Source organism: Lolium perenne, chromosome 4 (assembly GCF_019359855.2).
Source record: "Lolium perenne isolate Kyuss_39 chromosome 4, Kyuss_2.0, whole genome shotgun sequence".
Lineage (NCBI taxonomy): Eukaryota > Viridiplantae > Streptophyta > Magnoliopsida > Poales > Poaceae > Lolium > Lolium perenne.
This window is the reverse complement of record NC_067247.2, coordinates 292,723,471-292,795,559: the sequence shown is the minus strand read 5'-3', so window position 1 is coordinate 292,795,559 and position 72,089 is coordinate 292,723,471. Positions and strand designations below refer to the sequence as shown.

Sequence of the window (72,089 nt, the reverse complement as noted above, 5' to 3'; positions counted from 1 at the left end):
AATTTGCTTCTAACCTAAACCCAAGGTTAGAACATGTGATCATGGTACTTTCTTTCAAATCATAGAACCATACTAGCAACTAAATAATTTTCATGATCACATAAAATGTAGAAACCCTATCACTACTAAATTAGCATCCCATGTGTCCATCTTCATCAAACCTAGATAATCAAATAGGGTCAATTGAGTATAAACCCTAGTTCCTATCATTCAAAATTATCAACCTTAATTATCCACGCTTAGCATCACACCATTGTGATGAGCCCTAATGGCAAACATGCCAATTTTGTGCATCCTATTCCATACACACTAAACCCTATTAATGCTAGATAATTATCAAACAGCCCATTTAGGAATCAACCATTCTTTACTTAGGAGATTACATAACAAACCATGAACAACCCCAACTCTAATTGATATACTTCTTATCATTTAAGAAGTATGTTCTTCAAAAGTTATTCTTTTGAAGTAAATAGAAAGTGTTCATCAACCCTATCTAATGGAACCTATCAACCCTAATTGTAATACTTCTTATTACTTAAGAAGTATGTTCTTCAAAAGTTATTCTTTTGAAGAAAATAGGGAGTAGCCATCAAACCTGCTTAAGAGGATTGATAAACCCTAGCCAGCTATCAACAGCAAGGTATACCAACCTTGATAACATCTTTGGATAATGATTTGCTTAAGATACTTAGGCTTAATTAAAACCATATAAGCCCTAGTAGCTGATGAATCCAACATTGTTGGGATCCATCTCATACTTACTCCAGAAACTACTTGGAACCATAATAAACTATAGAAACCCACAAACCCTAATTGTCATACTTGTTCTCTATTAAAGAACATGTTCTTCAAAAGTTATTCTTTTGAAGAATATAACAAGCAATCATTAACCATGCCATATAGTACTAAAACTGACAACTGTTCTTTACATATTAACATTATGCCAATTATCATTCCTTGTGTGCTACATTGATTATTATGCTTTATTATATCAATTGTTTATGATACCAAGTAATCAACCTCAATAAGAACCCTGTTTGTGAATCACTCTAAAAGTACAACACACCCTAAACAAATCATTATAACTCACTAATCCTAAATCATCAGGGTTAGGTCACGCTTAGAGCGATTGCATCTCATATTTATGCATTATTGCATCCTTGGCAATCTTTTGAAACATCGTCCTTACCGGACGATGATGATATTTCAGAATTTGGAGTTATTGCGTATCGAAGACCTTTTCTGCATAATCTTGCAGTCAAGAAAGGCAAGTTCATCACTTGCTCATGTCATTTGAGTATTTCTATCAAATTACTTGCAAAGTACTATGGTTATCACTATTGCATAAAAACCAAAACCACTACTTTCATAACTATGAATATGACTATGTGGTGGGCAATGGAACCATGGATTGTGTTGATATGGTGGAGGTTCCATTGCAAGGGTTTATATCCATCTAGGATTAAACAACAAATGTCGCCAGTGATTCTTGTGCCGTAATAACCGTGTTAACCATAAGATCTGAAATGGGACGGACTAGTCAATCATATTTCCACCTCTTGTACATCAACGGATGCGCTTACCGTAGCAGTTGTATCTTGCGGAGCAACTTGTGGGTGGGGAACCCATTCTAAGTCCCCATGGTTATGATGTGCATACCGTAGCGGTTGCGGCTTGCGGAACAACTTGAGGGTGGGGATCCCACTCTAATTCCCCACGGTAATGTGGTCTATGATGGGTTGCAGCTACCGGCGAAGGAGTTTGGTTCGATCCCAGACTGTTGTCGTGGTCGGGGTCCGTCCTTAAATGGTGTAAGTGGACCGACGAGGACCCAGGGTCGGGGTTTGCAACAAAGGGTGGGTGTGCGAGGTAGCGGAGGAATATGATTGGCTATGACCTTATACCGGGCCTCACACCATAGGAAGTGTGGACGGGTTGCGCGCCCGGTTGGCACCAAGGTTAAGATCTCTTATGGGTAAAGCAACACACCTCTGCAGAGTGTAATGAACCATGACCAGTCACTCCCTGTTCCGGGATATGGAACTGCGAACGCTGCCGGAAAGGAACTCCATGAAGTTCTAGTAAACCGGTGAAGGCTGACGGACATAGTTCTTCTGAATAAAAGCAACCTTTTTAAGAAATGGTTATGAAAACCTGCATTGGTATTGGACTTTCTGGTCTAATGCCGTAGCTAGTGCATTAAACACCTCTTTCCTATAATGAACTTGTTGAGTACGCTCGTACTCATCCCACTCTTAAATCCCCTGCTTAGATATGGAGGCATTGAAGGAGGATCTACTGTGCAACTCGAAGGCCGAGGAGTCAACAACTACTGCAAGAGACAGGAACCTGTCAGAGGAGTCAGATACCACATCCAACGAGGAGAAAACCTAGTTTATCCATAGAAGGGAACTAGTTTCCTAAACCTAGCTCCTATTTAGCTAGAATCTATTCATAGCCTCTATAGCTAGTTAAATACTCTACCAGTAGAGTTCGTGATAAGACTAGACTACGAGTCGTTCTTCTGGAGTTTATTTGCAGTTTTACCTCATTGTAAAGTAGAAGGCTGTGATGATCTTATGTAACAGAGTCAATGTTGTAATTCTATAGACATGCCTTGGACCCGCATATGTTTCTGTTGTACCACTCTGAGCGATATAATACTAGTGGAACGGTGTTTCATTGGTGTTATATCAGACTTGCATACTACACCATGCAGTGGTATGCCGGGTCTCCACAGTTGGTATCAGAGCAAATGCTTTGACCCTAGGATTAAAACCTTTAAAGGAGACCTATAGGATTGGTAGTGTCTATAGGAAGTTGTCTTAGTTAAACCAAATACTTCTTATGACTTGAGATGGATATTCACTTGAGAATAATCCTGACACACTTAAGTCAACATTTCCTACCTATCTTTACTAAGAGAAGTTAGTTAGTTAATCCCAAACATGTAGTACACAATTAAGTCTGAAAAACAATAGATGAGTAGATCATAGTTGGTATACAATACATGGTAGTCCAAAGAGAGGATACAACCATAAGGAAGATATCCTATTGGAAGTTGTGTACCAACACTTGTTATGGTTAAGTAAGAGTTATCCAGACCTGTAATATGAGTAATATCAAGTGATGAAGATAATTAAGATATCCAAATAAGAAGATGTAGACCAAGTTAAGTAATGAGTAAGTAAAATTGTCTAGACATGGGAAATAATTGATAGTTAGTGATACAAACAAGTGATATAAGTAGTATAGACCATGATGAGTCAATCATGGGAGGTAAGGAAGAGAGATAGGAATTAAATTTGTCTACTTACATGGTAGAGTTGCTAATCATATATGATTCACTTGAGAATCATTATGTTATGGACTAGAACCTCATAAATACTTAGAAGAAGTACAATAATAATCATGCTAAACATAAAATCGAAACAAATTATTCGAAGTAAATATAATACAAAGGATCTGAACATTTTTTCCTGTAGGGATGTGCAAGTTTCTCCTTTTTTGGAAAGAGGTTTTATGGGCTATGAATGCTGCTATGTTTGGGTATAGTGGATGGTTGGAAATAGTAAAAAATAAAGTTTTGGGAGGATGAGTGGTTCGAATGCACTAGTCTTGCAATTCATTTCTAGGATATGTATATAATTTGTAACAACCAAAATGTTACAAAAGTATGGGTTGATGGGGTGATTAAACTCTCTCTTAGGAGATGATTTAAACAAAAGCTACAAAGGCTATGGGGGAACTGGTTGCTATTATTCAGGATCTAGTACTTTCTTATGAAGATGCATGACCAAATGGTCTAGAAGCTTAATACTTATGGAGTTTATAGCTCTCAATCTTTATATGTTGTTGTGTACACATGTATTTGTCCCAGCTGTATGGAAGTTAAATATACTTCCTAGGGTGCAAGTATTATTATGGTTAATTTTTCATAATAAAGTTCTAACTAGAGATAACATGGCTAAGCGCCAGCATGTCCAAGATGCTACCTGTTTGTTTTGTGCAGAACATGAATAAGTGGATCACTTGTGCTTTAGATGTGATATCTGTAAAATAATTTGGAATGGGATTTCGAGCTTAATTAAGTTTCATATTGGTACTTGTTATGAAAGTGTGGCTAGACTATGGATAAGTAATAAGAAGAATTGTGATAAGGGGTGGCCCGATCTTCTCAGTAAGAAACGGTGGTGATGATGATCACGGGATGAACACAGCGGAGAATCACGGATAATGAAGTGGATGATAACTTGTTGTTGGAGATATACCCAAGAGGCAATAATAAAATGGTTATTATAATATATCTTTGTGTTTATGATAATGTTTGCATACCATGCTATAATTGTATTAACCGAAACATTGATACATGTGTGTTATGTAAACAACAAGGAGTCCCTAGTAAGCCTCTTGAATAACTAGCTTGTTGATTAATAGATGATCATGGTTTCGTGATCATGAACATTGGATGTTATTAATAACAAGGTTATGTCATTGTGTGAATGATGTAATGGACACACCCAATTAAGTGTAGCATTAGATCACGTCATTAAGTTCATTTGCTATAAGTTTTTGATACATAGTTACCTAGTCCTTTCGACCATGAGATCATGTAAATCACTTATGTCGGAAGGGTACTTTGATTACATCAAACGCCACTGCGTAAATGGGTGGTTATAAACGTGGGATTAGGTATCTAGAAAGTATGAGTTGAGGCATATGGATCAACAGTGGGATTTGTCTATCCCGATGACGGATAGATATACTCTGGGCCCTCTCGGTGGAATGTCGTCTAATTAGCTTGCAAGCATATGAATGGTTCATAAGAGACCACATACCACGGTACGAGAAAAGAGTACTTGTCATGATACAAGGTTGAACAAGGTATAGAGATACCGATGATCAAACCTCGGACAAGTAAAATATCGCGTGACAAAGGGAATCGGTATCATATGTGAATGGTTCAATCGATCACTAAGTCATCGTTGAATATGTGGGAGCCATTATGGATCTCCAGATCCCGCTATTGGTTATTGGTCAGAGAGAAGTCTCAACCATGTCTGCATAGTTCGCGAACCGTAGGGTGACACACTTAAGGTTTGATGTCGTTTAAGTAGATATGGAATATGGAATGGAGTTCGAAGTTTTGTTCGGAGTCTCGGATGGGATCCAGGACATCACGAGGAGTTCCGGAATGGTCCGGAGAATAAGATTCATATATAGGAAGTCACTTTCCAAGTTTGGAAATGATCCGGTGAATTTATGGAAGGTGGTTTCTAGAATTATCCGGAATAAATCACTATGGAAAGAGGAGTCCGGAGGGACTCCACAAACCCTAACCAGCCAACCAAGTGGGAGGGTGGAGTCCATGGTGGACTCCACCTTCTTGGCCGGCCAAGCAAGGGGGGAAAGGGGAGAGTCCCAACCCAACTAGGTTTCGTCCATATGGCAGTTTTGAATTGGGGTCTTATTCGAAGACTTGGGCAAACCCTAGATGTGTTCCACCTATATAATGAGGGACAAGGGGAGGGGGCCGGCCACCCTAAGACCACAAGTTGGCCGCACCCCTCAAGGCTGCCCTAGCCGGCGCCCCCTCTCCCAAACCCTAGCCACCCTCCTCCTCCTCCTCTCTCGCATATGCTTTGGCGAAGCCCTGCCGGAGATCTCCACCACCACCGCCACAACGCCGTCGTGCTGCCGGGATTCCGAGGAGGATATACTACTTCCACTGCCCGCTGGAAAAGGGAGAAGGACATCTTCATCAACACCGAATGTGTGACCGAGTACGGAGGTGCTGCCCGATTGTGGCACCGTCAAGATCTTCTGCGCGCTTTTGAAAGCGGCAAGTGATCATCTTCTGCAACAACGAGATCTAATCTCGTAGGCTTTGGAAATCTTCAAGGGTTAGTCTCGTTATCCCCTTGTTGCTACCGTCTACTAGATTGCATCTTGGCTTGGTTTTCGTTCTTGCAGTAGGAATTTTTTTGTTTTCTATGCTACGAATCCCTTCAGTGGTATCAGAGCCGTGTCTATGCATAGATTGGTTGCACGAGTAGAACACAATTGTTTTGTGGGCGTTGATGCTTTGTTATCTTTAGTTCGAGTACTTTGCATCTTTGTGGCATGGTGGGATGAAGCGGCTCGGGCTAACTTTACATGACCGCGTTCATGAGACTTGCTCCACGTTCGACATGCAACTTGTATTGCATAAGTGGCTTTGCGGGTGTCTGTCTCTCCCACCATAGTGAAGATTCAATTTACTCTTTCTATTGACAACACTAGTATCACCGTTGTGGTTCATGTTCGTAGGTAGATTGGATCTTACTCGAAAACCCTAAACCACGTAAAATATGCAGGGTTTGGTGATGTGATATGGCCATGATGTGATGATGAATATGTATGAGATGATCATTATTGTATTGTGGCAACCGGCAGGAGCCTTATGGTTGTCTTTAAATTTCATGTTAAGTAGTATTTCAAAGTAGTTGTAATAGTTGCTACATGAGGTGAACAACCATGAAGACGGTGCCATGGACCTTGACGCTATGCCGACGATGATGGAGATCATGCCCGTTGATGATGGAGATCATGTCCGTGCTTTGGAGATGAAGATCAAAGGCGCAAAGACTAAAGGGCCATATCATATCACATATGAATTGCATGTGATGTTAATCCTTTATGCATCTTATTTTGCTTAGAACGCGACGGTAGCATTATAAGATGATCCCTCACATTAATATTAGGATAATAAAGTGTTTTCCCCCTCGTATGCACCGTTTCTATAGTTTGTCGTTTCGAAGCATCTCGTGATGATCGGATGTGATAGACTCAACGTTCACATGCAACGGGTGTAAGCCATGTTGCACACGCGGAATACTTGGGTTTGCTTGACGAGCCTAGCATGTACAGACATGGCCTCGGGACAACGGAAACCGAAAGGTTGAACACGAGTCATATGGATGATATGATCAACATGTTGACGTTCACCATTGAAGCTACATCATCTCACGTGATGATCGGTTTTGGTGTAGTGGATGTGGATCGTGTACCACTTAACAACTATGAGAGATGTTGTATTAAGTGGGAGTTCATTAGTAATTAGATTAAAACATGAACTAATTATCATAAACATAGTCTGAGTAGTATTTTGAATTAATTTTGTAGTATTGGCATCAGTATTCTACCATGCGCTAGTAATTGAGATAGAAATATTGTTAAAATCTGACAAAGAAACTTTACGGACTGGTACCGTATTGTTAAAGAATCAAGAAATGATTAAGTCCTATTGCAAACTTTTAGTAAACCTCACATTGTTGATTCAAAGAACTTTGGTTTCAATTAGTACCTAAAGTTATCTTGTCTCCGTGAAACTTGAAGTTCAAATCTGTTTGAAAAGTAAGGAGCTGAAAATTTAGTTTTCAGAAATAATCAAGGTATATGATATATGTGATATCTAAGACCTTATTGCAAGGTGATAAAATATAATTTGGTGAGACTACATAAACTCATAAGTTTTATGGGAATGTACGAAGGTTGAAGATGCAAGGCGTCCCAATCCTCCAACTATTGGGGCACTAACGATATGATATGGGCACGGAGGCCTATGTGGAGCCCAATTTCAGGACTCCACCAACCTAGGTGGTACGCCATCGAGGATTCAGGAGTGACAAGCTAGGACGACCTACGCCATGTAATAATTAAGTCTAAGGTTGTGTCATTCATTCTATGTTAGGAAATAATGTAGCCAGGTCATGTTGTGGGCCATCTAGGGTTTTAATAGAGTCTGTTTGACTTGGGCATGTCCAAGTCGAACTAGGTTAGGCCCAATAAGGGGGCCGGCCGGCCAGCTCTCCCTCTCATATAAGGAGATGGCACGGCTAGGGTTTAGGATAGTTCAAGTTTAGTCTAAAAGATTAGGGTTTCCCTATTGCGTGTGATCACGTGTATCATCCCTCCGGGGGTACGGCGCTGCCGTTATCTATTATATCCGCTGCGAAGGTTCTTGTGTTCATCAAGGATTGTCTAGCTCTTGGTTTGAGGCGTATCGTTCATCGATCCGTTGCTTGCTGGATTCGTTCCCTCTTCTCCAGGCTGCGTTCATCGCGTTGTTGGGAGGATTCTCTACCCCAGGTTCTCGCTGTGAAAGATCGGGCATCAACTAGGAGGATCGAGTGGGTCGCTCCCCATATCATGTGGTATCAGCTTTCTGGGTTGCTCACGGCGAGGTTTTGTTGATCGATCTCTTTGATCGGTTTGCATCGGAGAAGATTGGCTCTAAGATCGGAGGAGTTTCGCTCTCGGTCGAAGGAGCTTGGTTGGAGGAAGTTTGGCGTTGTTTGGTGTAGTTTGGAGGTCATCCATGGCTGTTTCGGAGGTCAAAATCGCGAAAAATCGCGATCGGAATCGGGAAGAAGACGAAATTTCGCGACCAGGAAAAATCCGGTCTGGAATCCGGTCAACCGGGCCAGTGACCGGGCCGGCCGGCGTGGCATCCGGTCAACCGGGCGCCAAACCGGGAAGTTCGCAAAATTTCGTCCGGTTTGGCCCCGGTACGACGCATCCGGTTGGCGCCCGGTCAACCGGGCCAGGGACCGGGCTGGCCGGTCTGGAGGCCGGTCTAACCGGGCCCTGGGCCGGACTGGCTCCGACTGCTGCGGTTTTTCCTCCGGCGGTTTCTCCTGTTGCTCCTGTTTCATCTCCGGCGATGCTACTTGATGCTACTACTGTTGTTGCTTCGTTTTCGATGATGTACATGGCATACGGTGTTCGCGTGGCACGAAATCCGGTGATATATTCAATGATTTCCTTGACATCCGGAAGGGAGTGACACGTCCCGTGTCAGAACTTAAGTGGTATTTATGCCATGACGCGACAATTGAGCAGTACGAAGAATGGGAGAAGTACATGGAATTGGGTTTCCAACGATGTCGTCGTTACAAAGGGAAGTTCACTGGTTATGATGCCTGTGTTCTCGCTCACCGGCGAGTGGATGCGGAGTTGGACATATATTGGTGTCATGAAGGTGATAGAGGCGAGTATGCTTATACTTGGGCGGACTTCAATAATTTTCTTCGTGGTGGTTTCGGGTTACCATTGAAGGATCATAAGCAGTCCTCCGGTTTTGGGCATGCATTGAAGGAAGTCAACAAATGTCTAGTGGATGTAATGAAGTCAGTGGACAAGTACATAGTTACTGCTAAGAGGATTGCTCCACTACCAACAGTCACTGAGGATGAGGTGATATCTTCAGAGGAGAGGAAACCTGGCTCTGATACCAAGAGCGCTACTGTGACTGTTGAGGCGGATGTACCATTGAGCGGGCTGAATATGCAACTCAAGAAGGTACAAGATGATGCTTGCAAGACAGTTGACAAGGTTCAGCGGTGGAGTTTGTTTCAGACTCAGTGCTTGATCAAGGGCAAGGCTTGCAAGTTGATGATTGATGGTGGTAGTTGTACTAATGGCATTAGCAAGGCGATGGTGGCAGCATTGGGGTTGTCTACATGGCGTCTTCCTGAACCTAAACGTCTTGAGTGGTTGAATAGCTGTGGTATGCTGAAGATTACTCATAAGGTGCGAGTGCCATTTAAAATTGATGATTATGTTGATGAGATCGATTGCGATGTGTTGCCATTGGAGGTGTGTGGATTGCTACTTGGGCGTCCTTGGCAGTATGATCGTAATGTGACACATGCTGGGCGAGCAAATACATATTCTTTTATGCATGGTGGCAAACAGCGGACTTTGAAGCCTATGGGTGATGATCATATCAAGTCCGATGTGGAGTTAGTGGTGCGTAAGGAGAAGTTGCACAAGCCTAATGTGCAGCAAAAGGTGCATGATGATTCGAGCATTAATGTTGGTGATGTTTCATCCATGCCTGTAGATGACAAGCCAGTTCTTGTTGGTGACAAGCTGGATGAAGCTACACTTGTTGTTGATGTCGATGTTGCAGCATGTGCTACAGTTCCAGTTTGTGTTGATGCTAGTATACAGACTGATGATGTTTGTGCTGATGGTGTGTTAGTACATATAGCGCAGATGCGCGAGGGAGGAGTGGGAGGCGAGCGCGTCAGTGGAGATGGTGGGCAGCGGCACTACCGTGCTAGGAGTACTGTCCAGTTTTCCGCGACACCGCGGATGCATCGAGGCAAGGATGGACGTGTGAGACATCTATGTGGCCGAGGAATTACACATCTTGTGCAGGGTCATATGCAGCGACACAAGGGTCCATCAATACCTCGTAAGAAGAAGGAATTGGGGCCAAAGGCCAAGCTCATGTGGAGAAGAAAGGAGGCGCCAAGTGCTGTATCAAGTCGAGAAGGCCGCGAGGGACGATGTGGTGTGGAAGGCAAGCAAGACTTGAGGACGGCGAGGACGTGTCATGTACATATCACGTCACCTTTTCCAGAAGACCCTCACGCGTTGGGGACAACGCTTCTTGAAGGGGGGGAGGATGATATGGGCACGGAGGCCTATGTGGAGCCCAATTTCAGGACTCCACCAACCTAGGTGGTACGCCATCGAGGATTCAGGAGTGACACACTAGGACGACCTACGCCATGTAATAATTAAGTCTAAGGTTGTGTCATTCATTCTATGTTAGGAAATAATATAGCCAGGTCATGATGTGGGCCATCTAGGGTTTAAATAGAGTCTGTTTGACTTGGGCCTGTCCAAGTCGAACTAGGTTAGGCCCAATAAGGGGGCCGGCCGGCCAGCTCTCCCTCTCATATAAGGAGATGGCACGGCTAGGGTTTAGGATAGTTCAAGTTTAGTCTAAAAGATTAGGGTTTCCCTATTGCGTGTGATCACGTGTATCATCCCTCCGGGGGTACGGCGCTGCCATTATCTATTATATCCGCTGCGAAGGTTCTTGTGTTCATCAAGGATTGTCTAGCTCTTGGTTTGAGGCGTATCGTTCATCGATCCGTTGCTTGCTGGATTCGTTCCCTCTTCTCCAGGCTGCGTTCATCGCGTTGTTGGGAGGATTCTCTACCCCAGGTTCTCGCTGTGAAAGATCGGGCATCAACTAGGAGGATCGAGTGGGTCGCTCCCCATATCACGATATTCGCATATCCATGAAGTGATCGTCCTTAGTATGCACCGTTGCTAAGACTCATCATTTCGAATACTGAGGTATAGATTCTACGTGTGCATACAACGGGTGCAAGCCAGATTTGCACATGCGAATACTGAGGTTAAACTTTACGAGCCTAGCATGTACAGACATGGTCTCGGAAAGTCGTCATGAAATAATGGATAAAATTATGAGTAAAATTGTTCATCATATTACAAAGTTACTAATAGTAAAATCTGAAACACTTGTCATATGATGATCAACTTCAAAGTAAGAACCTCAAGGTTATTGGTATTTGACCAAGAAACCTAGAAGTTATTGAAAGTGAAGTGTTTTCTAAGAATGCGGAAAGCTAAAAGAGAAACTACAAAAGATATTTTGGCAGAAAGAAAGAAAAGACTAGAAAGTCTAGCTCAGGTGTATATAAATGATATACATGTTATGGATGTATTCCTTGTTTGGTCACATAAAGAAATTCTTGGGTATTTGTACCAGATTGGTTGGTATGAGATGTCATACAGTACAACACAATACAAGAATACGATGGCCTAAGTGACTGATAAGGAATATGGTAATAATGCACGTCTGGAACATAATAAAGTGTTATTATGTTTGTCGTTGGCATTCTACCTAGCCCTTAGAATTTATAATAAAGAACTTAATATTTTTTATTTTGTTCTGGTCAGATGAAAACCATGAGTTGTTCAAATTATGACATTACTCCATGTACGATGGATAAGTTATTATAAATCTTAATGGTGAAACACACATACATAACACTAACGCTAAAATGCCATAAGGCAAATGATTTGAATTCCACTTATCTGTGGAACCGCCATTTAGGTCATGTTAGAAATGAACGCATGAAGGAAATCCATGCAAATGGATTTTTGGAGTCATTTGATTTTTTGAATCGTTTGGCGCTTGCAAAATCTTTTCTAAAAGGAATGACTGAAATACCGTTCATAGGCCAAGAGTTGAACGGGCAACTAACTTAGTGGAAACATACATAATGATGTATGTGGTTCACTGGGCATAGTTGTGTGCGGGAGATTCTTCTACTTCATGAAAACTTCCAACAATAAATTGAGTATATATATGTGGATATATTCGATAAGGAAGAAGTTTGAAACATTTGAATGGATTCAAATAAATTTCAGCATGAAGTGGAAATCATCGTAATAGAAAAGTCAAATATCTATGATTGGATCGTGGTAGAAATATTTGAATTACGAGTTTTAGCGAACATCTAAGAGAGTTATGAAATTGTTCTACAACTCACATTTCTTGGAGTATCATAGTGATGATGAAGTATCCAAGAGACGTATCCAAACCTTGTTGGGTCAATGATGAGATAAAATATTGATGCCATTATATTTTTGTGGATTATGCTTTAGAGACTATCGCTTTTACACTGTATAGAGCATCATCATGATCCGTTGAAATGACACCATACGAGTTATGGCATGGGTATGAACCCTAATAGTCATTTCTTAAATTTTCGTATGCATAGCATATGTAAATAAGTTTACAACCAAAATCGGATGAATATCTTTGTTGTTATCCTAGAATTGGAATTCTTCCCACAATGAAGTAAAAGACAAAAGTGTTTGTTAATGTTACTTGCTTATTTCCAAGAAATTGTTTTCTAGCGAAGTATTTGAGTGGGAGGACAATAGTACTTGATAAGGTTTATGAACCTGATCATAATGATCAGAGTAGCGCAGCATCGGAAATGGTTCCGGAAGCGGCTATGAAGATCATAGCTCCCGTGTCTACAAAATGTTATAGTCATGGAGATCAAAGTATCTATTGAACCTTGTAGATATGGTTTACTTTGTGATCAAAAAAATGATTTGTGGACAAAGGTTTGGTTATGAACAATGATAAACCAACTACATACAAAGAATTTATGATGGGCCCTGACTCCGTTAAAATGGCTGTACGCCATGAAATCCAAGATAGATGAATACTTATTGAAAGTAAATGGATCTATAAAATTGATGGACTTGGATGCAATATCCTTGATGAAGCTTGACTTGTCAAAAAGTTGTTTACGACAAAGTTCAAAGAGTTGACTACGATAAGATTAGATCTTCCGTAGCAATGCTTATAGTCTATATGGATTATTCTAGTAATCACTACATATTTCTTTTATGAGATATGTTAGTAGGATGGCAAAATACATTACTTAACAGAAGTGTGTATTAAAGGTGTATACAAGATACAAACCAAGAGTTTTGCTAGTCCATGGAATACTAGACAGGTATACGAACTTGAATTGGATGAAGTAAGTGTCACGGAGTTGCAATCTTCACCGGATGAAATAGTCAAAGAGTTTTTGATTTCATCAGAAACGATGAAGATGCTTACATTTGCAAGAAATTAAGTGGGAGCGCTGAGACATATTTATAATACTTTATGTAGATGACATATAGTTGGTTATAAATGATGTAATTATATACTTGATTAAAAGGTTTCATTAAGAATTAACTTCAATGAAAAGATATGGACTGAAACATATTTAGTGTCAAGATCTATGAAGATAGATTGAAACACATAATAAGTTTAAGTCAAAGTACATAGAATGGATATTGAAGTAGTTCAATATAAAAATATTAAGAAGATGTTCTTGTCATGTGAAGGTTTAACAGACTTGAGTGTATCTGACACTCAATGAGTAAAAACACATGAGTGATTATAGATCATGAATAATATGTACAAAATCAGATGACCTATGCTCTAAAGTGTTATGAGCATGTACCAGAATGATTCATGTGATGATCACATGACGGCATTAAGAATATCCTTGAGTACTTTAGAAGAACCAAGGATATATATATAGTTTTGTATGGGGTAATGACAAACAAATCGCTCTAAACTGTTGCACCGATATTAGTTTGGTCACATATAAAAATGAATTTCAAATCTCAATTAGGCTAAGTGTTGTTTTAAAAGGTAGCACAATGCTAGATTTAGAAGAGGTCTAAATATTGTGATGGATTCTACAAACGAAGGCAGAGTATGTCATTGTTTTGACAATGACTGAGGATGTTTAAGTCGAAGAGTTCTTTGAGAACTTGGTGTAGTTCCGATAGTGCCAGAACTTTGAAGCTATATTGTGTATGACAATATTAGTGACATATTTCAGACCGCGGAATTAAGGTTCCACCAGAAGACAGAACATATAAGAATAATGCCAACTCATTTGGAAAAGGAGTGATGCGTTGAGACGCAAATGAATTGCAAAATACATATGTTTCTGAGCATGTCAGATCCGTTGACTAAATCCTCTCCCGTGAGCAATACATGATAAAGCACCGGAAGGCCAAGGTGTTATATCTTTACAAATGTAAACTAGATTATTGACTCTAGTGCAAGTGGGATACTGTTGGAGATATGCCCAAGAGGCAATAATAAAATGGTTATTATAATATATCTTTGTGTTTATGATAATGTTTGCATACCATGCTATAATTGTATTAACCGAAACATTGATACATGTGTGTTATGTAAACAACAAGGAGTCCCTAGTAAGCCTCTTGAATAACTAGCTTGTTGATTAATAGATGATCATGGTTTCGTGATCATGAACATTGGATGTTATTAATAACAAGGTTATGTCATTGTGTGAATGATGTAATGGACACACCCAATTAAGCGTAGCATTAGATCACGTCATTAAGTTCATTTGCTATAAGCTTTCGATACATAGTTACCTAGTCCTTTCGACCATGAGATCATGTAAATCACTTATGCCGGAAGGGTACTTTGATTACATCAAACGGCACTGTGTAAATGGGTGGTTATAAAGGTGGGATTAGGTATCCAGAAAGTATGAGTTGAGGCATATGGATCAACAGTGGGATTTGTCCATCCCGATGACGGATAGATATACTCTGGGCCCTCTCGGTGGAATATCGTCTAATTAGCTTGCAAGCATATGAATGGTTCATAAGAGACCACATACCACGGTACGAGAAAAGAGTACTTTTCATGAGACAAGGTTGAACAAGGTATAGAGATACCGATGATCAAACCTCGGACAAGTAAAATATCGCGTGACAAAGGGAATCGGTATCGTATGTGAATGGTTCAATCGATCACTAAGTCATCGTTGAATATGTGGGAGCCATTATGGATCTCCAGATCCCGCTATTGGTTATTGGTCAGAGAGAAGTCTCAACCATGTCTGCATAGTTCGCGAACCGTAGGGTGACACACTTAAGGTTTGATGTCGTTTAAGTAGATATGGAATATGGAATGGAGTTCGAAGTTTTGTTCGGAGTCTCGGATGGGATCCAGGACATCACGAGGAGTTCCGGAATGGTCCGGAGAATAAGATTCATATATAGGAAGTCACTTTCCAAGTTTGGAAATGATCCGGTGAATTTATGGAAGGTGGTTCCTAGAATTATCCGGAATAAATCACTATGGAAAGAGGAGTCCCGGAGGGACTCCACAGACCCTAACCAGCCAACCAAGTGGGAGGGTGGAGTCCATGGTGGACTCCACCTTCTTGGCCGGCCAAGCAAGGAGGGAAAGGGGAGAGTCCCAACCCAACTAGGTTTCGTCCATATGGCAGTTTTGAATTGGGGTCTTATTCGAAGACTTGGGCAAACCCTAGATGTGTTCCACCTATATAATGAGGGACAAGGGGAGGGGGCCGGCCACCCTAAGACCACAAGTTGGCCGCACCCCTCAAGGCTGCCCTAGCCGGCGCCCCCTCTCCCAAACCCTAGCCACCCTCCTCCTCCTCCTCTCCCACATATGCTTTGGCGAAGCCCTGCCGGAGATCTCCACCACCACCGCCACCACGCCGTCGTGCTGCCGGGATTCCAAGGAGGATCTACTACTTCCGCTGCCCGCTGGAACGGGGAGAATGACGTCTTCATCAACACCGAACGTGTGACCGAGTACGGAGGTGCTGCCCAATTGTGGCACCGTCAAGATCTTCTACGCGCTTTTGAAAGCGGCAAGTGATCATCTTCTGCAATAACGAGATCTAATCTCGTAGGCTTTGGAAATCTTCAAGGGTTAGTCTCGTTATCCCCTCGTTACTACCGTCTACTATATTGCATCTTGGCTTGGTTTTCGTTCTTGCGGTTGGAAATTTTTTGTTTTCTATGCTACGAATCCCTTCACTTGTATGACGCAACGAGATCTCTCGATTGGTCCCTGTCGCCAATGCAACAGCTCTCAACCCTGCAAGATATTCGCAACTCCACACACTTGCGCACGTAGCCGCCGACCACGAAGCAGTAAGTTGCAACCTTCTAATTCCCAATGGAACAGCAGATTACACAAGACTTTCAGATCTACCCCAATATCAAGCAATATGTTGTAGGGAATTCAATAGTTTTGCAGAGCAAACAACTAAGAACTAGGGTTTATCTTAAACGTGGTCTCAAGCAACTTTGAGGGCGTCCTGGGCACTTATATAGGCGTCCGGGACGACCTCAGGTCGAAAAAGTACGAAACTAACCGACCCAGAATAGATCTGGTCGAGACAGACTCGGACACGGCCGATCTGGGGGTCGGTCGACCGGGCCTATGACCGGGCTGGCCGATTCAAACCGGGCCAGGGACCGGGTGCTGACCAGGCGTGGGACGTGTCGCACAGTAACCCGCCCGGTTGGCATCAGCTGGTCGTCCGGTTGGCGCTGGGCCGGATCCGGCGTGCCGCCCGGTCGGACCGGGCGAGAGACCGGGCGCACCGGCGTGGCGGCCGGTCTGACCGGGTGCTGGACCGGCCTGGACTTTGGCTTCTCCTCTCGCGCATGCCTCCCGCTCCTCCCTCGTGCGTCCATGGGATATCTTCATGTCCAGCTCCATGTCCAGCTTCACGTCCATCTTCACGTCCAGCTGCTCCTCTCCTCCTCATGCGATGCTTGTCTCCTCTTCATACCTGATGATACATAAGTAGCAGGACTTAGGCAGTATAAAGTTCTCATCAATCAAAGTATCGTTTAGGAATAAGTTCACCTGTTGTTTAAGTAGCTTCGCACGAGCTCTTGTAATAGGTCCAATCCGAACTTCATTGGATTTGAGCTTCACAGCAGCTTCATCTTCATTTGGTAATGACGGAGGTAGTAGTGTGGTAGGGATGTCCTCATCAAATTGTGTGATTAATATGATTACATTTGTTGTTATGTGGAATATATGGAAAATGCTAAATGATTTTTTTTGAAAGCCAACTTGAAGTAATATTCAAACGGTGCGGAGGAGGATGGGGCAACAACTGAGGATATGAACACTTTTGTGTTTTACCCAGGCGAAAACAAAACCGGAAGAGTGTATCTTGGGAGTTGGATAAAAAGGGGCAAGGAATTCCCCAGCTAAGATGGCGATGAAGAGAAGGAAGGTGGTGGAGATGGCTGGACGTGGAACTCTAGAAGCCCGGTTTGAGAATCGCATCAAGACTAAGATCCCCCGATATATCAGGAAGCAGAATCTGAAAAACGATCAACCGGTGCTTGGAGTAGCAAAAAATTGATGGAGAACTATTAAATCCTAAGTTGTACTAGATGTACTTTCGATCAGATTTCAGTAGAGTTTGTGGTCTCTTTAGAGTCTGTTGACTGTAATAATCCGCGCTACAATTTGTGACATTGTTTCGTTTCTATGAAATGGAACATGGTAAATGCCTTATTTCAAAAAAAAGAACTAGGGCAATGGCAATGAAGTACGGTGAGTGTGATAAAAATAACCCCTTGTACAAAGTAAACCCTCTCTGAAATAATTTTTAAATCTAACAGTTTTTTGATATCGCCTATCACCCCATCTACATCAAGCTAGGGCATGGTCTTTGGCCCAGGTGAAAACTGAGGCATGGTATTTGGCCCAGGTGAAAACCTCTGGCTTCGGACGATGACCACGAAGACACCCAGCCGCCAGTGTCGCTTCGCCTTTGGAGGCGTGGTCATTGGCTTGACTATGTTAGAGATAGAATTGATCATGGCAACATAAACTGTGTTAAGCTATGTAATCCTTTACTTATAGTACAAATCGTCTCAAACTCTGTATCCTCCTTCTGTACGAGTCGGCTTGCGATGGTGCACCGATCTTCCTGATATAAATATACACGAGAACCTCGATCATTGTAGCGAGCATAAACTGTGTTAAGCTATGTAATCACGGCAGCATAAACTGTGTTAAGCTATGTAATCCTTTACTTATGGTACAAATCGTCTCAAACTCTATATCCTCCTGTTATCACCAGAATTTGACCGAGTTAGAGGTGGGCCGCGATCAAGATGGGCTTGAAGAATATACATGAAAGAATATACGTGAATCGGCCTTATATGCAAAGTTTGGGCTAGTTTGCCCATACATCTGTAATATAGTAGGATACGTGTCGGTTAGTTAGAGTTTGGCTCGTACACGGTGGGGATTATTCCCACGTTAGAAAGACTACGGACTATAAATATGTATCTAGGGTTTATGAAATAAACAACAATCACGTTCACCACAAACCAATCTAGGCGCATCGCCAACTCCCTTGTCTCGAGGGTTTCTTCCGGGTAAGCATCATGCTGCCTAGATCGCATCTTGCGATCTAGGCAGTACAAGTTTATTCGCCGTTCATGCGTTGCTCGTACTGAAGCCTTTTTGATGGCGAGCAACGTAGTTATCTTAGATGTGTTAGGGTTAGCATTGTTCATCGTATCATATGCTATCGTCGTGCAACCCTTAGACATCTAGCCGCCCTTACGCCTATCTTAGGTGTAAGGGCGGCACCCCGCTTGATCATTATTTAGTAGATCCGATCCGTTATGGTTGCTCCTTGTTCTTCAAGGATTAGTTTAATATCTGCATAGTTAGGCCTTACAAACGGGTTGAAGGATCCAGTGGCGCGTAGGGTGTAGTTTGCTAGCCCTAGACAGGATGTTCCGGGGATCAACCTCGTGTTGGTTTTTAGGCCTTGCCTAGGGTCGGTTTACGAACACCGTGCGTGGCCGTGAGGCTCAATCACGAGTAGGATGTTCCGATTGTGTGGTGAAAACCCTAAATCGTAGTAGATCGTTTTAGCTTTATTTTGATCAAGCAGGACCACCATATATTCGTACACCTCGTGCGAATCATGGGTGGATCGGCTCTTTGAGCCGATTCACAGGACAACCTGAGAGCCGATCGAGGCTCGTATTTAATGTTTACGTGTATGCCATGCAGGAAACTAAGCGAGGCATCTCCATCACCTTCCTGACCAGGTATAGGTCAGGTGGCACGCCCTTGCACCAGCATCGGACGTGCGTGCCGAGTCTTTGCGGGCCGTCGCTCGGAGGGACCAGGGCCAGCCGCAGTCCTGGGAGCCTCCCGGCTCTACTGTGTTGCCCGTCGCTGCTCGCCGGTGGGTTTCTGACCGCAACACATTCTGGCACGCCCGGTGGGACCGTCTTCGACATCAACCGCATCGCCATCTACATCTGAGATGGCGGACGGCACCCCAGTCACGTACGAGGATCTGACCGAGGAGCTCAAGAAGAAGTATGACGAGGTCAAAGCGATCCTCGAAGCCGACCTCATCGGCTCTTTTCACAGAACCCGCTCACATGGCATCAGGTGGAAAGGGTTCTCACCTGAAGGCGCGCTCGATGGAGTGGACCTGTCCGCCCCGTCAGAAGAACGCACCAGGTCCCTGCGTCAGGAGATTAACTACATGGTAGCTCACTCGCTGCACCGCCATTCTGAGAGCCTGGTGAACACTTTGGAGCGTGTCGCTCTTCGGGTGATCCGGGAAATCATGAGGCATCAGTACTCTCCGTCAGGACCAGCTCTCGGGACTTGCCAAGGAGAGATGCCACTCCAGTCCCGTCCACCGCGGCCATCCACGTTGACAGCACCAGAAGTGCCGAATTCGCCGGCATACGCCGTCGACATGGTGGAATGCACATACCCTGGGAGGTGCCAGCCAAGATTCTCGTTCAACATCAACGTGGTAGGACTTGGGCGCCACCCTGGTAAGGACAGAGACGAGGGCAGCTGCTCTCATAGCAAGGACAAGGAGGAAGCCGTTCCACGCGATCGGCCCCGACAATTCCAAAAAGTCCCGGTTACAATCAAGATGAAGGCCGATTCCAGCAATCGGCCCGTATTATCCTTACCACACGTTCTCCCTGTATTCAGCGTCGATATAACAGGTGACGGAAAGCTAGGGTATGGGTTTACATCGGCTTGTGAGCTCGAGGGCTGGTGAGCTCGAGGAAATCGGCATTGTTCATGTCTGCAGAGCCGATGTTCAGGTATAGTTCTGTGGATAACTGCAGAGCCGATATCTGCAGTAACCTGGCAGATTCGGCTCGGGGGGCACATAGGCAGATAGACATATGCTATGAACATGTGCGATACATAGGAAATAAAATATTAGGGGCCGATAGGAAAATCGGCCAGTAAAAAAAAATGTAACAAGTACAGCCGATGCACAGTCATCGATTCTAGAGGTACAAGTTCAGCAAAACAGTTGACAGTTTATACAGAAAGGCTCTACTGAAGAAACACGCAGAGGGCGTGAAGGGAGTCAGCACGGATGCGATCCACCTCGGCGATCTCAGCCTCGTCGTCCTCGTCTTTGCCCGTCACCAACTGACTGCTCAGGGTACGAATTTCAGCCAGATCGGTCTTCAGATCGGCTGCGAGGTGATACGTCTCCAACGTATCGATAATTTCTTATGTTCCATGCCACATTATTGATGTTATCTACATGTTTTATGCACACTTTATGTCATATTCGTGCATTTTCTGGAACTAACCAATTAACAAGATGTCGAAGTGCCAGTTGCTGTTTTCTGCTGTTTTTGGTTTCAGAAATCCTAGTAAGGAAATATTCTCGGAATTGGACGAAATCAAAGCCCAGGGGCCTATTTTTCCACGAAGCTTCCAGAAGTCCGAAGACGAAACGAAGAGGGGCCACGGGGTGGCCAAACCCTAGGGCGGCGCGGCCCCACCCCTAGCCGCGCCGGCCTATGGTCTGGGCCCCCCGTGCCGCCTCTTGACCTGCCCTTCCGCCTACTTAAAGCCTCCGTGACGAAACCCCCAGTACCGAGAGCCACGATACGGAAAACCTTCCAGAGACGCCGCCAACGCCGATCCCATCTCGGGGGATCCAGGAGATCGCCTCCGACACCCTGCCGGAGAGGGGAATCATCTCCCGGAGGACTCTACGCCGCCATGGTCGCCTCCGGTGTGATGTGTGAGTAGTCTACCCCTGGACTATGGGTCCATAGCAGTAGCTAGATGGTTGTCTTCTCCCCATTGTGCTATCATTGTCGGATCTTGTGAGCTGCCTAACATGATCAAGATCATCTATCTGTAATTCTATATATTGCGTTTGTTGGGATCCGATGAATAGAGAATACTTGTTATGTTGATTATCAAAGTTATATCTATGTGTTGTTTATGATCTTGCATGCTCTCCGTTATTAGTAGATGCTTTGGCCAAGTTGATGCTAGTAACTCCAAGAGGGAGTATTTATGCTCGATAGTGGGTTCATGTCTCCGTGAATCTGGAGGGGTGACAAGAACCTCTAAGGTTATGGATGTGCTGTTGCCACTAGGGATAAAACATTGATGCTATGTCTAAGGATGTAGTTGTTGATTACATTACGCACCATACTTAATGCAATTGTCTGTTGCTTTGCAACTTAATACTGGAGGGGGTTCGGATGATAACCTGAAGGTGGACTTTTTAGGCATAGATGCATGCTGGATGGCGGTCTATGTACTTTGTCGTAATGCCCAATTAAATCTCACTATACTCATCATAATATGTATGTGCATGGTCATGCCCTCTTTATTTGTCAATTGCCCAACTGTAATTTGTTCACCCAACATGTTGTTTATCTTATGGGAGAGACACCTCTAGTGAACTGTGGACCCCGGTCTAATTCTCTTTACTGAAATACAATCTACTGCAATACTTGTTCTACTGTTTTCTGCAAACAATCATCTTCCACACAATACGGTTAATCCTTTGTTACAGCAAGCCGGTGAGATTGACAACCTCACTGTTTCGTTGGGGCAAAGTACTTTGGTTGTGTTGTGCAGGTTCCACGTTGGCGCCGGAATCCCTGGTGTTGCGCCGCACTACATCCCGCCGCCATCAACCTTCAACGTGCTTCTTGGCTCCTCCTGGTTCGATAAACCTTGGTTTCTTTCTGAGGGAAAACTTGCTGCTGTGCGCATCATACCTTCCTCTTGGGGTTCCCAACGAACGTGTGAGTTACACGCCATCAAGCTCTTTTTCTGGCGCCGTTGCCGGGGATATCAAGACACGCTGCAAGGGGAGTCTCAACTTCTCAATCTCTTTACTTTGTTTTTGTCTTGCTTAGTTTTATTTACTACTTTGTTTGCTGCACTAAATCAAAATACAAAAAAATTAGTTGCTAGTTTTACTTTATTTGCTATCTTGTTTGCTATATCAAAAATAAAAAAAATTAGTTACTTGCATTTACTTTACTTATTTCATCATGTTTCCTTTTAATTTTACCACAAAAGACATACCGGTAGGACGTGGGTCTATAGTTGGGAGAAATAATATAGAAGAATTTTTCAATCATGTTAGTACCATTGAAAATTTTGAAGATAGACACTTGGTAGACCTTGCGCCTACTTATGAAATTGCTGCCGCGCATTTAGTTCGCTTGTTGGAAACTAAATTTGTTAATCTTAATCCTATAATCCAACACATGTTTCTCACACTTGGTGATATGGAAGAAGGGGAAAAGAAAGATTTTATTTTAGAAACCCTTCTTAGAGAATTTGGTGGTCTAGCAAGAGAAGCTAGAAAGGTCTTTGCTAAATTTAATATGCTTGGTTCTCATACTAATTTTGTTAGTCTCCTTGAAAAGATGGACATGGATAGAATAAGATACACTAATAATATTGATGATGGTGGGGAGATCAAAGCACCAATACCATGTAAACTCTTAGCTATGAATGATGCACTAGAAAATAACTATGCTTGGCTTGTTCCTGAAAATTTGTTTGATGAGAGTAGCACGCCTAAGACTAATGAAAAGGGAGATGCTAAAACTTATGTATCTAATATATTATGCCTGGTTGAGAAAACTCCACACCCCGCTGAGAATGCATCATCCTTTGATAATACTTGATGCACACTTTCTGCGCCTAGCTGAAAGGCGTTAAAGAAAAGCGCTTATGGGAGACAACCCATGTTTTTACCTACAGTACTTTGTTTTTATTTTGTGTCTTGGAAGTTGTTTACTACTGTAGCAACCTCTCCTTATCTTAGTTTTGTGTTTTGTTGTGCCAAGTAAAGCCGTTGATAGAAAAGTAAGTACTAGATTTGGATTACTGCGCAGTTCCAGATTTCTTTGCTGTCACGAATCTGGGTCTACCTCCCTGTAGGTAGCTCAGAAAATTAAGCCAATTTACGTGCATGATCCTCAGATATGTACGCAACTTTCATTCAATTTGAGCATTTTCATTTGAGCAAGTCTGGTGCCATTTTAAAATTCGTCAATACGAACTGTTCTGTTTTGACAGATTCTGCCTTTTATTTTGCATTGCCTCTTTTGCTATGTTGGATGAATTTCTTTGATCCACTAATGTCCAGTAGCATTATGCAATGTCCAGAAGTGTTAAGAATGATTGTGTCACCTCTGAATATGTTAATTTTTATTGTGCACTAACCCTCTAATGAGTTGTTTCGAGTTTGGTGTGGAGGAAGTTTTCAAGGATCAAGAGAGGAGTATGATGCAACATGATCAAGGAGAGTGAAAGCTCTAAGCTTGGGGATGCCCCGGTGGTTCACCCCTGCATATATCAAGAAGACTCAAGCGTCTAAGCTTGGGGATGCCCAAGGCATCCCCTTCTTCATCGACAACATTATCAGGTTCCTCCCCTGAAACTATATTTTTATTCCATCACATCTTATGTGCTTTTTCTTGGAGCGTCGGTTTGTTTTTGTTTTTTATTTTGTTTGAATAAAATGGATCCTAGCATTCACTTTATGGGAGAGAGACACGCTCCGCTGTAGCATATGGACAAGTATGTCCTTGGTTTCTACTAATAGTATTCATGGCGAAGTTTCTCCTTCGTTAAATTGTTATATGGTTGGAATTGGAAAATGATACATGTAGTAATTGCTATAAATGTCTTGGGTAATGTGATACTTGGCAATTGTTGTGCTCATGATTAAGCTCTTGCATCATATGCTTTGCACCCATTAATGAAGAAATACATAGAGCATGCTAAAATTTGGTTTGCATATTTGGTTTCTCTAAGGTCTAGATAATTTCTAGTATTGAGTTTGAACAACAAGGAAGACGGTGTAGAGTCTTATAATGTTTTCAATATGTCTTTTATGTGAGTTTTGCTGCACCGGTTCATCCTTGTGTTTGTTTCAAATAAGCCTTGCTAGCCTAAACCTTGTATCGAGAGGGAATACTTCTCATGCATCCAAAATACTTGAGCCAACCACTATGCCATTTGTGTCCACCATACCTACCTACTACATGGTATTTTCCGCCATTCCAAAGTAAATTGCTTGAGTGCTACCTTTAAAATTCCATCATTCACCTTTGCAATATATAGCTCATGGGACAAATAGCTTAAAAACTATTGTGGTATTGAATATGTAATTATGCACTTTATCTCTTATTAAGTTGCTTGTTGTGCGATAACCATGTTCACTGGGACGCCATCAACTATTCATTGTTGAATTTCATGTGAGTTGCTATGCATGTCCGTCTTGTCTGAAGTAAGAGAGATCTACCACCTTATGATTAAGCATGCATATTGTTAGAGAAGAACATTGGGCCGCTAACTAAAGCCATGATCCATGGTGGAAGTTTCAGTTTTGGACATATATCCTCAATCTCAAATGAGAAAATTATTAATTGTTGTTACATGCTTATGCATAAAAGAGGAGTCCATTATCTGTTGTCTATGTTGTCCCGGTATGGATGTCTAAGTTGAAGAATAATCAATAGCGAGAAATCCAATGCGAGCTTTCTCCTTAGACCTTTGTACAAAGCGGCATAGAGGTACCCCTTTGTGACACTTGGTAAAAACATGTGCATTGTGATGATCCGGTAGTCCAAGCTAATTAGGACAAGGTGCGGGCACTATTAGTATACTATGCATGAGGCTTGCAACTTATAAGATATAATTTACATGATGCATATGCTTTATTACTACCGTTGACAAAATTGTTTCATGTTTTCAAAATCAAAGCTCTACCACAAATATAGCAATCGATGCTTTTCCTCTATGGAGGACCATTCTTTTACTTTCAATGTTGAGTCAGTTCACCTATTTCTCTCCACCTCAAGAAGCAAACACTTGTGTGAACTGTGCATTGATTCCTACATACTTGCTTATTGCACTTATTATATTACTCTATGTTGACAATATCCATGAGATATACATGTTACGAGTTGAAAGCAACCGCTGAAACTTAATCTTCTTTTGTGTTGCTTCAATGCTTTTACTTTGAATTATTGCTTTATGAGTTAACTCTTATGCAAGACTTATTGATGCTTGTCTTGAAGTGCTATTCATGAAAAGTCTTTGCTTTATGATTCACTTGTTTACTCATGTCATATACATTGTTTTGATCGCTGCATTCACTACATATGCTTTACAAATAGTATGATCAAGATTATGATGGCATGTCACTCCGTAAAATTATCTCGTGTTATCGTTTTACTCGCTCGGGACGAGCAGAACTAAGCTTGGGGATGCTGATACGTCTCCAACGTATCGATAATTTCTTATGTTCCATGCCACATTATTGATGTTATCTACATGTTTTATGCACACTTTATGTCATATTCGTGCATTTTCTGGAACTAACCTATTAACAAGATGCCGAAGTGCCGATTCTGTTTTCTGCTGTTTTTGGTTTCAGAAATCCTAGTAAGGAAATATTCTCGGAATTGGACGAAATCAAAGCCCAGGGGCCTATTTTTCCACGAAGCTTCCGTAAGTCCGAAGATGAAACGAAGAGGGGCCACGGGGTGGCCAAACCCTAGGGCGGCGCGGCCCCACCCCTGGCCGCGCCGGCCTATGGTCTGGGCCCCCCGTGCCGCCTCTTGACCTGCCCTTCCGCCTACTTAAAGCCTCCGTGACGAAACCCCCAGTACCGAGAGCCACGATACGGAAAACCTTCCAGAGACGCCGCCAACGCCGATCCCATCTCGGGGGATCCAGGAGATCGCCTCCGGCACCCTGCCGGAGAGGGGAATCATCTCCCGGAGGACTCTACGCCGCCATGGTCGCCTCCGGTGTGATGTGTGAGTAGTCTACCTCTGGACTATGGGTCCATAGCAGTAGCTAGATGGTTGTCTTCTCCCCATTGTGCTATCATTGTCGGATCTTGTGAGCTGCCTAACATGATCAAGATCATCTATCTGTAATTCTATATGTTGCGTTTGTTGGGATCCGATGAATAGAGAATACTTGTTATGTTGATTATCAAAGTTATATCTATGTGTTGTTTATGATCTTGCATGCTCTCCGTTATTAGTAGATGCTTTGGCCAAGTTGATGCTAGTAACTCCAAGAGGGAGTATTTATGCTCGATAGTGGGTTCATGTCTCCGTGAATCTGGAGGGGTGACAAGAACCTCTAAGGTTATGGATGTGCTGTTGCCACTAGGGATAAAACATTGATGCTATGTCTAAGGATGTAGTTGTTGATTACATTACGCACCATACTTAATGCAATTGTCTGTTGCTTTGCAACTTAATACTGGAGGGGGTTCGGATGATAACCTGAAGGTGGACTTTTTAGGCATAGATGCATGCTGGATGGCGGTCTATGTACTTTGTCGTAATGCCCAATTAAATCTCACTATACTCATCATAATATGTATGTGCATGGTCATGCCCTCTTTATTTGTCAATTGCCCAACTGTAATTTGTTCACCCAACATGCTGTTTATCTTATGGGAGAGACACCTCTAGTGAACTGTGGACCCCGGTCCAATTCTCTTTACTGAAATACAATCTACTGCAATACTTGTTCTACTGTTTTCTGCAAACAATCATCTTCCACACAATACGGTTAATCCTTTGTTACAGCAAGCCGGTGAGATTGACAACCTCACTGTTTCGTTGGGGCAAAGTACTTTGGTTGTGTTGTGCAGGTTCCACGTTGGCGCCGGAATCCCTGGTGTTGCGCCGCACTACATCCCGCCGCCATCAACCTTCAACGTGCTTCTTGGCTCCTCCTGGTTCGATAAACCTTGGTTTCTTTCTGAGGGAAAACTTGTTGCTGTGCGCATCATACCTTCCTCTTGGGGTTCCCAACGAACGTGTGAGTTACACGCCATCACGAGGCCCTTCGCTTCCTCTTGAGAGTGGGCAATAAGGGCTTCCTTGTCTTGGATAAGCTGCTTGGTCACCCTGACCCTCTCTTCAAGGTTCTCCAGTTCCTTACGCAGGGTCTCGAGTTCGGCACTATTGGCAGAAGTGTCAGTTTTGGCGTCTAAAGCAGCCTTCTTCTCGTTGAGCCGTTGACACTTGTCCGCAATATCGGTTCTCAATGGAAGCTGGGTGTGGCGAAGATTAATCCTTTGGCGAGCCGACTGCACCCTTGACTTGAAGACCGACAGAGTCACAGCTGGCCAAAGCTTCACTTGCAGTGTCATAGGGAGATGGGGCTGGATATCTTCGAGGATGCCTTTGACTTCCTCAGAATTTTCAACCAGGGACTCAATTGAGGAAGAGAGCAAATCCTTGAGACGCTGGAGTGGACCATGGACCGTGCTAGGACTGGGCTCTTCACTTGCCTTGGAAGTAGTTGGTTCGATGGATTCAGGATCGAACGTCAGCAAGCTTGAGAGATCACAACCCTGACAAGACGAACAAAAGTGGTGTTAGTATACAACGAAGAAAGTAATAGAGCCAAGGAAGTGGGGTGTACCTCTCCCAAGGCAGGAGGAGCAGCCGATGTCGTGATAATTGGCTTTTCCGTGGACTTGGCTAGGTGAGCCACTTGGTCAGCCACGATCGTCGAGGTGGCTAGGTCTAGCGTGACGAACGGTATCAGTACCTCCTCGACGTCTCCGCTAGAGGTATCATTGGTCTGCAAAAGGAAGTAATTAGCCGATCCAAGTGGCAATGGGTTAGCGTGAAAATATAAACCAGGGAGATAATTACATTTGAGACCTCCTGGCTTGATGGAGAAGCTCGTGGGTCTTTGCGAGCCCTTTTGACGCATCGACGCTTCACGCGTGACCCTGATTTGATCGGGGCTTGGGGGACAGGGGGCTCGGGAATCGACCTTTTCTTAGAAGCCGGCGCTGGCGAGGCCGTCTGGCTCTGTGTGGTGGACCTCTCGGAGTTGCCCGAGCTCGAATCCCTCTGGCTGGACCCTGCGTCCCCACTGGAGTTCTCTTCGGTGGAAGTGCAGAGAAAGAAGTACAAGCATGTTGCAAAAGACTGGGAAGCAGATAAAAGTGGACAGGGCACAAGTCAACGTACGTGCAAGCTTTCTTGGGCAGGAGCTTTGCGCTTCAGGGTCTTTCTGGCAGCCACCTTCCTCACGGCCGTCCTCGCCTGAGTTGAGGCTCGGGGGGCATCCGGCCCCGAAGATGCTTTACTCTTGGGAGCCGATTTCGGTGAAATCGGCTGACTCTGCATTATGACTTTCTTCAGGGGTGGCGAGCTCTGGCAGAAGAGAACCACTGGGGCCGGAGGAAGGAATTCGAAGGGGGAGCCATCGGCTTGCGTAGGAACTGGGCCATCTTGTTGCTGCCAGGAGATGGAGTCAGATTACAGACAATCACCATAAGCCATTGCAAGAAATTTATAAGTAATGGTACCTGGTCGGCAGGAACGTCATACTCAGCATCAAGTTATCTCAGCAGCGGTCCTAGAGCTCTTCTGAAGGCATGGGTCTTCCACATGGACCACCAAGTCTCGAAACCATCGGTAGTGAAGGTGAAACGGAGGTTGTGGGGAATTGGAACGGCCAGAGCATCAAAGAAGGTATAGCACCTTTGGCCAGTGAGGATGTCAGGCAGTTCGGCTCTGCTTGCTGTCAGGTGGTGTAGGAAGAAGTGTGGAGGCACCTGCCCGAGGCCAAGTTGTCGGGCTACTACTACTGGTTGATAAGACTCATAACCGGGCTTGATGATCCGGTTTGAGGTACTCATGCCAACTGGGAGAAAGCAAGGACGGATCATGATGGAGTACAGATGACGGGTACTAGCGTCATCGGCAAAGTTATCCAATCGGAAGGAGACTGGGTTCTCAAAGTTCTCCGATTCAGTATAAGGAAAGAACAGGGGGTTGTCCAAACCTTGGAAGAAAATCTTGAACCACCCTGCTGCTTCCTTAGGGATCAGCCTGCTGCCTGGGAGACCATACAAAGCTTGGCCATAGCTGGTGCATCGGATCTCCTTGCCATTAGCATCCGGGAAGGTGCAGGTGGTCAAATGTGGGAAATCTGGGATCTGGTTCTGAAAGTACAGCTGAGCCCATAACTGAATAAACCACCAGGGGCCGCCAGTTTTAACTGTCTTTTGAGAGAATAGTTTGACAGACATCAGTTGAAGAGATCGATAGACCTCTCCAAGAAACAGTTTGCCGAGGCCAAGTTGGGTGCCTCTGGCAAGTTCATAAGCCAGGGAAAGGTAATTCTTGGTAGGGGCGAGTGATGGGCCACAGAATATGAAGTGCTCCAACCAGAAGTTCAGGAAGGCTGTGTGTTCTCTCTCTGTCACAGGGCCTTTGGTTTTCATATAACGATTGAGGTAGGCACCCCAGCTGGTACACTCTTTTTTAGAGGAAAGGGTGAAAGGAACTTTCGGCAGTTTGAATGCAGAAGGGCTGGGGGATGCAATGTCTAGGCCTGTGATCATGACCACATCCAGCAGAGTTGGTGTCATAGGGCCATGGCCAAACATGAAGCAGTTCAGTGCATCAGACCAGAAGTAGCCGATGGTTTTCAGAATATTTTCATTCTTTTCAAGGGGAGACAATGATAATGACAAGGCATCGGCTATCCCTATGGCTTCCCAGGTGGCATAGTGGGTTTTGGATACTCTATTGTACCATGCCACCCAGCCTTCAGGAGGATTAGGCCAGGCTCGCAGGCAGTCGGCCCAGGAAGACAGATCTAAGTTCTGGTTTACGAAGGGGATTCTGTTAGCCTCGCATGAAATTAAGAGGGCGGAACTCTCGGAAGAACGGGGACCGAGGCACATAGAATTTGCGAGAGAAGGATGTGGCAGTAGGATGTCTGAAACCTAAAATTAATAACAGAATAAAACATTAATTCAGGTGTTTGCTATTAATCCTAGCGTCGATTCGAATGGCGAGAGGAGGTTAAGGATTACCTTCAGACCGGAGACCATGGCGTTGGTATTAGATGATTCCGCCATTGGATGCGCTGTAGAGTTGGGGCGGCGCGGTCGAGATCTGGGATGCGGGTGGCCATGAGTTGGAACTGCTCAGGCGGCGATTTGGGGATCTGAGTTTGCTTTCTCAGACGAAGGTCGCAGGTTACCGCTTGGAGGGGCAGCTGGGTCGGCCTTGCTCGTGTTTTTATGGTAGAGACCGATGCGATGCCATCGGCTTTTTTGGGAGGTCGTTTGACTTTGACTATCGGCAAAAAGTTGATTGGAAATACTTCTTCATTAATAAAAGGAGGGTTTTTTGCAATGAGGAGCCGATTGCTCAAGAAAAGGGGAACAAAAGAAGAGCCGATTGCTCGAGTACTATTGTTCCTACTCTACTAATCTTCGCTGCCCTCGTCGTCGGCATCGTAGCTGCAGCCGGCGCTGCTTCCGGAGAACTCCTCGTCGCTGCTGCCCCAGCCCTCGGCCGGAGCTCCTTCCCCTTCGTCATCATCATCATCTTCACTGTCCGCCCAAGCGCGGAAGCGCTTCGCCGGCGGGTACCCAGCGGAGGAGGAGGAGTCGTCTTCCTCCTCTTCTTCCTGTTCCTCCTCTTCTTCCTCGTCTTCCTCTTCCTCCTCCTTATCGGAGGAAGTGGGGTTCCTCCAGGAGTGGAGGTCATCCTCGCTCTCGCTCTCCAGTTCCCCTTCAATGAGGAACTGGAGGTCGACCTCCCCATCAGTCAGGGGCAGGTCGCCATCTGATCCGACGAGGGCTTCTGGTGGGCCATCTGACACGAAGTCGAAGTCTCACTCTGGCTCTGACATCGGCTCGCTCGAGGAAGAGGATTGGAAAGAGAGGCCGGAGGAGACGGAGGAAGAAGAAGACATTGCTACAGGAGAAGAGGGTTTTTCGGTGCCGATAGCTAGAACAGAGGAGGGGGATGAAGAGGCGAATCGATCGGTACAGTTAAATAAGGGGGAGCCTAGTGGAGATTTAATGCCATTGCAGTTTCCGAGGAAGTGATGCTCAAGCTATCAAATATTGCAGAGAAGTTAAGAAGGCGAGGCGTCATGATGAAGAATACTGCGACGGTTCTGCCACGACATGACCCGACGAAGAAAAAGCAGAGTGATTTTGGAATTATCAATTCCAAAACCAGGGGGGGCATGTGTTATCACCAGAATTTGACCGAGTTAGAGGTCGGCCGCGATCAAGATGGGCTTGAAGAATATACATGAAAGAATATACGTGAATCGGCCTTATATGCAAAGTTTGGGCTAGTTTGCCCGTGTATCTGTAATATAGTAGGATACGTGTCGGTTAGTTAGAGTTTGGCTCGTACACGGTGGGGATTATTCCCACGTTAGAAAGTCTACGGACTATAAATATGTATCTAGGGTTTATGAAATAAACAACAATCACGTTCACCACAAACCAATCTAGGCGCATCGCCAACTCCCTTGTCTCGAGGGTTTCTTCCGGGTAAGCATCATGCTGTCTAGATCGCATCTTGCGATCTAGGCAGTACAAGTTTATTCGCCGTTCATGCGTTGCTCGTACTGAAGCCTTTTTGATGGCGAGCAACGTAGTTATCTTAGATGTGTTAGGGTTAGCATTGTTCATCGTATCATATGCTATCGTCGTGCAACCCTTAGACATCTAGCCGCCCTTACGCCTATCTTAGGTGTAAGGGCGGCACCCCGCTTGATCATTATTTAGTAGATCCGATCCGTTATGGTTGCTCCTTGTTCTTCAAGGATTAGTTTAATATCTGCATAGTTAGGCCTTACAAACGGGTTGAAGGATCCAGTGGCGCGTAGGGTGTAGTTTGCTAGCCCTAGACATGATGTTCCGGGGATCAACCTCGTGTTGGTTTTTAGGCCTTGCCTAGGGTCGGTTTACGAACACCGTGCGTGGCCGCGAGGCTCAATCACGAGTAGGATGTTCCGATTGTGTGGTGAAAACCCTAAATCGTAGTAGATCGTTTTAGCTTTATTTTGATCAAGCAGGACCACCATATATTCGTACACCTCGTCCGAATCATGGGTGGATCGGCTCTTTGAGCCGATTCACAGGACAACCTGAGAGCCGATCGAGGCTCGTATTTAATGTTTACGTGTATGCCATGCAGGAAACTAAGCGAGGCATCTCCATCACCTTCCTGACCAGGTATAGGTCAGGTGGCACGCCCTTGCACCAGCATCGGACGTGCGTGCCGAGTCTTTGCGGGCCGTCGCTCGTAGGGACCAGGGCCAGCCGCAGTCCTGGGAGCCTCCCGGCTCTACTGTGTTGCCCGTCGCTGCTCGCCGGTGGGTTTCTGACCGCAACACCTCCTTCTGTATGAGTCGGCTTGCGATGGTGCACGGATCTTTCTGATATAAATATACATGAAAACCTCGATCATTGTATCGAGTAGAATCCAACCAAATTGAAACCTTTTCATGGTATCAGAGCCACATTTTTCCTAAGAGATCCAACTACTTCATCGGTCAAATTCAACCAAAATCAGCGGATATGGTGTCTTCGTCTTCAACCTTCGCTGAGATCAATGTTGGTTCTCTGCCGACCGAGCTTCTGACGCGGAGCAACTACATTCTATGGCGCGCCCATGTTTTGCCTGAGATACGTGGCGCCCAACTTACCGGCCTTCTTGATGGCACTGACATTGCGCCGTCAAAGACGATGGTCGTGGAAAATACAGATAAAGAAAAGGAGCCGGTTATTAGGGTATCTTCTCCAATCCCTCTCCAAGGAAATCCTCATGCACGTCCTTAGGATGGAACATGCTGCCGATGTGAGGAAGGCAGTAGAGGAGATGTTCGTCTCACAAAGCGTGTCCAAGGTCACAAATCTCATGATCGCATTGGCGAACACAAAGAAGAATAATCTTTCAATCTCGGCGTTCTTCACCAAGATGAAAGGTTTTGCAGATGAGATGGCGGCCGCCGAAAACCTCTTGATGATGATGAACTTGTTTCGTTTCTTCTAGCCGGACTAGGAAGTCGCTATGACTCCCTGGTTGCTGCATTTGGGATTGTCAAGATGTCTCTTACGATTGCTGAATTATACTCTCAAGTTCAGTCCTTTGAGCAACGCCACCAGATGCTCTCCTCCAGCAATGATGGAGGTTTTGAGTCCCCGGCTAATGTTGCAGAAAGGATGTGGAATCGCGGCGATGGGGGTGGCTACCATCCACGCAACTATGGTGGCCCAGAAGGACGATGGTATGAAGATCGACGTTATGACGATCGACGATATGATGATCGACATGGTGATAGATGCCAAGATGAGAGGCGCCAAGATGATCGTTCCCGCTTCAACAACTCAAGTCAAGTCAAGGGGGCGGTCGTGGTGGACGCGCACCTAATGGTGGTGGCAGTGGACGTGGTCGCCGTCGCACTACCCCATGGATTAATGTCGCTTGTCAAATCTGCCATAGAGAAAGTCAACCCGCCAAAGATTGTTGGTATCGGTTCCAGTATAATGATGATGATGAAGCTCATGCATATGGCATCGATACAAATTGGTACTCACATACTGGAGCTACACCCCACATCACCACTGAATATCCTTTCAGTTCGTGACACTTACCAAGGCCGCGACAAGATGAACACCTTTAGTGGAGAAGGTATAGATATTTGCCATGTTGGTAATTCAATAATTTGTAACTCTGTTCAATCATTCCGACTTCGCAATTTTTTGCATGTTCCCAGTGCCTCAAAAGAAATCTCTTATCGGTTCATCGCTTTGCCCTTGATAATGATGTCTTTCTTGAAATTCACCCATACTTCTTTTTTTATCAAGGATCATGTTACAAAAAAGATTCTTTATAGCTAGACCGCGGTGTGTTGGCGGCCTATATCCACTTATTTCAAAAAAAAAAATCCACTTATTTCATCCTTGGTCAAGTGTCCATTACACCTTATGGTAGAGGGCATTGATGACCTGGTTGCCCTCAAGTAGGATGAATTTTTGATATATGGAGAGTTTGATAATTTAAATTTACTCTAAAGTTTTATACTTCAATTTAAGTTAATTTCAAGGTAGTCAGAATCCCGATCCTACTACCGGAATCCAACAATTTGACGATCTTACATCACCGTATCGATCCAAATCCCACTATGAATCCCAATCGCGTAGAATCCATGTTGAGTCCCGATCCGAATCATAGAATCCTTTAGAATAATGTAGAATCTCGATCCCTTTTATGGATTTTTCCGATTCTACTAACTCATTATTTTTCCCATCCGCAAAACCATACAAGGATACTACTTAAAAATCCCAAGCCCTTCTCACTTGCTTTAGTACCCTTTATTTACCTACAAAATCTCAAATGATCTATTTCTAGAAGATTATTACTAGAAACTTAATGTATTATAATTTTTATCTCCATTATACTATTACACAAACTTTATGTGTGATAAAAATATATTCTCTGAGTAAGTATGGTAGGATCCCAGATTCTACGATTCGATACTACGACTCGATTCTGCATGACGAAAATCGATCCGACTCCGAATCCCGACTCTGACTACCTTGGTTAATTTATGATAGTACAATTCTAATTATTGTATCTTCCCCATTGCACTGTTACCACGGTTAATCAAATAGAAAATGTTTGTAATATTAATTGTAACATTCTTTTTATTGCATATGCATTAATTGTTACGCTTACAATGTACTAAAGAAATGTATTTCGTGAAAAACTATATAGGAAAAAATTGTATGCATCTACATTAATGCTTAATTTAATAATTTGGTAGATATATCTATTGGGTATGTTCTAGCAAAAATATCTTAATAGGGAGTTTCTAGTGTAACATTTTGTGAGAAAATTTATCGAAACTTCATAAGCTTAAATCTAACCGTTAGCTTGATTGTCTGCCTTTTTTCGTTCTCCAGTGTGTCTTATAAGTTAGTGTGTTCAATATTAATCCGACAATGAATGCAATATATATAGTAGTTATTGAAAATACTAATGACCAAATTATTATACTTATTATGAATTTTCCAATTTCTTGTACACACAACTTGACTAACTAGGATTATCAAGATGTCTTTAGTATACACAAAGGAGCTTCCATCCAATTAGATAGAAAATTTAGTTACCACAAAGGAGCTTCCATCAAAGAGCCCGTCATAACTGATCCGGTTAGTTTGCTCCAATGTGATACAAGGTTTGTGGTGTAGACTTCCTCATGTGAACGACGTCGAAAACGGTGCGGCGCCTACCCCTTTCCCCACTATAACCTTCATGTGTGGAGATGAGGGGCCGTATAAGTTGCTTACTGGGGTGAGCATGGTGAAAACAACTAGCTATTGAAGTTGGGGCCGGGAAACGATGTTGTGGTCCTGGGTTCATGCTACATGTTATTTTGGTGAGAAAAACCCCCTCATGGCCGTATACAGAGGGGTACCGTATTGGGTAGAGTACCACTCTATGCCAATACATTTACAATACATATAAAGTCTAACAGCATGGACCATGCAGCCGCCATCTGGACTCTGCGCCGATCGCCACCTCCAATTAGCTAAGACACCCTAGCCGCTGCCACCCCGCATCACTAGTGCTGAAAGGCTGGAGTAGATGCTGTCTCACGGGCTTTTCCGGATGAAAGGCCCTGGGGTGGCCGCCAAGATTCACTAACTTCATGTTGGCTAACTTTGGGCCACTGACATGTGGACCCTATGTTGCATGGGGACCACCTGTCAGTGACTCAAAGTTAGCTGACTTTGAGCCCGGCAAAGTTAGCCAATCCGCACCCTAGTAATGGCGGGATGGGCGGTCTAGGCTCGAGGAGGGCTAGGGGTCACATCTAGTTAGATCTCATGATTGATTGAAAGCATTATCCTGTGGCACCATAAGGCTTTATTTGGCACTAGAGTTTTAGTGGGGATTGGTGGAGATAATTTGCACCAAACTTTAAATCTCCACTTATTCTAAATGCATGTTTAGTGCTAGAGTATGTGCGAGTTTAATCCTTGATTATCCTCATATTTTCTCAAATTTTAGTGTATTTTTTTTAATCCCAATACTCTATCTCTACCTAGTGGATTAGGCATAGGGTTTTATGGAAATTAGGTGACGATAGAATTTCACCCAATACTTTAAAGTATTATTACCTCACTAATCCCCACACCACTTTAGTGCCAAACAAGGCCTAACTGATTTTATTACACACTGGGAGATCTAGTCTCCATTATTAACCTGATCAGAAAGACCCGAACTGCATGCTCTATGTTCACATGTAAGATCCCCAAAAGGAAACTTATCAAACGTCACCGTCTGCTAGCACCATGTTATTTTCTTCGGCGCCGTCATAGGAAGCACGACAGGGCTCGATATCGCCGGAGTTGGAACCGACTACGCCGTGGTCTGGCTCCACCACCTGTTGTATGATTGGATACTGATCGCCTAGGCCCTGGCAAGCCTTGGGAGGATTGCCCTTGTATGCCTTGCAGACGTAAGATTCAATGTTCCGGTAATCCTGAAACCGAAACAAGTCAGCAAAATGAGGGTTACATTCATCATGGTTGGATCTAAAAGTTGGGTGTTCGCTAACGTTGTAGAGCGGCTTGCCGTCAACCACGACCCATGGAACGAACTTGTGTGGAGGCACAAGCTGAGCAGTCTGTCTCCCATGCTGGAGCGCGAGCTGGATGGAGCAAAACAAAATGCAACAAACCGCGGTTATAATAAACTTAATTCGCATGGAGAATGTATGCGACTGATTCGACGCAGAGGCAATTTTAACGGACCCTGGCGCCATGCCCACTCCTGTAGCACTTGGTGACAAGGCTAGCGTCAAGCCCCTGCTTCTGGAAGCAGGACTCCCACTCGGCACGCCTGTTGTTCACCACCATGTCCTCGATACAGTAGATCAAACCGAAATGCACATTCTGCAATCAAATTCAGGAGCCACAGCAATCAAAGTTTGGAGATTTGGAGCACATTATATTGCTCTATGGACCTCCTGCAGTTGAAGTTAACTAATTACCACATCTGGCCAGGCGTCGATGGCGCAAGCTTCCACCGTGTTCAGAAGGCATTCGTCGGAGCCATGCTGCAACAAGCCAACATCCCAACAGTATTAGCGGCACTACCACGCACTGGCAAACGATTCACAGGTTCTACTCTGACGATCCTTGCAGCTCAACAACGTCAGCAATGGTTGCAAAGAAACTTGTGTTCTTGAGGAGAGAAGAGACTGAAGATTACGGAGTGGACACCTGACAGGACATGGCGCCGGACGCGCCGACCTTGGCGTTGCCATAGGGGACGAAGGTGACGTCGGCGCCGTTGAGGAGACCGTCCTTGAACGCTCTGGCAAGATGGTTCACCACGAAGCGCGCCGAGTAGGGGCACAGCGACTCGTAGTAGACCTCCACGCGCACCTTCTTGGTGCTAGTCGCCGCGATGTCGCCGGCAGTCGACGCTGATGCGGTGGCAAGCAGCGGGAGGAGTGCGGCGAGGATGAGGAAATGGTGAAGACGGACTGCCATGGTGTTCGCTGCTCGACTCGATCAATGGGCAGAGCATGCGGTGGCGCAGGTTGCTTGGTACTGAGGTGTCTATATTGCGGAATCGCACGAGGAGGGTGGCACCATTTGTGCAGCGGGGGTGCTGGGAAACAGGTGTGCAAAGCGGTCTCACGATGTACACTGTCTAACTAAAAGTGCATACGTCCATCCTCAGAAATGTGTATATACGCAACAGATAAACCAGCTGACGTGTTTCCAGGGAAATGTAGATAAGCGAGAGGAGATTAGGAGAGCGTGAATTCTCCCTCGAATGAGTAGCCAAATGCTATTCTCTGTCACGCATGAGCAATGAGGGTGTGAGGGCATCTCCAACCACACGACCCAAACGGACGTATAAATTGTCCGGTTTTGAGCCGTTTGGGTCGATCTCCGGACACGCGGACAGATAAGGATGTCCGTGCCTTTTTATGTTCCCTAAGGGTATCTCCAACCGCGCGACCCAAACGGACACGCTGGGCTGTCCAGTTTTGGTCGTTTGGGTCAGCCTCCGGACACGCGGACGCGGACGGATGGTCGTGACCCATTTTACTCCCCAACCGTGTGACCCAAACAGCATCTCCTATTTCTTTCTCTTTTTTTCTTGGTAAAAATTCTGAAGTAGTACTACTCTGTAGCCAACGCCGGAGGAGGCTGCAGTGCCGGCCCCGTCGCCGGAGGAGGTCGGAGGAGGCCGCAGTGCCGGCCCCGTCGCTGGAGGAGGCCGCCGTGCGCGCCCTGTTCCACCTCCCACCGCGGAAGACGAAGATGCCGACCTGCGCCGACCTCGGCATCGAGCAGCCGCAGCGCGCAGACGGTGGCGGGGCGGCGCGAGGCTGCGACCAGGCGAGGGCCGCGCGGGCCGCCGTGCCATCTCCCAAAGACCGGCGAGGCTCCGCCCTGCCCACCACGGCGCGTCCGCCCAAGCAGCTGCGCGTCCGCCCTGCCCACCACGGCGCGTCCGCCCAGCGATTGCGCGTCCCCCTGCCCACCACGGCGCGAGGCTGCGACTGTGCGAGGGCCGCGCGGCCCGCCAGGCCATCTCCCAACATCTGCGCATCTGCCGGCCCCGTCCACGCCCAAGCCGCGCCGGCAGCCCCCGGTTTCGCCCTCGCGCGCCGTGGCGGCGCCCGTCGTTGCCGCTCTCGCGCGTCGCTTGGTTCTCGCGAGGCAAGCCTCCGCGCGGCGCGGCCGGGACGGCGCGGCCCTGGCGAGGCGAGCCTCCGCGCGGACGGGACGGCGTGGCGGGCGGCGCTAGGGGCGCGGGGCCAGGACGACGCAGCCCTGGCGAGGCGAGCCCCCGCGCGGCGTGGCCGTGGCGACAAGCCCGGCGCGGCCAGGACGGCGTGGCGGGCTGGGCGAGCCCCGCGCGCAGGACGGCGTGGCGGGCGGCGCGGGCGTGTCTTGGCCATGGCGGGCAGGGCGGCGCGGCCGTGGCTCGGCCATGGCAGGCTCGTCGGCATCGAGTCCGGCGGCACGATGTCCATTTCGGCTCCGGCGACTTCTAGCGGGGATTAAAAAAAAAAGGAGGCGGCGGCGTTGAGGACCTCCAGGAGAGGCGACGGCGAAACCTGGCCGAGCGAGCTCAACTCCGGCGGGCAGCCATGGATACTTCCATGGCAAAAAGCAAATAGAGAACGCCGAGGAGAGAGAAGTTGTTGGGGCCTTTTTTCTGTCACTGCCAAATGGGCCACGAACGGACATGTGCGGATAGAAAAGCACGCCCGCGCTTGTCCGGCTCGCCCCAAAAGCCACGCAAATTTGGTCTGGCTTTGGGTCGTTTCGGACGCAGCAGCTGTCCGTTTTTAATTTGGGTCCGCGCGTTGGGAGCTGGTTTTACCCAAACGGACCAATCCGGGGTCCGTTTTTGGGTTTGGGTGCCCCTGTTGGAGATGCCCTAACGCAGTGTGAGACCCAAATCATTTCTCTTCCCTAGCCATACTACTACTAGTTGTCCAAGAACCAGCCCCGGCGAGCTCGCCCCGCCCCGCCCCGTCGAGCCTCGGCCCGGCAGCCTCGAGCCTCAGCCTAGCGCGCTCCGCGCGTGCCCGTCCTGCCACACCCTGGCGCGCCCGCCCGCGTCGACCTCCGCCACGGCAAGCTCCGCTCCGGCAGGCCCCGCCCGCATCGACCTCCGCCCCGGCGAGGACGGTTCCGCCACCGCCCGTGCGTGCCCGCCCGTGGCCGACGCGGCCAGCGCCGCCCCTTCTCGTGCCCGTGGCCGCATCCACCGAGCTTCAGCTGCTGCTCGTGCCCGTGGCCAGCGCCGCCCTGCCCTCGCCCGTGCCCGCGCGTGGCCGACGCGCCGGCGGCGCCCGCCCGTGCCTCGCGCGGCCGGCTCCGCCACCGCACGGACAACTCCGTCCCGCTCCACCCTCGCTGCCGACGCCGCCCCGCGTCGGAGACGCCCACCTAGGCGCGCAGCCGCGGGCCGCAGCGCTCCCGCTGGTTCTCCGTCGCGCCATAGGCCAGACGGCGCGGCCGCAGGAGAGCCCCACGCGGCCGGGACGACGCGGCGCGGGACTCGGCGCGCCCGTGGCCGGAGCGAGGAGGCGCGGGGCGTGGCCACCCGTGCCGCCCGTGCTCGCGCTCGTCGCAGCGAGCTCCGTCCCGGCCCGTGTCTCGCGCGGTCGGCGCCCGTGCACGCACTCCGTCGCGGCGAGCTCCGCCCACGACGGCATGGCAAATGGCCGACGTCCGTTCCCGCGCCGGTGCTCTGTTTCGGCCGCGGCGACCTCCGGCATGGACGAAAAAAGGGGTCGTGTTTAGCGGGGAGCCTCCACGCGAGCTCGACGGCGGCGGTTGGCCGGCGAGCCCTATTCCGATGGAGAGCGAAGCCAACATCCATGGCAGAAAAAGAAAAGAGAAGGATAGAGGAGAGAGAAGGCTGTGGGGGTCTAGGTGGATTGACTAGTGTGACTGCCATGTGGGGTTTGGGATAACACGCGCGGATAACCACATACGTCCGCAGGCGTCCCAAATTGCTCCCAAATTTGGTCCGGCTTTGGATCGTGCCGGACACCATAGCTATCCGTTTTTTATTTAGTTCCGCGCGTTGGGAGCAAGTTTTACCCAAACGGACGAAAGTGGTCTCCGTTTTTGGGTTTGGGTCTCCGCGTTGGAGATGCCCTGAGAGAGAGCTGGCGTGTTTGTTATGAGTTGGATCTGGTGTAAATGTAAATATGCAAGCTTTTTATGTATCATGCATAAACATGCCATATATTGCATCTTTCTTGATCAATAGGGTGAAGCCACATAAATCAACAACAACTAATATGGAACGGAAGGAGTACCTGCTTAGAAATGTGGAAATTACAAAATCAGTAGATATTTGTCAAAGGTATATGTCAGGATGATCAATTGTTCTCTGTTCAAGTTCAACGCCATTGTACTCGTACATCTACACTGGGCATCATTCAAGTGTGTTATAGGTTCGGGATCGACACCGTCATGGCAATATGATCTCCTTGCTCATTACTTCTGGCCCACTACAAGTACTGAAGTTATTCCTTTTTTTTTCGAACCATGCAGGAAAACTGCATGTGAATGAATTAAGGAAGAAGACAGCCCGAAGGCTAGAGTACACACCGAATACAAAGACCAAGGACAGAGAAACAACCCCCAACCGAAGAAGTACAAGAAACAGAGAGGAGAGAACTGGCAGCCTGGTTCTCCACGAAAACCAGGGGTACCGAAGCTCGCCCAATCCCAATGGATGATGATCTGTTGCACACTTCTGTGTTCATTCCCGAAGACTCGCCCATTTCGTTCTCTCCAAATAGCCCATGCCTTTCCTGTTGCTAAGACCCTCGGTTTTTAACTGATGGGCTGGATCTTTAGTTTTCACTGTTGTTAAAAACGCTTATGTGCTTCATTTTCAATAAAGAAGATGGAGCTGGGGAGCGCTCCCTGTTAGTCTAAAAAAAATAGCCCATGCCGTGAGCATCACCATTGTGTTGAGTTTCTTCTTGGTAACCTGTAGGTTCTCTCTCGTCTGCGTCCACTATGTTCTAAGGTTCAGATTAGTGGTTGGAACCACGCTGCTTGTCATCTGTACTGTACGGGATGAGTGTGGCTCGGTTCGGTTCAGTTAACCTGGCATTTCACAAGTTTCAGACTATGCATAGCCATACTATTCCACATTTCCACTGCCTAAAACGAATCACTACTTAAGAAATACTTATTATTATTATCCTTCCAAAAATGAATTACTTATTGGGTGTGACTAATTGAATTAACTAAGTTCTCAGTCAATGGATGTCATCAAATCTCATTTGCAACTCCCAACTAGCACAAGACACGAAACAAGTCTAAAGGTAAGAGGCATTTTTCCTAGTTGCAAACTCACTTGCACCTGAAAAATTCTCAGTTACAACCCTACTTGCAACTTAAGTACCTGAATCGAGCTAAGTTAATTCTCAACTAGCTGAGAATTAGCAAAACCGTTACTTATTAGTATGAAAATGTGGCCAGAAATACTATATCCGTTTGCAAACATGCATCAGGGACCAACTTCGATGCTAAATCATAGTTTCCGAGACAAACCGATGCGGACAGTGAAGGAAATGCAGAGGCCACAAAGTTCAGGCTTCACAGTATGCACGTACCACGAGGCAGAAAAAGCCTCGATCTCCTAGCCTGGATCAGCAACTCGCACTGGGAATCCAGCTGAAATTTCATGATGCTACTACCTATGCAAGCGCACCGCGTTCAGGTCTGTCATAAGCTGCTATGTTCTGCGGTTCGCACTCGGGGCTTAAGAGCCGCACAAGAAAGGCCGAAGCCGAGCTCGTGCAGACTGCTCCACAAGATGCCCACCTCAGGCTTCTAGGAACTGTTATCCTTGGACCTAGATAGTTGATGAAAACAGAAACAGTCAGCGAAGCTAAACACTTTCACACCCGAGTTGCTTCCAAGGACCAATAACACTCAAAACTAGTAATTAATCATGTATGGATTGGTGGTAAAACAACGAGAATGGCAACCTTGGAGGTAATATTAACAAAAAAAAGTGCAAATGTTTGAAAATGAATAAATAGACCAAATATTGGCATGGAAAATATGTCATGAAGAATTACCATAGTGAAGGCGACAGAGCACCCAGGAAGCAAGGGCGCCACCAACGGAGAAGATACCAGCAGTGTGACGCATCAGCCGGGAGCAGGGCTTCGACTCTGGCCGCATCACTTCTCCATCTGACCATCCCAGTGCCTGTCGACATGCCATCGCAATCCTTTGGAGTTGAAAAGAGGTTTAGACTTCAGAGCACTTTGCTTCCTGAAATTGTTTTTAGTAGGTTAACTATTATGACTTCTCCTTTCCAAACAATCTTAATAGTGAAATGCATAAAGGAAAGCACTAGCACACAATACTGGCAGATGTGAATGAACTTGTTTTAAAATGTAGCATCATCGGTGTGATAGGATAAATGTTAACAGACTTATTATGCTGATATTGGCCGGTTGGAAGTGCAAGTTTCTTTCCATTGCAGCCCAGTAAATTTTGTGTCACTGTTGTGCTCTCTGTGATGCCAATATTTCAACTTATGGTACTCTCAACCACCCCAAGTGGCTTAATAAGCTCATTGATAAGCTTCATCGTTCATTCCTTTGGTCTGGTCTTGACGATTGCTCCGGGAAAGATCTCTTGTTCGATGGTCCACGCCACGGTCGGCAGTCCCAAAGATCTCGGTGGCTGGACGTTCATGGCAAGTGCTTCACAGCCAATATTCTAGCAAAGATGGGGTGGCCACACAATCCTGTTTGCCCTCTTTGCCGAATTCATAATGAGACTGTTTCCCGTCTTCGAGGAGTGCACTGCTCATTCAGCTCTGAGGTTTGACGGCGAGTCCAGTCACGGTTTAGCTTGCCTTCAGCTCCTCCTCCATCTGCTGGCTGTTCCCTCACAAACTGGTGGCTGCAAGGCAACCGAGAGAAATTGCCTATGCTACATATGCTCCACTCCATTGACAGTTCGGAAAAAAGGAACCACCGAATCTTCAATGCTACCGCAAAATCTGAATCTGCTCTGCTCTACATCATCGTGGAGGACCTAACCCACTGGAGATTTGCCAGTCTCAAGGCGACGAAGTGATTCAACCCGCCATTGCGGCGGTGGCTAAGAATTATCTGCACCACCACCCTAGTATAGTTTTTTTTTTCTTGCTTCTTTGAACTTGCACTTTTATATTGTATTACTCTCTGTTTACTCCCCTTAATTAATTAGATCAGCGCCAGAAATTCAATTCGGCTCCCGGGTGCGTATGCTCCCTCTACCAAAAAATCTTATTTCGAAGTGTCAAAAAAATTTGACAAAAAATTCTACATGTACATCTTCATAATATATGTGTGTTCGTCAAGTTTCAAGAAAAACCAACATTTTTTGTGGACTATGTAAAAAAGAGAAATTTTATCTTGTAAAAAGCATTATTTCTAGCACTGAGTTTTGTCTTTTTTACACACGTCACATGAAAAGTCGATTTTTTATGAAACAACTTTGTAAGGGTGTAGCACATGAAGATATACGTGCGAATTTTTCGTTTCAATTTTTTTGAAATTTAAAATGTGTGTAAGATGCATTTTAAACTAAAGGGAGCATATGCTCCCATGTTCCAAAACATCACTCCCACGATCAGCGCTGCTTACTTTCGTAAAAAACAATGCTCTGAGTTCTCAACGATTAGTGGTCTATTTGCAATATCACATTAAACCGAGAGAACTTCACAGCAGCTAGAAAGTTTAAATTACAGTAACACGCCATAAACTAATACTATCATAAAACCACGTTCAGCAAAAAAGGAAAGGTGTGCGCTAAAACTTGGTGTATACCGCTGCTATTAGTTCTGGCCTTCAAAGACGGTGGGGGCTCTATCTATGAGGTTCTGTTCTGGAGAATGCACTTGCTACCGAGTATATGATCATCCAGACGACTGCGTCAGTCAGGCGGATGGGGATGGGGAGTACCTGCAGGAGGAGGGCGGATGGGGACGGGGCGTCTGGGAGGATATGGTCCGGTGGGGCGTCGCGAGGAGGAGCTGGTACAGTGGTACGTCGAGAGGGAGGAGAGACCGGGGGGGCTCGTCGGAAGATCTTGGCGGCGGCGGCGGGCGAGGAGAGGATATGGAATGGGGCGAGGGAGGCTTGCGGTGGGAGCGTGGCTGGCTGAGGGCACGTGTAATTTTGCTTCAAGGTAATTTCGGAAATGGAGAAATTTCTATTACAGGATACTTTTTTTAACAAAGAATGTCCTCGAAGAACCCAGATACTGCATTCATTCTAGCGGTGGGCTATAAATTATAAGAGCATCTCTAGCATAGCAGTATATCTCCGAACCGACGCCGTCGAGTCTCCCGAACTGGTCGAGTTTAGATGGTTTTTGTTATGGCGTAGATCAGAAACCAAACTCGTGAACTGGAAAAGCGAAAATCAAAGTCGCGGGAAAATCAAACTCGGGATTGAATCCATTTTGCTCCGATCAAGCTTAATTCATCGATAATTTACATTAAACTAGCCAAAATACATAATAGTTTGACCTACACTCGCTAATTTAGACCTAAACTACTAGATTAGTCCCCGGATTGTCACCGGGGCGCTTCCCGTCGGCGGCGGAGGGTTTTTTTCCTCGTCAGCGACTCCTACACGATGATGAGCGCCGCCACCGCGAACGTCGTCGCCTCCGCCGAGCTCCCGCAGGCTACAGGCGGCCCGTCTGCGTCGGCGTCATCGTTGCTGCGCGGAGGTAGCGGCGGGCTGCACGAGCCGGCGGGGGGCGCCTCGGCTTCTACTTCTTCTAGTGCCTCCCCGCGCGCTTGCCGGCGCACGATAGCACACAGCCACTTCCATGACACCCGCTTCCATGCGCCGTCGGAGTGGGCCCGCCTCGCGCGGTCCACCTCCGACCGTACACCCGGCGGACACCATGGTTCCTTCCCGCCGCCGATTCGGCCCCCTCCCCTACCTGCGCGTCTTAACCTCCCCATTGCGGACGGAGGGGTGGTGGCAGAAGCGGCGGAGCGGCGTCAGAGGCGGCAGAATGGCTCGCCGGAGAGGAGGCAGCAGGCGGCGACAGTAGTGAAAGCGGTGGAGGGGAGTAGGGTTTAGAAACCGAACTCCCCTCTGCGGCCCCTTTTAATACGGGGCGGGCTCTGAGTTTCTCGGGCCCCCGAACTCGTTTTATGGGCCAGGCCGCGAGTTCAGGCTCTGTTCTGGCCCACTCTCGGCCTGAACCCGTATAGTCGCCGGACTTTTTCAGTTTCAGCCCGTTTTACAGGCTATGTTAGAGTTGCTCTAACGAGGTGCAAAAAAATTAGAACCAGGACCTACACTTTTACACAAAGACCTTGAAACATAAAAAGGGAAAAGCAATCGGGTCATCTTCCATCACAAACGAGTGCATCGCTCGATCTTCTAGGCAGCATCTCCATCGTTGGGGACATAGCCTTCTTGCCACTCAGACCGAGATCTGGGCCAGATCCCTCCATAAACGATGTCACCGCCACCATGACAGCCAAGCATCACAAGCAAAGCAATTAGCACCAGCAGATCTGGGCAGCACCTGAGCTTTATTGGAGAGGAGAGGGAGATGTTGTTGCAGGATGTATTAGTCTCCAACCTCTGGAGCTCCACATCCAACCACCAAACCACCACCCACCACCACCAGCCGCGCACGAACTTCGGCGGTGAACTCCTCCATGGCATGGCGCCAGACTCCACATGGGTAGACTCAACAAGACTAGATCTAATCATCAACCTAAACCTAGCACTATTGAAGAGAGAAGCCCAACATCCTAATGCATCTCTACACCAACCAGCGCAAGCACCGGTGGTGAGAGGGACAGGGACCAGGGCCGACGGCCGACTCTCAGGGGGGAGGAGGAACACTCGAGAGGGGACGAGAAGAGAGGGAGGGGGAAAGAGTGGTCTTGGTTCCGATCGTTTGTTCATCAAGGTATTACAGGATAATGATTCATTAGGTCCATTAGTACAAAAAATCTTGTTGTCCATGTCGTCATCGAGCTTGAATAGAAATCAACTTGAATAGAAACTTAATCTACCTATTAGCATCACCGGTCATCATCATCTTATTCTTGTTGTCCATGTCGTCATCGATCTTAAAATCGCGGGTGTTACCCACCTTGACCACCTGAGAACCACTAGAGAGTGACGGATGGATAGTGCTCGTCACAATTTAATCTTTTATGCACTTGTTTTGATATCATATCAAACTTCATGTCCTGACCAACGCAACCAAAATTTTGAATTAATAAAAAAGCCTAGTCAATCAACAATTACAGTCCTACCATTTCATCCAACGTTTAAGCATCAATAAATAATAATCAGATGCTCTTAAATTTTAGATTCGGTTGTGAAACTAAGACAATTGCACCATCAAATAAATAATGTTTTCGTGTGGAAGAGTTTGCCACACTAGATAGAACTCAGCGCAAAGGGAACATTTAGAACTATTAAATTTAGTCCGGGACTAGGTTACCTAGTTGTTCCGTCCTCAAAGTTACAGAAATTACTGTACCGGTAAGTTTTCTTCATATTATTTATTTGAAATTTGTAAATTTTTCATACATACATGCAAAACAATTATTTAAAATTTCGGGTAGTCTAGAAATACAATTTTTTCTGCCCATATAGTAAATTCGGTTCCGTGGAATCTAGGTCCTGTCTTGTATTTCTAGAACTCAGTGCGACACATTACATTCAGAACTAGATCGAGATTGCGTAAATCGGAAGGCAGCTAAAATTTGAAAGACTGGTAGCCGTGTTTCTACAAGCTAACGAACACAAAACCTCACAGGAATTGGCTTGCAATGGATTGGTGGGCCCTTCCATAAGGTGGAAACTACAGAAGAGAATTATACGGTAGAGCGGGTGGTAGTGGAGCAAGCCAAACTTGTGGTCTACACACAAAAAAAGCCAAGCCATTACTCGACCCATAGAATTATATAAGCCCTCTCTCCAATTTATAATAAATGTCACTAATTTAATAATATTATAAGCAGCGTTGGCAAAACCATGATCTCTTTAGTTTTCATGAATCCTAGAGCTCTTGAAGAAAACTCATCTTAGACTAGCCATAATGGGAGTATCATAAGTAGTACCCTCCGTCCCAGTTCACAGGGCTTACGCGTATCCCTAGGTTGCCTATTTGACCAACATAATATCAATTATGTAGTACAAAAATTATATCATTAGAAAGTAGAACATCTAAGCTTTCTAGTGATATATATTTTATAATATATATTTTGTATTATATTGATAAAATTTACGATCTAGAAATACGTGCAAGCTCTATGAACTGGGACGGAGTTAGTATCATGCATGCCATGTTGGTAAAAATCTGATGTGGCACACCAATTAATGAGGTAAGAGATGAGAGTGGTCATAATATGATACCGTATCATAGCACGTAAAACTAGAAAACTTAATGGCAAACACATCATGTACACACATTTGCATTGAAATTCTACAAAACATTAAATATGATGATACTATGATACTATGCATTGTGAAGTTAGTATCATAAACTAGTATCATGTGTATGATACTTCCCATTGTGACTAGTCTTAGCTCTAGTGTAGTAGGCCAAGTCAGACACGTGGTACTTTTGCTATGGCCGTATGCATCAGTCGATACAAAGATCAGGTGGTAGTTTCACTTTTGTGTCATCTCCTGTGACCTGCATATGGTACCTCTCCGCCATGGCACATCTTCTTTCTGGCATGCTCGACTTCCCCATATAGTGTTCTGAGACCAATTAACAACACCAAAGCCTGAAAGATAAATTCACACACACGGAACACACACCAAAGGAAGATGTTGTGTGTCGTTGTTGTTGGGAATGGGAAAATATCATTCACGAGCAACGATGAGGATATGTACATGTGTGATAAAGTATAAAAAATATTTTATACAATGGGGATACATAGAAAAGGGGACTACACATCTCTAACCCTCCCTCTCAAATTTATGGTGGATCAACAACACTGAATTTGGAGAGAAAAAAATCATGATGCACTCTAGTCTTGACCTTCATGAAGAAGTCTGCCGACTGTAACTCGGAAAGCAAATACAGTAGAGCGAGAACCTAATTCTGCACAGCAGCGCGCATAAAGGAGGAATACACAGCTATGTGCTTGCTAAACTCATGCTTCACCGGATCTGCCGATAGCGCCAGTACTATCTCAAAGAAGAGGAGTAGGAGCATCAATAGAAACACCAAAATCTTCCAATAATCAGGTGACGTCATAGCTCGCAACTTCTTGGTGGTTCCCTCATTTCTTGGTGGCACACGAAACACACAGTAGGCGGAAAGGGACCGGCGATTCGAGAGATCACTAGCCCACGTAGCATCAGAGTAGACATGAAGCTATAAGAAGTTGGAACGAGGAAAGAAAAGATGACGGAAGAGATCATCCATCTGTAGTGGATGCTATGACAGCTGAAGCTTATGCACTAATGGAGGGTTTATGCTTAGCCCAACGAATTGGGTGCAAATCGGTTTATCATTCAATCGGATAATATGCTGGTGGTGGAGACTATGTAGGATGTGGGGGTGGTAGGTTCTCGGCGATTGCAGCATTCTTTCGGCTAGGTTTAGCGAAGTGATTTTAAAAGTATTGCTAAGGGAAGCCAACACGGAGATACATCAACTGCTAGTTCTTGTTTCCATCATTTAGTTCTTGTAACTAGGAGGATGATTGCCTAACTTTATTTTACCGTTATTGATTTTTTTCTCAAAATGGGTTTCCCCAACCTCTGCTTTATTAAGATTTAAAACGAATCCAGTTGTACACACGAACGACTAAAAGATTATTACAAATCACGGATCTGTTGCGGTCAGAAACCCACCGGCGAGCAGCGACGGGCAGCACAGTAGAGCCGGGAGGCTCCCAGGACTGCGGCTGGCCCTGGTCCCTCCGAGCGACGGCCCGCAAAGACTCGGCACGCACGTCCGATGCTGGTGCAAGGGCGTGCCACCTGACCTATACCTGGTCAGGAAGGTGATGGATGTGCCTCGCTTAGTTTTCTGCATGGCATACACGTAAACATTAAATACGAGCCTCGATCGGCTCTCAGGTTGTCCTGTGAATCGGCTCAAAGAGCCGATCCACCCATGATTCGCACGAGGTGTACGAATATATGGTGGTCCTGCTTGATCAATATAAAGCTAAAACGATCTACTACGATTTAGGGTTTTCACCACATAATCGGAACATCCTACTCGTGATTGAGCCTGGCGGCCACGCACGGTGATCGTAAACCGTCCCTAGACAAGGCCTAAAAACCAACACGAGGTTGATCCCCGGAACATCCTGTCTAGGGCTAGCAAACTACACCCTACGCGCCACTGGATCCTTCAATCCGTTTGTAAGGCCTAACTATGCAGATATTAAACTAATCCTTGAAGAACAAGGAGCAACCATAACGGATCGAATCTACTAAATAATGATCAAGCGGGGTGCCGCCCTTACACCTAAGATAGGTGTAAGGGCGGCTAGATGTCTCAGGGTTGCACGACGACAGCATACGATACGATGAACAATGCTAACCCTAACACATATAAGATAACTACGTTGCTCGCCATCAAAAAGGCTTCAGTACGAGCAACGCATGAACGAATAAACTTGTACTGCCTAGATCGCAAGATGCGATCTAGGCAGCATGATGCTTACCCGGAAGAAACCCTCGAGACAAGGGAGTTGGCGATGCGCCTGGATTGGTTTTTGGTGAACGTGATTGTTGTTTATTTCATAAACCCTAGATACATATTTATAGTCCGTAGACTTTCTAACGTGGGAATAATCCCAACCGTGCACGAGCCAAACTCTAACTAACCGACACGTATCCTACTATATTACAGATACACGGGCAAACTAGCCCAAACTTTGCATATAAGGCCGATTCACGTATATTCTTCCATGTATATTCTTCAAGCCCATCTTGATCGCGGCCCACCTCTAACTCGGTCAAATTCTGGTGATAACACATGCCCCCCTGGTTTTGGAATTGATAATTCCAAAATCACTCTGCTTTTTCTTCGTCGGGTCATGTCGTGGCAGAACCGTCGCAGTATCCTTCATCATGATTCCTTGCCTTTTCCACTTCTCCGCGTGACCTGGCAAAAACTTTTTTGTTGGGCACCATTTCCTCGGAAACTGCTGTGGCATTAAATCTCCACTATACCCCCTTTATTTAACCGTGCCGAACGGTTCGCCACTTCATCCCCTTGCTCTGCTCCGGCCATCGGCACCTAAAAAACCCTCTTTCCCTGTAGCAATGTCTTCCTCTTCCTCCATCTCCTCAGGCCTCTCTCTCCAATCTTCCTCTTCGAGCGAGCAGGAGTGGAACTTTGATCCCGTGCCAGATGGCCCACCCGAAGCACTCGTCGGGTCAGATGGTGACTTACCTCTGACCGATGGGGAGGACGACCTCGAGTTCCTCATCGAAGGGGAACTGAAGAGCGGGAGCGAAGACGACCTCCATTCCTGGGCGAACTCCACCTCCTCCGACGAGGAGGAGGAAGAAGAAGAAGCAGAGGAAGAAGAGGAAGAGGAGGAGGATGATTCCTCCTCCTCCGCTGGGTATCCGCCGGCGAAGCGCTTCCGCGCTTGGGCGGACAGCGAGGATGATGATGATGATGAGGAAGAAGAGGCTCCGGCCGAGGGCTGGGGCAGCAGCGACGAGGAACTCTCTGGGAGCAGCGCCGACGGCAGCTACAATGGCGACGATGAGGACAGCGACGACCCCTAGAACAGGGGCCAATTATTGTAGGACTAGTAGTAGCAGTACACTAGGCATCGGATCCCCCTTTTGAGAGCCCTCGGCTCTTTCTTGTAAAGCCGCTCCTTTGAATCAATAAGAATTGTTCTTCCAATTTGACTCTCAATTAATCCAATTTCAAGTCTTCCGTTTGCCACACCAAGACCGATAGCAACGTATCGGACTTTTCGCCTCAGACGCCCATGAAGCCGCACTCGAGATACCAATTAGACCGTCAGTCAAGCACTTCTCAAATTCAGACTGTAATTTGATATCTGACCATAATACTTTGCAATCCTATAGCCGATGGCTGTTCATCGGCTGTTTTGAGAATCCAGTCTCCTTCATTTTCTTGCAGCAACAGGACGGTCCAAACCCTGTAGATGACGACGGCTTCCCTTTCAGGCTCCTTTCCGCAGCTCTAGTAGTCTTCTTCTGCAACAACTCACCGCTTTCGAAGAAGGTTATGATGCAGGGTCAGCCGATGCAACTCCAATCGGCTCCCAAAAACAGAGTGTCTACCAAATCAGCTGCCCCCCGAGCCTCAGTTAAGGTGAGAACAGTGGCGAGGATACACAGTTCAGTCCAAGGGCCTTGAACTCAGGCAATTGAGACAGCCACCATGCAGAGGTCCTAGTCATTCCTACGAGCGTAGCTGAGAAAGTGGCCAACTTAGCCAGGCCGACGGTAGATACACCGGAGCCGATCAGCTTTTCTTCCTTTGAAAGCCGATATTGCAGACGAAACACCGACAGCCTAATGAGTAAAAAGTTGGAGGTTGGCCTTGAGGCTGAACTGAAAACCGACCTGGTCGAAATCCGTGTCTTGAACACGCAGCTGGTAGATCTTGTGTAATTGTACTAGAGTCGATGGCTATGCATCGGCTTTGTTTCTTAGCTCTAAAGTCGATGTCCGTGCATCGGCTGTATACCATGAGAATTTTTTTTTACTGGCCGATTTTTCTATCGGCCCCCAATATTTCACTGCACACATGTTCATCTGCACATGTTCGTCTGATTAGGTGCCCCCCGAGCCGAATCTGCCAGGTAACTGCGGATATCGGCTCTGTAGTTAGCCAAGGCACTGTATTTGAACGTCGGCTCCAGTAGGACCAATGCTGATTTTTTAGCTCATCAGCCGACGTAAAACCGCTGCCCATTAGATCGACGTTGAACACAGGCAGAATGTGTGGTGAGGATAATTTTGGCCGATTGCTGGAATCGGCCTCCACGTTGATTGAATCGCTCAATGAAGGTTTTGCAATGTTCCTCCATAGATCTTTGGGGCCGATCCCAAGGGTCGGCCTCGCCACGTTTGTCCATAGGTTTGTTCTTGCTATACGGTCAGGCCGGTGGATAAGACCAGCCTAACCCCATCCTTTGTCACGTCAATGCGCTCGCAGTCGTCCAAATTGATGCCTGAGAGTGGCTCTTGGCCTGCTGTCTCCCAAGCATTCATGCCAGCCGTTGAAATCTCGGCTGAGTCATCTGCATGGACGACCTCTACCTCATCTCCATCCCACTGTATTACGCATTGGTGCATCGTGGATGGAATGCAACAGTTGGCGTGGATCCAATCTCTTCCCAGCAGGACAGCATAGGTGCTCTTGCTATCGACAATAAAGAACGTCGTAGGGATGGTTTTCCTTCCTACGGTCAGATCCACGTTCAGAACACCTTGTGCGTCAGACGCTTGGCCGTTGAAATCGCTCAATGTCACGTTGGTCTTGATCAGATCCGAGCTAGAGCGTCCCAACCGACGTAGCATGGAGTATGGCATAATGTTGATTGCCGCTCCGGTGTCCACCAGCATCTTGTTGACAGGCTGCCCATTGATATAACCTCGCAAGTACAGGGCCTTCAGATGTCTGTAGCTCCTTTCTCGTGGCTTCTCAAAGATAACTGGCTGTGGGCCGCAGTCAAGTTGTGCCACAGGTGCTTCGTCTAATCCTGGAGCACTAAACTCCGTCGGAAGGATGAACACCATGTTTGTGCCAGCCGATGTTTCATCATCGGCTTTCCTTTGCTTGGGGCGCCACTCCATTTTTTGTGGTCGACCCTCTTCATCCAGGGTTCGCTGAATTTTCGCGGCCAGATCAGGCCGCGCCTTCCTTAGCGTGTGCAGGTATAACCTTTCGGCTTCCTCCAAGCCACGCAGTCGCTGAACCCTACGCTTTTGGGAACGGCTGAGTCCATCAGGGCACCACCTTGGCCGGTGGTACCTGTCTTCTTCTTCTTCATCATCGTCTTCCAAATCATCGAGATCTTCCACCCGAGGGGACTCAGCGTGCTTGTACCGAGGCGGGAGAGGCCCTAGACGTTTGAACACGGACACGTTAGCTGCATCCTTCCTCTTCTGTCTACATTCTGGGCAGTTGCCGATGGTAGGCAATCGGCTCATTCCTGAATCCCAGCAGTGTCTGAAGAAGGGACAGTCCTAGTGCCTATCCTCGTCGTCTTGCTCCCTTGACTTTTCCTTGGCACGGCGCTCGTACTTCTCCTCATCGCGATCATGCCGACGATGTCTCCTGGCATCGCTAGCCAGACGGTCTCTTTCACCATCGTCGTTGGGTCGTCGGCGTTGGTCATATTGACTCACATACTTGTTGAGGAGGTGATCAGAGAGAGGTCGCTGATATCTCACGTTCCTCACTTCTCCCTCTGTGATGTAGCGCTTGCCATCGTGACGGAGCCGATCGCGTGGAACGGCTTCCTCTGTGTCCTTGCTACGAGAGCAGCTGCCCTCGTCTCCGTCCTTACCAGAGTGGTGTCCAAGTGCTACCACGTTGATGTTGAACGAGAATCCTGGCTGGCACCCTCCAGGGTAAGAGCACTCCACCATGTTAACGGCGGGGAAACTAAGCGAGGCACATCCATCACCTTCCTGACCAGGTATAGGTCAGGTGGCACGCCCTTGCACCAGCATCGGACGTGCGTGCCGAGTCTTTGCGGGCCGTCGCTCGGAGGGACCAGGGCCAGCCGCAGTCCTGGGAGCCTCCCGGCTCTACTGTGTTGCCCGTCGCGGGGTGAGTGTCGACTTTCATGGCGTACTGGTTGAAAATTAGACGTCCTTGTTCTATCGCCATTTGGATCTGCTGACGCCACACCCTGCAGTCGTTGGTGGTATGGGAGAACGAGTTATGCCATTTGCAGTATGGCTTTCCGTTCAGCTCCTGTACCGTGGGGATTTTGAGGCCTTCGGGTAACTTCAGCTGCTTCTCCTTAAGTAAGAGGTCGAAGATTTGCTCAGTTTTAGTTACGTCAAAATCAAACCCTCTGGGCGGACCTGGTGGCTTAACCCATTTGCAGGACACGGGGGTTGCCCCCCGAGTCCATTCAGCCACTGCTACCTTTTGATCTCCCGCAGAGCCTTCGTCTTCATCCGCCTCAACCAGGACTACCGCACGCTTGAATTTGTCCTGGTACAAGTCTGGGTGGCGCTGTTCATATAACGACAGTTTCTGAACCATGTGCGCCAGTGAAGGGTAGTCTGCTTGGGAGGCCATATCCTTGATTGGTGATGCAAGGCCCACCACTGCCAACTCGACTGCTTCTTTTTCAGTCACACGAGCCGAATAATATCGGTTCCTAACAGTTCTGAAGCGCTGGACGTATTCTGCCACAGTTTCTCCACGCTTCTGACGTACTTGTGCTAGATCGGCAATGCCGGCCTCGGAAGCCTCTGAGTGATACTGCATGTGGAACTGCTCTTCCAACTGCTTCCACGTCCGGATTGAGTCTGGTGGCAGCGATGTGTACCACCCGAAAGCCGATCCTGTGAGGGACTGTGCGAAGAACCTCACACGCAGCTCATCTGCTGCTGAGATCGTGCCCAGCTGTGCCAAATACCGGCTCACATGCTCGATGGAGCTGGAACCATCTGATCCATTAAACTTGGAGAAATCAGGGAGTCGATATTTGGGTGGTAGCGGGATCAACTCGTACTCGTTGGGGTACGGCTTGGAATAGCCGATTGTCCTCCTTTTTGGCACCATGCCGAACTGGTCTCTCAGGATGGTACTGATTTGATCCGCGGTGCTGGCTGCAGGAGTCGAACTCTGAAGATTCGCCGGAGTGGCATACTTGGCCAGCCATGCTTGCTTTTCCAGCTCTGAGCCAACTGCAGGAGCTGAGCTCTGGAGGTTTGTCGGAGTGGCATACTTAGCTAGCCACGTCTGCTTCTCAAGATCTGTTCCCGAAGTTCCTCTTGTTGTTCCAGAGGTCCCTGCTGTTGCAGTCTGGTTTGTGAGTGCCCAGTTACTGCAGTCTGGCACGTATGTGCACGTGTATCCATGAGGGATCTCCTTCGGCGCCTCATGCAAGAACTGGTAGTCACTAGGGTCACCACCGATCTTGTAGACGACGTATGCCGGTGAACTCGGCACTTCTGGTGCTGCCAACGCGAATGGCAGCGGTGGACGGGACTGGAGTGGCATCTCTCCTTGGTAAGTCCCGAGAGCTGGTCCTGACGGAGAGTACTGATGCCTCATGATTTCCTGGATCACCCGAAGAGCGACACGCTCCAAAGTGTTCACCGGGCTCTCAGAATGGCGGTGTAGCGAATGAGCTACCATGAAGTTAACCTCCTGACGCAGGGACCTTGTGCGTTCTTCTGACGGGGCGGACAGGTCCACTCCATCGAGCACGCCTTCAGGTGAGAACCCTTTCCACCTGATGCCATGTGAGCGGGTTCTGTGAAAAGAGCCGATGAGGTCGGCATCGAGGATCGCTTTGACCTCGTCATACTTCTTCTTGAGCTCCTCGGTCAGATCCTCGTACGTGACTGGGGTGCCGTCCGCCATCTCAGATGTAGATGGCGATGCGGTTGATGTCGAAGACGGTCCCACCGGGCGTGCCAGAATGTGTTGCGGTCAGAAACCCACCGGCGAGCAGCGACGGGCAACACGAGAGAGCCGGGAGGCTCCAGATCGCGGCTGGCCCTGGTCCCTCCGAGCGACGGCCCGCAAAGACTCGGCACGCACGTCCGATGCTGGTGCAAGGGCGTGCCACCTGACCTATACCTGGTCAGGAAGGTGATGGATGTGCCTCGCTTAGTTTCCTGCATGGCATACACGTAAACATTAAATACGAGCCTCGATCGGCTCTCAGGTTGTCCTGTGAATCGGCTCAAAGAGCCGATCCACCCATGATTCGCACGAGGTGTACGAATATATGGTGGTCCTGCTTGATCAATATAAAGCTAAAACGATCTACTACGATTTAGGATTTTCACCACAGAATCGGAACATCCTACTCGTGATTGAGCCTGGCGGCCACGCACGGTGATCGTAAACCGTCCCTAGACAAGGCCTAAAAACCAACACGAGGTTGATCCCCGGAACATCCTGTATAGGGCTAGCAAACTACACCCTACGCACCACTGGATCCTTCAATCCGTTTGTAAGGCCTAACTATGCAGATATTAAACTAATCCTTGAAGAACAAGGAGCAACCATAACGGATCGGATCTACTAAATAATGATCAAGCGGGGTGCCGCCCCTACACCTAAGATAGGTGTAAGGGCGGCTAGATGTCTCAGGGTTGCACGACGACAGCATACGATACGATGAACAATGCTAACCCTAACACATCTAAGATAACTACGTTGCTCGCCATCAAAAAGGCTTCAGTACGAGCAACGCATGAACAGCGAATAAACTTGTACTGCCTAGATCGCAAGATGCGATCTAGGCAGCATGATGCTTACCCGGAAGAAACCCTCGAGACAAGGGAGTTGGCGATGCGCCTGGATTGGTTTTTGGTGAACGTGATTGTTGTTTATTTCATAAACCCTAGATACATATTTATAGTCCGTAGACTTTCTAACGTGGGAATAATCCCAACCGTGCACGAGCCAAACTCTAACTAACCGACACGTATCCTACTATATTACAGATACACGGGCAAACTAGCCCAAACTTTGCATATAAGGCCGATTCACGTATATTCTTCCATGTATATTCTTCAAGCCCATCTTGATCGCGGCCCACCTCTAACTCGGTCAAATTCTGATGATAACAGGATCACAAAGGGTCTCCACAAAATTGAGCCATCTAAAAAATAGTAGTAACATGAAGCGCCTTTGCAGCAGCATTTCAAACACCTATCAGCAGACTATCCGCATCGATTGTAGAAATCCCATGCAATCATAACCAGGCGGTTGCACGCAATATCCATATCCAGTCGCACGTCCTCCCACTGTAGATAAGACCACGTATGGATCAAGTGTGTAGCTAAAGGGATAACATGCAAAAATAATGGGAAACTCTTTTTGTTAAAGATGCAATCATTCCGAATTTTCCAAATCGGCCATAAAACAGCACATACACCCACTCTAATATGAGCCTTTTCTATTTTGGGCACCCCGTTCAACCAATTTCCAAACAAATTTGTAATGTTTAAAGGAGGAATTATATTGAAAGTCATGTAAATAATTCTCCATAACATATCACGTCTCCCTGCCAATTATGTTTTACTAAATTATCCTTCGTAAGTATAACCTTTTTCTGAAGAAATCATATAAAAATCCTAATCTTCAAAGTTACCTTCATCTTTCAGATATACTTATTAAGAAAAACAGAGTTATCATTAAGCAAATCAATGTACATGGATTTAACCGTATAAATACCAGAGGACGTGAGCCTCCATTTGAAAGTATCCTCACTACCAGAGAGTTATACCATAATTAATCTATTTAACAAATGAGTTCATCTTTCCCATTTATAATCGTTTAGCGTTCTTCTAAAGCCAATATTAAGCGGTGAGACAGATAACACATTCTCATCAGTAACATTCCTGTGGTTCACTATGTTATATAAAGATGGGTATTCACTAGCCAGCAATCTTTGTCCTAGCCAAATACCCTCCCAAAATCTAGTACTCTAGCCATTACCTATTTGAAATGTACCGCGTTTCAAAAAAAAATCATCCTTTACTTTCATAAGCCCCTTCCAAAAAGGTGTGTCCGTTGGATTAGCAGAAACCTGAGAGAGAGTTTTAGAACGTAAATATTTCTTGTGCAACAACTCTTGCCACATACCATCTTCATTAATGAGTTTATGTAGCCACTTGGCTAATAGACTTTTATTTTTTAGTTCTAAATCCTCAATTTCTAAACCTCCTTGATCTTTCGGCCTGCATATTATGTTCCACTTTGTCAACCTATATTCCTTTTATGAACATCAATTTGCCAGAAAAACATGATCTAAAGTAATCCAATCTCTTCTTAACCCCCTTCGGAATTTCAAGAAAATAAATCATAAACATGGGAAGGCTTGTGAAGATAGAGTTAATAAGTACGAGACGATCCCTGTGAGAAATCATTTTACCAATCCAACTACTTAATTTTCTCTCAAATCGATCTTCAATTGGTTTCCGATCCCCATTTCTTAACTTTTAAAAATTTATCGGGATACCCAAATATCTGAATGCTACTTATCCAATGTCACACCCGAACATAATTTAATAGTCACTCTCTATCTCCTTGGCCTTACCAAAACAGAACAACTCGCTCTTATAAAAGTTTATTTTCAAACCCGATAGTTACTCAAAATACATAGAACTAATTTCATGTTTAACATTTTGTTTAAATCATGCTCCAGAAAAATGATAGTGTCATCCGCATATTGTAGAATCGAGACCCCGATGTCAACTAAGTGGGGAATCAGGCCAGCTACCTGACCATCCTCTTTCGCTCTCGCAATCAAAATTGCTAGCATATCTGCCACAATGTTGAAAAGAATAGGCGACATCGGATCACCTTGTCGAAGCCCTTTTCTCGTTTGAAAGTAGTGTCCAATATATTCATTAATTCTGATCCCAACACTACCACTTTCAATAAAGCTTTTTATCCAAGCACACCACTTTGGTGCAAAACCTTTCATTCTTAACACTACCACTTTGGTGTGTTTGAAAGTACTGTCCAATATATTCATTAATTCTGATCCCAACACTACCACTTTCAATAAAGCTTTTTATCCAAACACATCACTTTGGTGCAAAACCTTTCATTCTTAACACTTGTTGTAAAAGAAGACCATTTTACTTTATCGTAAGCTTTCTCGAAATCAATTTTTAAAAAAACCCCATCTAATTTTTTCCTATGAAGCTCATGTATGGTCTCATGCAAAATAACCACACCTTCTAGATTGTGTCTGCCATGCATAAAAGTTGTTTGTGTCGTTTAGTTCCAACTTTAGTAAAAACTTTAAAACTCACATTCAACAAACAAATGGGTCTATATTGTTGTATTTGAATAGCAGTTTCTTTTTTGGGAAAATAATTATTGTTTCGAAATTAAGATGAAAAAGAGGTAGCTCGCCTCGTTGAAAACTCGCAAACATATCTAACATATCCTTTTTTATTACCTCCCAAAAAGTTTGATAGAATTCCGCCAGAAAACCATCTGGCCCAGGCGCTTTACTTTTCTTCAACTGCTTAATGGCTTCAAAAAATTCAGTTTCTGTAAAATCCTTAGTTAGGCATTCATTTTCTTTAACAGAGATTTGTGTAATATCATGAGTCATGGATTCAATCATCTCACAAGAATTATCCATAGGAGGTCCGAAAAGTTTTTTATAATATTCTAAAATATATAATTTCAAGTTTTCTTGACCCACAATTGTTCCTTCCTCTTGCTCAAGTTGAAATATGTGTTTCCTTCGATGCTTACCATTGGCTATTAAATGAAAATATTTAGTATTATCTCCACCCTCCTAGACGTGTTTGATTTTTGCCCGAGTGCGCCCACTTTGATTCCTCACTACGTCATAATTTAGCTAAAGTCTCATTTGCTAGACGCATCGACTTTCTCTCTTCTTCATTTAGTGGAGCTATCTCCGCTTTTTTATCGAGGTTATCAATTATTTTAGAAAGCCTCTCTTTTTCAATATTATACTGACCGCTCAAATCCCAAGCCCATCCTCTCAGGAAACTCCTAAGGTGTCTAATTTTATTTTGCCACCGTTCCATCGAATTAGAACCTTCAGATATAGAAGCCCATTGTTGAGCTACTATTTGAAAAAAAACCATCAATTTTGAGCCAAGATAATTCAAATGAAAAAATTAAGTTTATTTCCTTTGTAAGCTTGATCACCCGAGTCAATAATAAGGGGAGTATGGTCAGATCCTGATCTAGTTAACTTATGTTCCAATTCAACACTAGCCAATATTCTATCTAATTTTTCGTATGTTGTGTCAACACGTCGATTAGCCCAAGTGAATTGCCGACCTGAAAGAACTAACTCACAAATGTCCAGACTTTCAATAATCGCATTAAAAATAAAAGGCCATCGGACATTAAAATTATCTTTATTTTTTTTCCTCTGGGCGTCTGATGATGTTGAAATCTCCTCCAACAAGCATCGGCAGAGGCTCGTCCTCACAAATCCTCACCAACTCCGAGAGGAAAGAGGGTTTGTGCTCCTCTTGAGCCGCTCCATAAACAGCTACCAAAACCCACTTAAATTTGTCGCATTTTGAAGTTATGTAAAATTTGACACATCTATCCCCGCAACCACTTTGTCTACTTCGAGGGTATCTGCATTTATTCCAACTAAAATACCCCATGATCTACCTATAGGAGGTACACATTACCACTGGAAGTCTAGACCACCTGAAATGTGTTTCAAAAAAGGGGCCGAAAATTTGTCCTTTCCTGATTCTAGAATTGCAAAAAAAAAAATCTAACTTATATTCATGAATAGTTTCATTAACAAACAAATGCTTAGCTGTATCCCTAAACTCCACTATTCCAAAAGCTTCCTTTCATTAAGATGAACACTTATTTTTGTTAAGACGGCTGCTTCTCCGTACCACTTTTTGCTTCACCTTATCCTTTCTCTTATAAACTCTAATTATCTTAGTTTCTTGTACATTTGGTTTCAATTCCCCCTGACCCAAATTGTTAGACTCATCTATTAAGTCAGTAGTTAAAGCATTAGCTCGATGGATGATGTAAGTGTTCTTTTGTCAATAAAGTTAGCCGAATGGCATTTCCTTGAAAAAGGTACTATATATAAATATTTTCTGCAAGCATGACTTTCTGCTACTTGTTCTAACGGTGCTCCTGCCATTTTTCGAAAAAAAAAATTAACATGGTAAATTTGGCATTCACCATATAGCGGATTGAAAATTTCTAAGCTGGCTTTTCGAAACAGACCAAGTAGTCTACAAGCCTACGATTCAGGCGTCATGTATAGGAATGGTTCGTACAAGAACACCCATTTGCTGAATACAGTACCTACTTGCTGGAATACTTCCTCTGTCCAATTAAAAGTTATCTTAAATTTTCTAAGCTTGAAGTAGTTGCTATTTGGTGTCTACGTACATCGAAATTTAGACACTTAACGTACTACATGGGAACACGGTAGCACTGGCCACACCATTCAACCGTAGAGAAGCCAAGCATGCTATTGATTCCCAAGTCCATTACACCAACATACCCAGATCAGGCTACCAGCATACATCACGATAACTCGCTTTATGATCGGTTGATCTACATATCCATAGTTAACTTGAACGTATAGTTGGTATTTGAGCCCCCAAAAGGGAGCATAGCTTATCAATTGCCATCATCCCGAACCATCTCAATCTCGCCGTCGACGCTGTCATCATCGACCTCCTCGACATCGGCGGAGTTGTAGCTGACACCGTAGCCTGCCTTCACCACCTGCTGCATGATCGGGTACTGACGGCTCAGCCCCTGGCAAGCCTTGGGAGGATGGCCCTTGTACGCCTTGCAGATGAAAGATTCGAAGTTCTCGTAATCCTGAAATAAGAAGCTCAACATAATTCAGGAGCCATCATATGGTGAAATTCAGACACTGAGGGTGAGCAAGCTGCTAGTAAAAATGATGAACCATCCATCATAACAGGATCTATAACTCGAGAAGAGTGGGTATGGCTTACGTCGTAGAGCGGCTGGCCATCAACCACGACCCAGGGAACGTACTTGTGCGGAGGCACGAGCGCATCGGTCTGTTTCCCGTACTTAAGCGAAAGCTAGATGGAGCAAAATCATGCAAAATGGGGACATTGTGGTTAGCAATTTAGCTATAAACTGTACAGAGTATGTGTGAATGATACAACAGTGCAGCATAGCACGAACGGACCTTCTGGCCACGCTCACTGTTGTAGCACTCCATGACAGGCTTGGGGTCGAGCCCCTGTTTCTGGAAGCAGGACTCCCACTCCTCGCGCTTGTTCTTCACCACCAGCTCCTCCACGTACGCAGTTGATGAAACCGAAATGCACGTTCTGCAACCAGCGACAGCTAGCTATCATATAAAGAAATTCTCCAGACTTGGATCAGTAACAAGAACTCTCACAACTAGTAGCTGCATGTTATACTAGTAGTATTTGGTAACAAAGTTCTCGTTGTGATTAGTGTATCATAGTACAGACTAGTATTTGTTGGGAACTTCCTACAGTTGCAGCAATACGTTGGGTGGTGAAGCTGTGAGTATAGATTATGATGATGTGCAAGATAATCAAATTACCACATCCGGCCAGGCGTCGATGGCGCAAGCCTCCACGTTGTTCAGAATGCACTCGTACGGGCCATGCTGCAACAAGCCAACATCCCAACAGCATTAGCATATCAGAAAGCAACGCCAAACAATGAAGTAATTCACACCTCAGAAACTAACAGCATCAGCAATGAACTCAAGAACGTGCTAAGCCCACGCCCAGGATCCCCGACAACTCCACAAGGTCCCAACCGAACCGAGATGCATGAATATCTACTGTACACGAAAGGAAGGAGAGAGGAGGGGATCGGAAGCGCAGCGAGACGATGGCACCGCACCTGACAGGAGATGGCGCCGTTCACGCGGACCTTGGCGTTGCCGTAGGGGACGAGGGTGACGTCCGCGGCGTCGAGGAGGCCGTCCTTGAAAATTTTGGCGAGGTGGTTCACCACGAAGTCCGCGGAGGCGGGACACAGCGACTCGTAGTAGAGGGCCACGGGCACCTTCCCGTTCCCCGCCGCGATGACGTCGCCGCCGGCGACCAGCAGGAGGAGCGCCGCGAGTGGGAGGAAATGGTTGAGACGAGCGGCCATGGTGTTCGAACTATGGGCAGAGGATGCAAAGGCGAGGGTCGCCGCGGGAGGCCGGAGCTTGCAGGCTTGGAGTGAGTGAAGGAGGAGCTTGGCAATGGAGAGGTTTATATATTGGAGATCAGCGTGAAGCGGGGTGGCCACGTGTGCAGCTGGGTGCTTTAAAGGCCAAACTAGAATTATGACTCCATGTCTAGCTCAGTTATGTCGATGGAGTATACTAATCCAACCACCTGAATTCAAGTTCAGTTAAACCCGAATTTGGGTGCATATTTCTTCTTTGCTAACTTGATGTATGGTTAGGTTATCCCCATTTTTTTTTGCGAATAATCCCATTTGATCTTACAGACATCATGGACGTACAGTCCAAAGATGATTTGGTCTAGTACTTAATTTCTGGATGCAGTGTAAGAATAATACTAATGCACAATCGAATGAACCCGTGTTTCTTGTGGAAGAGTTTCCCACTAGACAAGAACTCAGTGCGATACATCTCATTCAGAACACTAGATCGCGTAAACCAGATGGTCACTGAGATTGCCTGAGGATTGGTAGTGGCGTTTCTAAAAGCTAACGACGTACAAAACCTCATAGGAGGTGGGTTAGCAACCCTTCCGTAAGCTGAAAACTACAAATGAGAATTCTAAGGTTGAACAACTGGTAGTGGAGCGAGCATGACTTGTATGGTCTGCCGTCTGCCCCAAATCCAAGCCATTACTCGAGCCTGTGAGAATATAGCAGTACATGATTTTGTATCTCCTACACCACACGATATTTGAACTTGACATTTAGCAGACCACTTAGACATAACAGCTAGAATGTGGAAAAAATATTTCGAATTTTTATGTCATTACATATATATTTTTTAAAAGAATTTATTTTGATTTTTTAAAAATTTGAAATTTAAAGAATATTTTGCAAAAAAGTTCAGAACTATTTTTTACCCCATTATATTCATTATTTTTGAGTGACTTCCAAAAAAAACAAATCGAAATATTATATAACTTGAAAGATACAAAAAAAGCACCTGCTCTATTCAACTTTTCACGTAGCTAAAACAAGAGAAACATGGGATCGTCGTAACACGGCCCATTTGCCATCGTTCCTAAGTACTTCTAGAATATTTTTTCAAAAACAGGTTACCCCTTTCTATTACTGCAAACGGAAATACAAAGTCTCGAATAACAAAACATGCACACTGAAAAAAAAAGGGACGGGAAGGAGGCCATCGATCCTTGCATCACCAGGAAACCCGTTGCCCACTACGGGCAAAAACCTGGTGACACTTAAGCAAACATTTTCAAAAGTTCATACGAAACAAACATATGTCCAAACCAAGAGACTACTACTACAAGAGTAACCGCATCAAGGTCCTACAATAGACAACACTGAAGCTTGAACTGCAACTGCATTCTCCTGGAGAACTTGAGCTTTTTTTTCCGAAATGAGGAGTTTAACCCCGGCTTCTGCATCATAATAATGCACACGGCCTTTTATTAAAAAAAAATAGTATTTAGTCTTACAATCCTCACAGCTCAATCATCGCCTACAGTTGATACAAAAATCAACCAGCGTACAGATGTGATACAAAAATCTTCTGGAGAACTCGAGCTAACATTGCCGCCTTGTTGATCAGCTACTTCGTTCCCACCTTGATCTTCTTAGCATCCTTCTCAGCGTACAGACTTGTTCAACAAAAGATCCAACAGGGAAGATCAGCACAGCAGGAGATTTAAGCACATAACTTTGAAAGTTATCTTGTCTATTTCTAATAATCCAAATAGACCAGCAAATAGCAACAGTTAATAAAGTATAAAAATTCTTGTCACCTGGCAGGTAAGCATTCAACCACGCCGAACTTTGCCAAAGGTTCCTAGCATAACTGTTGGATCCCAAGCACGAATCTAAAGCTCCTCAAACCACTTTGGCCACAGCACAATAAAAGAATAAGTGATTAGCACTTTCAATGTCGTCACAAAAGGAACACGAAGATCCATCCATTTTCGCTTCCTTAAATTTTCTCTATTCAATATAGCAACATAATGCAAGTACCAAAGAAAAATCTTAATTTAAAAGGTAACCTAGATTTCCAAATCCATTTGTTATGAACTCCAACAACTGATAGACAGACATGGTAGAAAAACACTTATTAGATGCCAGGCTCCAACTGATAAAATCCGGCGCAGTATTAACAGGAAGCTGTGCAACAAAAGCTTTGTGGTGCAAAAGCTCAGGTGACAACTTCATCTAAAAGGAATATCTTGGACCATAGAAATATCAAAAACTGTACACAAATTGCCACATGATCCAACCAGGTATCCAACCAAAATGTAACAAGGTCTTTAAAAAAAATCACCCTTCTTCCTTCACAATACGTTCCTTTTATTTTCAACAAAAGCTTTCCATCAGGATAATAATTGGCCCTAGTTTTCACATAAGCGACATATTTGTTTCTGGGATACTTTTGTTTCACTACTCTTTGCCAAAGTCAATCTTGATTTTCCAACTTCCACCACCACTTAGTAAGAAGACTAATGTTTTCCTTTCTAAGATCTTTAACCCCAAGGCCCCCTTTGATTTTAGATGTACACACTCTTTTTCATTTAACCATATAGTTGGCTCTTTTATTTTTCTTTCCAGCCCAAAAGAACCACCTTCTGTGCTTATCCACCAACTTCTTCCCAAAGGTTTTGTTCAATAAAAACATAGCCATATAAAAAGAAGTAATCCCAGACAGACATGAATCAAGAAGGGTTAGTCTTGCTTCAGATGATGCAGAATCACAAATCCAAGCATCAAGCTTTTTGATTAACTTTGCATCCAGGAAATCCAAGTCAATATTTTTCAAATTTTAAAAAATAACCAGCACTCCTAAATACTTAAAATGACCAACTTGACAATGGGACAAATCAGAATATAAAGCCATATACTATTGTTCCCACCAATGGTAACAATCTCACTCTTCATGTAATTTCTTTTTATGCCTAACATCATTTCAAACATATACAAAAGCAACTTGACATTATTAATAGCTTGCTCAGGGTCGTGATTGATACAAAAAAAGAAATAGTATCATCAGCATATTGTAACACATCAACCACCTATCAATCAAAGCAGGAGCAAGACCAGTGATAATGTTATTTTCCTGAGCCTGCAAAACTATTTTAGTGAGGCATTCCACTGCCATGTTAAAATATGGTCTCCTTGTCTCACCCCCTTAGCACTCTGAAAATAGGGGCCTACAACATCGTTCAACTTCACAATAGCAGTTTTACGCAGATTTTTTTGGACCAAGAGCACCATTGCTCAGAAAACCCTCTAGCTCTATGGCACTACTCAATCAAGAAATCCCACTTGACCTTATCATAGGCCTTTTCAAAATCAATCTTTAGAATAACCCTAACTTGATTCTTAACATGAGCATGATGCATCAACTCGTGTAAGGAAAATAACCCTATCAACACATTTGTAGATATGGATAACCCAAAAAAAATGTAGATATAGATGTTTTTTTTCTTATTGGCCCGAATCTCAAGGCATGACGGCGACTGATTTAGCAGCACACACCCCTGGCCGCAATAATGCCACGTGTTATTTTCCCACAAGGGTCATTTCTGAAATGGCTATTTCTAATACAGGATATTGACATTCAACCGCAGAGAAGCCAACCATGCTATTGATTTGATTCCCAAGTCCATTACGTGGTACAGTATATACCAGATCAAGCTAACAGCATATCACGATAACTCGCTTTATGATCGGTTGATCTACAACTCCATAGTTAACTTAACAGAAATATGAAACTATCCATTGTTCACGTATAGTGGACTAGTGGTATGTGAGCCCCCAAAAGGGAACATAACTTATCAATTGCCATCCGCCCCAACCATCTTAATCTCGCCGTCAACGTTGTCATCGAGCTCCTCGAGATCGAAGGAGTCGTAGCTGACACCGTTGCTCGCCTTCACCACCTGTTCCACGATCGGGTACTGACGTGTCAGCTCCTGGCAAGCCTTTGGAGGATGGCCCTTGTACGCCTTGCAGACGTAAGCTTCGAAATTCTCATAATCCTGAAATACACGAGCTCGTCATAATTCAAGAACCAATGTATGCACACACACACACACACACACACACACACACACACACACACACACACACATAGTGAAATTCAGACATGGAGCTTTCCCGCAAAAAAAATCAGACATGGAGCTGAGCAAACAGTTAGTGCTTAGTAAAATGAGAAACCATCAATCAAAATTGGATCTATAACTTGAGAAGAGTTACTATCACTTACGTCGTAGAGCGGCTCGCCATCAACCACGACCCACGGAACGTACTTGTGAGGAGGCACGAGCGCATCAGTCTGTTTCCCATACTCGAGCGAAAGCTAGATGGAGCAATGAAGAAAAATGGGGATGCTATAAATGGTTAGCAAGAGAAATGTTATATGCAAGTGATACAAGGTAACGTCGTAGGAACGAACCTTCTGGCCATGCTCACTCCCATAGCACTCCATGACAGGCTTGGGGTCAAGATTCTGTTTCTTGAAGCAGGACTCCCACTCCTCTTGCTTGTTGTTCATCACCAGGTCCTCCACACAGTTGATGAAACCGAAATGCACATTCTGCAACCAGCGACAGATAGATATCATATAGTAGAATTCTCCAGACTTGGGTAACGAAGTTCTCGTTGTGATTATTGTATCATAGTACAGACTAGTATTTACTGGGAACCTCCTGTAGTTGCAAGTTGCAACAATGCGTTCGGTGATCAAGGTTAAGTTGAGAATATGATGAGGGCTGAATTACTTACCAAATCCGGCCAGGCGTCAATGGCGCAAGCCTCCACGTTGTTCAGAATGCATTCATAGGGGCCATGCTGCAACAATCCAACATCCCAACAGTATTAGAAACAGAACCATGCACCGCAAAACAGTAATCCACACCTCCGAAACAACACCCCGACAGAACAGAGAAACATCTGTTATAGCCAAAGGAGGAAGGAGAGGAGATGTTGACTGGAAAAGCCGAGCAGAGCAGACTAACGAATCGGGCACGTGGCAAAGCGATGGCACAAAACCTGACAGGAGATGGCGCCGTTCGCGCCGACCTTGGCATTGCCATAGGGGATGAGGGTGACGTTGGCGGCGTCGAGGAGGCCATCCTTGAATATTTTGGCGAGGTGGTTCACCACGAAGTCCACGGAGTCAGGGCACAACGACTCATAGTAGAGGGCCACGGGCACCTTGCCGCTCCCCGCCGCCATGATGTCACCGGCACCGGCCAGCAGGAGGAGCGCCACGAGTGGGACGAAATGGTGGAGACGGGCGGCCATGGTATTGGAACAATGGGCAGGGTATGCAGAGGCAAGGGTCGCCACAGGTGTTTGCAGGCTTGGAATGAGTGGATGAGGGGCTTGGCAATGGGGGGTTTATATTGGCGATCAGCATGAAGTTGGCAATGGGTGCTTTAAAGGCCAAACTAGAATTATGACTCCATGTCTAGATGCAGTTGTAAAACTAAGATAGATGCACAATCAAATGAACCATGTTACTTGTGGAAGAGTTTGCCACTCTAAGAGAAAGAACTAGGTCCGATACATCTCAGTCAGAACTAGATCGCGTAAACCAGATGGCAACTGAAATTGCCTGAGGATTGGTAGTGGTGTTTCTAAAAGCTAGCAAAATACAAAACCTCGTAGGAGGTGGCTTAGCAACCCTTTCATAAGCTGAAAACTACAAATGAGAATCCTAAGGTAGAACAGCTGGTAGTGGAGCGAGCATGACTTGTTTGTATGGTCTTCCGAAAATTCAGTGCATTATACCCGTAAGAACATAGCAGCGCATGATTATAGGCGGCGGTTGAGAATCATGATCTCTTTCCTTATTAGAATCATCACAAACCATGTTTTCCTGCGGATGGAGTGTCGCATTAGTTCTCTGCTGGCTGGAGTAGTTGGTTAGTATCACATTAGTTCATAGACCTGACAGAGAGCTCGTCTTGGCTCCAGTGTAAGTAAAACAAAGCAACCATGGGCTCCTTATAACAAGGCCAGTTGCTATAGTTTCTTTGCATTTGTATATATGAATTCTTCTTTTCTTTCTGACCCGAAGGCATGACGGCGACTGATTTAGCAGCACACACCCCAATAATGACACACTGCTGCCACCACTACCGTTCAAGTGGTTGTCGAGCAATGAACCACTAATCAAGAAGCTAGCTTTGCTCTTCACCGGAGGCGTCGATCAACTACGAGGACGAGAGAATATGAGATGTGTGGCAGGGCAATTCGATTCAGTACTTGGAACTGGGAGTGAGCTGGATGATTCACGGGGAATGGGGAATTGAGTTACAGTCCCACAGACAGAATCTGGCAGTTGATGGTGTTGTTGGGGTCACAGACAGCACCTTTCAGTAACCAGAAGGCAACTGGAATTGCTTGAGGAATGGTAGTGGTGTTTCTAAAAGCTAACAATATACAAACCTCATAGGAGGTGGCTTAGCGACCGTTCCATAAGCTGAAAACAACAAATGATTATAGGTGACGGTTGCAAGTCATGATCTCTTTCCTTTTTAGAATCACAAACCATGTTTTCTGGCGGACGGAGTATGGCATTAGTTCTCTGCTGGCTGGAGTAGTTGGTTAGTATCGCATTAGTTCATAGAGCTGACAGAGAACTCATCTTAGCTCCGGTGTAACTAAAACAATGCAAACATGGGCTCCATATAACAGTCTCATTAGCCATAGTTTCTATGCATTTGTACATATGAATTATTATTTTTACCCGAAGGAAGGATGGCGACTGATTTAGCAGCACACACCCTGGCCGCAGTAATCCCACGCTGCTGCCACCGCTACCATTCAAGTGTTTGTCTAGTAATGAACTGTACTAATCAAGAAACCAGATTTTGCTCTTGGCCGGAGGCATTCGATGAATTGCCAAGGCGGGAATTCTAAGGTAGAACAGCTGGTATTGGAGCGAGCATGACTTGTATGGTCTGCCCCAAATCCAAGCCATTACTCGAGCCGTGTAAGAAAATAGCAGCACATGACTATAGGCGGTGGTTGCAAACCATGACCTCTTCCCCTTTTAGAATCACAAACCATGTTTTCTGGCGGATGGAGTATCGCATTACTTCTCTGCTGGCTGGAGTAGTTGGTTAGCATCGCATTAGTTCAAAAAAAGATTCGATAACGATTAGTTCAAATGAGAACTCATCTTAGCTCCTCCAGCTTAACTAAAACAAGGCAAACATTGGCTCCTTATAACGTGGTACATTTGCCTACGCACGTTTGGCGTATATATCTGTAGGTATGGATTTTTGTTGACCTGAAGGCGTGACCGTGAGTCCGTGACGGCGACTGGTTTATCAGGACACACCCTGGCCGCAATAATGCCACGCTGCTGCCACCGCTACCGTTCAGGTGTTTCTCGAGTACCACTAATCAAGAAACTAGCTTTTGCTCTTAGCCGGAGGTGGATCAATTACGAAGGCGAGAGAATATGTGATGCGTGGCAGGGCAATTCGATCGGTACTACTAGGAAGTGAGAGCGAGCTGGACGATTCACGGTGAAAGGGGAACTGAAATCGAATCACTGAAATCACCTGGCAGTTGATGGTGTTGTTTTCGCCGCGGACGTGCGCGTTGCCGTAGGGGACGAGCAGGAGGTCGACGATGTCGATGAGGCCGTCGTCGAAGATCCCGGCGAGGTGGTTGACGATGAAGCGGGAGCAGTAGGGGCAGAGCGACTCGTAGTAGAGCGCGAGGGGCACCTTGGCCGGCCCCGCGGCTGCGGCCGGCGGCGGTACGAGGCCGGCGGCCGATATGACCAGCAGGACGAAGAAGAGCCGGAGGTCGCGAGCCATGGTGTGCAGGTGTACAGGGGGATCGCGCGAGAGTTATGGAAGAGTGAACTTGTTCAGGTCAACGGGAGAGCGCGGAGCTTTTTGTCAATGGGTGTAGACGGGAACACGGGAGCATACGTGCGTGCGTCAGGGAAGAGTGCTCGTGCAGGATTCCATCATCTACGTATTCATGTGGTGCTGGTCTACGCACGTCCATCCCGAGGCTCTACAAGGTCCGGTGATGCTTCTGATGTTTTCCGGCGCCATCAGCCGGATATTGATTGGTTGATGATTTATTTGCTGAGATGAGATGATCCGGCCGACGAATTTAAGGCCATTTATTTCAAGCCAAAGAAAGCATGAGAAGGATTGCACGGCCACCGCGTGGAAGATGAGGGCACCCTCCTACTCCGCGTGGAAGATGAGTACTAGTAAATACAGTACGTCGCCAGATCGAGCTCTGATCTGTTCTGCGACGACGGGGCCAAGCGAGCTG

General features: G+C 45.7%; 3 protein-coding genes and 1 pseudogene across 3 annotated transcripts; all 4 read right to left on the bottom strand.

Annotated features, from left to right (window-relative positions):
* Window positions 1-36,501: 36,501 nt before the first annotated feature.
* On the bottom strand, window positions 36,502-38,744 carry LOC127295779 (gamma-interferon-responsive lysosomal thiol protein-like). Its single transcript, XM_051325775.2, has 5 exons — window positions 37,626-38,744; window positions 37,394-37,459; window positions 37,155-37,295; window positions 36,959-37,051; window positions 36,502-36,883 (listed from the first exon to the last, which is right to left on the bottom strand). Exons 1-5 carry the CDS (start codon window positions 37,896-37,898, stop codon window positions 36,668-36,670), a joined length of 789 nt encoding a protein of 262 aa, XP_051181735.1. The 5' UTR covers window positions 37,899-38,744; the 3' UTR covers window positions 36,502-36,667.
* Window positions 38,745-42,320: 3,576 nt separating this feature from the next.
* Window positions 42,321-45,075, bottom strand: LOC127295780 (uncharacterized). Its single transcript, XM_051325776.2, has 3 exons — window positions 44,876-45,075; window positions 42,992-43,190; window positions 42,321-42,762 (listed from the first exon to the last, which is right to left on the bottom strand). The coding sequence occupies exons 2-3, from the start codon at window positions 43,137-43,139 to the stop codon at window positions 42,605-42,607; spliced, it is 306 nt and encodes a 101-aa protein (XP_051181736.1). The 5' UTR covers window positions 43,140-43,190; window positions 44,876-45,075; the 3' UTR covers window positions 42,321-42,604.
* Window positions 45,076-62,056: 16,981 nt separating this feature from the next.
* LOC127348980 (gamma-interferon-responsive lysosomal thiol protein-like) lies at window positions 62,057-63,797 on the bottom strand (annotated as a pseudogene).
* A 3,588-nt stretch (window positions 63,798-67,385) lies between these two features.
* On the bottom strand, window positions 67,386-71,811 carry LOC127295776 (gamma-interferon-responsive lysosomal thiol protein). Its single transcript, XM_051325773.2, has 5 exons — window positions 71,354-71,811; window positions 68,559-68,624; window positions 68,230-68,370; window positions 68,041-68,133; window positions 67,386-67,813 (listed from the first exon to the last, which is right to left on the bottom strand). Exons 1-5 carry the CDS (start codon window positions 71,612-71,614, stop codon window positions 67,610-67,612), a joined length of 765 nt encoding a protein of 254 aa, XP_051181733.1. The 5' UTR covers window positions 71,615-71,811; the 3' UTR covers window positions 67,386-67,609.
* Between the last annotated feature and the right edge of the window lie 278 nt (window positions 71,812-72,089).

Coding starts and splice junctions, on each gene's coding strand:
- LOC127295779 (XM_051325775.2), bottom strand. CDS start 37,898: ATGGCAGTCCGTCTTCACCATTTCCTCATCCTCGCCGCACTCCTCCCG. Junction 37,460..37,625: donor CCGGCGCCATGTCCTGTCAG/GTGTCCACTCCG, acceptor GGCTTGTTGCAG/CATGGCTCCGACGAATGCCT. Junction 37,296..37,393: donor TCGACGCCTGGCCAGATGTG/GTAATTAGTTAA, acceptor ATTTGATTGCAG/AATGTGCATTTCGGTTTGAT.
- LOC127295780 (XM_051325776.2), bottom strand. CDS start 43,139: ATGGCATGTCGACAGGCACTGGGATGGTCAGATGGAGAAGTGATGCGG. Junction 42,763..42,991: donor GCTCTGTCGCCTTCACTATG/GTAATTCTTCAT, acceptor TCAACTATCTAG/GTCCAAGGATAACAGTTCCT.
- LOC127295776 (XM_051325773.2), bottom strand. CDS start 71,614: ATGGCTCGCGACCTCCGGCTCTTCTTCGTCCTGCTGGTCATATCGGCC. Junction 68,371..68,558: donor TTGACGCCTGGCCGGATTTG/GTAAGTAATTCA, acceptor CGCTGGTTGCAG/AATGTGCATTTCGGTTTCAT. Junction 67,814..68,040: donor ATGGCGAGCCGCTCTACGAC/GTAAGTGATAGT, acceptor CGTGTATTTCAG/GATTATGAGAATTTCGAAGC.